The sequence below is a fragment of the Solanum lycopersicum genome, chromosome 7 (genome assembly GCF_036512215.1).
Source record: "Solanum lycopersicum chromosome 7, SLM_r2.1".
Taxonomy (NCBI): domain Eukaryota; kingdom Viridiplantae; phylum Streptophyta; class Magnoliopsida; order Solanales; family Solanaceae; genus Solanum; species Solanum lycopersicum.
In genome coordinates this window covers 58,150,213-58,213,917 of record NC_090806.1, presented here as the reverse complement: position 1 = coordinate 58,213,917, position 63,705 = coordinate 58,150,213, and the positions used below count along the sequence as shown (strand labels likewise).

At 32.5% G+C, this 63,705-nt stretch overlaps 4 protein-coding genes and 1 long non-coding RNA gene across 7 annotated transcripts; 3 read left to right on the top strand and 2 right to left on the bottom strand.

Moving 5' to 3' along the window:
• The first annotated feature begins 9,009 nt into the window (after nucleotides 1-9,009).
• Nucleotides 9,010-19,478, top strand: OSC1 (oxidosqualene cyclase 1). The gene is made up of 18 exons (NM_001366069.1): nucleotides 9,010-9,252; nucleotides 9,370-9,555; nucleotides 10,168-10,257; nucleotides 10,335-10,526; nucleotides 10,602-10,686; nucleotides 10,777-10,943; nucleotides 11,468-11,656; nucleotides 14,186-14,299; nucleotides 14,422-14,541; nucleotides 14,640-14,762; nucleotides 15,247-15,345; nucleotides 15,550-15,606; nucleotides 15,790-15,836; nucleotides 15,957-16,100; nucleotides 16,196-16,373; nucleotides 16,506-16,586; nucleotides 19,068-19,151; nucleotides 19,224-19,478. Exons 1-18 carry the CDS (start codon nucleotides 9,055-9,057, stop codon nucleotides 19,338-19,340), a joined length of 2,271 nt encoding a protein of 756 aa, NP_001352998.1. The 5' UTR covers nucleotides 9,010-9,054; the 3' UTR covers nucleotides 19,341-19,478.
• Nucleotides 19,479-19,620: 142 nt separating this feature from the next.
• LOC101266140 (prefoldin subunit 1) lies at nucleotides 19,621-28,331 on the bottom strand. The gene is made up of 6 exons (XM_004243627.5): nucleotides 28,175-28,331; nucleotides 28,034-28,087; nucleotides 27,631-27,736; nucleotides 25,225-25,231; nucleotides 24,997-25,081; nucleotides 19,621-20,191 (listed from the first exon to the last, which is right to left on the bottom strand). The coding sequence occupies exons 1-6, from the start codon at nucleotides 28,196-28,198 to the stop codon at nucleotides 20,078-20,080; spliced, it is 390 nt and encodes a 129-aa protein (XP_004243675.1). The 5' UTR covers nucleotides 28,199-28,331; the 3' UTR covers nucleotides 19,621-20,077.
• A 6,858-nt stretch (nucleotides 28,332-35,189) lies between these two features.
• On the top strand, nucleotides 35,190-37,334 carry LOC138337229 (uncharacterized). 2 transcript variants are annotated; one of them, XR_011210761.1, is made up of 4 exons: nucleotides 35,190-35,408; nucleotides 35,906-35,949; nucleotides 36,184-36,910; nucleotides 37,008-37,334. It is a non-coding gene; the product is annotated as an uncharacterized lncRNA (long non-coding RNA). The 2 variants fall into 2 exon arrangements; XR_011210760.1 differs by lacking the exon at nucleotides 35,906-35,949.
• Nucleotides 37,335-53,285: 15,951 nt separating this feature from the next.
• LOC101255713 (uncharacterized) lies at nucleotides 53,286-54,374 on the bottom strand. Its single transcript, XM_004243863.1, has one exon. It carries the CDS (start codon nucleotides 54,372-54,374, stop codon nucleotides 53,286-53,288), a length of 1,089 nt encoding a protein of 362 aa, XP_004243911.1.
• A 2,086-nt stretch (nucleotides 54,375-56,460) lies between these two features.
• LOC101266653 (probable serine/threonine-protein kinase PBL17) lies at nucleotides 56,461-61,914 on the top strand. 2 transcript variants are annotated; one of them, XM_069286974.1, is made up of 6 exons: nucleotides 56,461-56,914; nucleotides 57,758-58,101; nucleotides 59,739-59,874; nucleotides 60,210-60,343; nucleotides 60,512-60,635; nucleotides 61,024-61,914. In XM_069286974.1, the coding sequence occupies exons 1-6, from the start codon at nucleotides 56,854-56,856 to the stop codon at nucleotides 61,548-61,550; spliced, it is 1,326 nt and encodes a 441-aa protein (XP_069143075.1). In that variant the 5' UTR covers nucleotides 56,461-56,853; the 3' UTR covers nucleotides 61,551-61,914. The 2 variants fall into 2 exon arrangements, with proteins under 2 accessions (XP_069143075.1, XP_004243677.1); XM_004243629.4 differs by having other exon boundaries at nucleotides 60,207-60,343.
• The last annotated feature ends 1,791 nt before the right edge of the window (nucleotides 61,915-63,705 follow it).

The following is a 63,705-nucleotide window of genomic DNA, read 5'->3' as shown; positions in this document are numbered from 1 at the left end:
AGACAAGTAGGCATCTACTTTGAACATCAAAAGATGCAATCTAATTTTTAGTAACTGCTGGATTTCTTGCCTCTCTATATTGTTGCAATCTGAACTTCTTACCTCTTCTATATAACTGTCAATATCTTATTTGTGAAGGGAAATGGAGGTGATCAAATTTGAAGTGGATGATGAAGAGTTTTTGAACTATTGTAAAAGTTTAAATACATATTTGATTTATTGTGAACACATTTAGAATATTAATGTATAAGTATGGATATGTACACAACACATATTATCTTTTGGTTGTACATGAAATATTTCTCGAAGTTTATTTGAAATATATAACTTCAATTTAATGATTAATTAGTTCATTTTGTGTTTTAGGTCACTTGTATGTATGTAAATATATTATATATATTTGTGCTACATGTAGGCTTATAAATGTTGAAGTTACACTTTGTAAGTGTTGCTCTAGGTAGATAAAAAGTTACACTTTGAAAGTGTTGCAATAGATGACTAATAAAAGGCAACACTTTTTAAGTGTGACCAATAAATCTGAAAAGACAACGCTTTTAAGTGTAGTCTAACAAAAAATAGGTGTTGCTAATGCACGTCTTCAAAGCGTGCCCTTATACCTATTTGGCTACGTTATAAGTGTAACCAAAGATAGCAACATTTAAAAAGTGTTGCCTAATGTCAAAGGTTACGCTTCTTTTGGACAGCCCCTAAAAAGTGTTGCTGAATGTCCAAAAGTGTAGTCTTTTATCAAAGGCCACACTTTTTGCTAGTTTAGGCTACACTTACGTGGTGTTGCTGTAGGCCGAAAATGGTGTAGTGAATTAATAATTCTTTACAAGTATAAATAAATTTTATATAATTTAATGAAATATGATTCCATTGTGTTTTAGTTTTTGCTAAAATATAAATGTAGTTGAATCTCATCTCTAATTTTTTATTACATCCAAAATCTCAGGTGTTGTCTTCTCGAACTACACCGTAAAATTATGAAGAGTTCTAGATGCGATAAGTGTTTCATTACACATAACTACTTCAAAATGTATTGTATCATTTTCAACTGCATTACCAACATTGATGTATTCATTATACTTTATGCATGATAAATTTATTTTTGACGTGAATTCAATAAATATGATACATAAATTAGTAAGATATAATAATTTTGTTGTAATCAAAATTAACCTTCATTAAATCTCATAATACACTTTAAATTAATAAATATTAATTTATCAATTAAATAATATATGTATAGAATAATAATATTTTATAGTCTCACCTACATTAATTTAGTTAGGTTTTCGGGCATCTCCAACCAAATCCTCTATTATACTCTCCAAATATGTAGTTTTCTATTTTTTCGGACAACCAACTCCAACTCAATTCTCTATTTTACTCTCTAAAAAGGAATCTTTTTTTATCTCCTCAATATTATATTATTAATTCTATTTCATTCTTATAAATAATTACTTTATATAATTTTTAATGTGATATCAAGTTACATTTTATGCTAAATTTTAAATAACCTAAATTTCAAGAAATATAATATAATATATAAATTAGGGACAAATTCAAATAAAAGTGACATACAATTATATAAACACTCAATTTTTAAAATCATTATGTTGCTCCCATAAATGCTCTAGTAATGCATTACTAAGTTCAAAATGAGCACTTTTATCCTTAAGTTTTTGTGCCTAGCTAAAAATTGTTTAAATCGGAGATTTTCATCTACCATCATCTCTATGGTTGGAGTTGGAGTCTCTATGACGTCTTGAATTGGTGCGTTGAGATCAAGTTCATCTTCAATTATCATGTTGTGCAGTATATAATACATGTAGTCATTGTATCACTTCTATTCTCCAAAAATGTGACGGTCCAACAATAATTGTTAAACTCCCAATGCACGTTCAACATCTTTTCAATACGATTCCTGTTTCATCGTGAAATATTTCTTCTTTTGGAAATGAGGATCACGAATAGTTTGAACAATTGTAGACCATTTAGGATCTATACCAGCAGCTAAGTAATAACCAATATTGTATTCTTTTTTTTTGAATAACATAATAGGCGGGAGGCGTAATACCGCTAGCAAGATTGAAAAATAAATGTGATGACTCTAAAACATTAATATCGTTATTGGTGTCAGGCAAATCAAAATAAGCATGTCATATGTCACGTATTATATTGTATTGTTATTTTATATTTAAATTATTATGTTATGTATTGTATTGTTATTTTATGTTTAAATAATCATATCATGTATGTATTTTTAAATTAAAATTTTCATCTTTCCATTTTAATTTTATGTGTTTGTTATAATGAAACTTAAAAATAAAATAAAATTTTATTATTGATGAAAATTAGAAAAAAAATCCTATTAAATTTGAAATTAGAGTAGTATATATTAAAAAATATTATATTACATTTAAAAAAGAAATATGAATATTAGATATTCAATTTATAAAATTATATATAAAATAATATGTTAATTAAAAATAATAAAAATAATAATAAAATAATAAAAAATAAAATAAAAAGTGTGAATAGAAATTCTCCAAATTTGAAAAATTAATATTCACCTCTCAATAAATGGAGAATATAGAGCGGATGTGATTTGAAAGTTACTTTGGAGTGTCCTTTCTCTGTCGTTCTTTATAAGACCGTGGGGGGTCTTTTGTTGTTTACAAGTCAAATGTCGTATAATTATTATTAAGAAGATGGACCAATACAATGTGTACAACCACTTTCTCAAAAATTTATTTTCCTTGCTTTTGTTTTGTCTACTTCTTTATAATTACTTTTTTGCTTAATAGGATGGTTCTAAGATCAGGCCAACATGTTGCATTATGTTTTCATCTTTAATTTTTTATGTTTTATTATTTGATATAAATAAAAAATTATATCTATAAATTATAACAATTAATAACTTAAAATATTTAAAAATATTTAAAAACTATTAAAATATTTAAAAATATTTAAAAAGTTTTTGTTAACTCTCTAAAATTTCATCTATATCACATGAATTGAAATAAAGAAAACATATACTATATAAAATATTAGAAATATACTATAAATCACAATAATTAAATATATTATGAATGATAATAATAAAAAACTTGAAATATTTAAAAACACACAAAAATTTATTGACCTCAAATTTCACATGCATCATATAAAGAAATTGAAAGCGTAACAAATATTGAGCATCGTGATGACACAAGTTCCGGTCTCTAGTTAAACCAATAAATGCAATATGACTAGTGAATTCCCTTGAGAAAAAGGGAAGTGTAAGGAACATATATATACATCTTATCCCAACTATTTTCCAATGTATCGAAATTTTCTAACACTATCATCATTCAGAAACTACACATTCTTCTGAATACATCACATTTGTTACATTATACAACTAGTTTGTTGAGATTAAAAAGAAAAATCACAGTTAGTTTCGCAAATCATGCAAATCAAATCGATGTCAATCTCTCTCAAGTAACAGTTTCAAACAATTCAAATTTCAAATTTTCTTCTCTCAAGTCTCTCCCATAAAGTAACAAGATTAAAAAAAATCAACAATTTATATGGTTACATATCATATAAAAAAAAATTATGAATATGATATATACTGATTTTTTTTATAAAATAGTATTGCATATACTTAACAACATGTTATATATATAACGATAATATATTTTATAATTTGGTTGACTCTCAGATTCATTTGTCTCACTTAAATTGGATAAAAGGAGTAACATATATCATTAAAAAATTGCACAAAATATATCATGAATGATAGTAATGAACAATTTAGAATATTTAAAACATACTAAATTGGTTGACTTCAAATTTCATATGCATCACATAAATTGAAATAGAAAAAGTAATGAGAAAAGACATAAAGAGACCATCGAAGTTGTCCCATATTTGCACAAAGACACATAAATCTTTGAAGTGTCCCATCACCCCACTAAACAACTATATATCGTTGTAAATTGGTCATTTTTACCCATTAACTCATCTGGGTTATTTACACGCGTGTTAGGCGCGTCATGGGCCATTTTCCCTTTTTATTTACCAGTTTAAAACAGCCACATGTCATTTTCTTTCTTTAATATTAATTGTTTAATCAATTTTTGTATCTTCCCCAATTTAAACTCAAAAATAGCCTTTGGTAGCCCTAAAATTTTGATTTCCATGGCAAAAACAATATTGGTTCTCTTTTTTTGACGACTTCATCATCTTCCTCAAGAAAATAAGGTAGGAATTCGTCTTTTCTCTTTTAATTTCCAGTATAAACGTTAATTTGAAGTTTTTTATGGTTGAATTTCTTCTCAATTTTGTGGTTAGTTTTTTATTGAAAATGTCAAATGCAATGTTGAATCGTATTTGTAACAATGGCAACTGTAGGAGGTCGATTCTAACACTTCTACACTATAATAATCCATAAAATCAGAATAATCGAAAATAGTGAAGATTTTAGAACCCTGACATGTTAGACCTTCAATCTCCAAGAATCTTCACAAATAGACATCAACAACGATCAACAATGATCAACAACGAGATTGTCAACAACAACACTATCGTCAACAACAACACTGTGTATTTGGTTTGATTTTTTAGGGGAAAGTTGAGAAATGAAATGAAAAGGAGTTCACGAATTTTCTTTTAAAAAAAAGGTCGGGTCGGGTTACCTAGAGAGTGAGCAACACGCACGTTACATAGACGACGAAATAAGTAAAAATGGTCAATTTACAACGATATATAGTTGTTTAGTGGTGTGATAGGACACTTTAAAAGTTTAGGTGTCTTTATGCAAATATGGGACAACTTCGATGGTGTTTTTATGTCTTTTCTCAAAAGTAATAAATATTGGGCCTCGTGATGACACATGTCCCGTGTCTAGTTAAACCAATAAATGCTATATGACTTGTGAATTGCCTTAAAAAAGGGGAAGTGTAAGGAACATATACATCTTATCCCTACTATTTTCCAATTTATCGAAACTCCCTAAAATTATTGTCATTCAGATACATCACATTCTTTCGAATACATCACATTTATTACATTATAAAACTATTTTGTTGAGATTAAAAAGAAAATTAAATATCGGTTCTCCAAATCATGCAAATCAAATCGATGTTAATCTCTCCAAATAACAACATCAAACAATTCAAATTTCAAAATTTCTTCTCTCAAATCTTTCCCAAATAGTAACAAATTTAAAAAATCAACAATTTTATGTAGTTATGTATCATATACAAAAAAAAATTATGAATATGATATACGCTGATTTTTTTTTATAAATTAGTGTTGCGGATACTTAACAACATGTAATACATCACTAACATTTAATACATTACTATGTTATACACATAACAAAGTTATGTGTTATATAAATAAATATGGATATGATACAAATTGATTTTGTTATAAAACATTAGTGTTTATGTATCAACAATAATATATGATAGTGTCTACAAATACATTATTAGTTGAACAAGACTGGTGTATGTATCGATAGTAAAAGATAAGAAAACTATAATAGTTGTGTATTCAATACATAACTATGTCCGTGATACAGAGTAAGTTGTGTTTCAATAAATTAGGTTTATGTATGAAAACTAATAATTGAAAATGGCATATTGTATATGATAAAATTGTAATGTATCATAAAGGTAAAACAAACGAATTATACATTAATTTAAGAATCAAAATTCACTTAATACATAAAAAGGATCTATTGGAATCAACTAAAAATCTGCTCTATATCAACTCTTGTAGTTTTTTCCACTTTCAGCAATGACATCATCCATAGATCTCGACTCAAAGTCCTTACTTGAGCCACCAACAACTCTTTATAAAATTATAATGTACCATAATGTTGAAATGAATGTATTATACATTAATTTAACACACAAAAACAACTAGATACATTTAAAAATTGAACTCATATATATTAAAAAAAGAGGAACAACCAAAAAAAAAAAAAGTTAACAATTTGATCTGCCGAAAGCCAAAAAAAAAAAAAGATAAATAAATTTTTCTATACTTTTTCTTTTTCTCTATATTAGTATTTAGTGTTAATAATAAAACATAATTTTTTCAATTTTTTCTTAATATATTAAAAGGGAAAATCCCTTTTTTTAAGGATATGAGACACAAAGTTAAGTGAATGGAGGGAATTAAATAATTAATAACTATGATCACATGATCGTACATTGAATTCTGCTTTAGCTTGTTCACTAATTCACACAAATATTCATCACATATGAAGATTGACATTTTACTCTCAAACCCACTGTTCGATCACAAGTTTATAATTAAGTAGTTTAATCACAAGTTAAATAACTATAATATAATATACATCATATTTAAAAAAATTCTAAAACGTCTCCCAATAGGAATTAAAAAATTAGAGGTATAATTATTAATTAGTTATTATCAAGGTATGTTGAGAAAGATTAGTGGAGAGAAAGGGTGTGATTTTCCTCGGAAGAAATAAAGAGCTAATAGAAATATGTCATGCTTTTGATGTGACTAATTTTTTCGTCCATTTTTATTTTTTAGTATCGACTTAATGTATTCTTTAAAAATAAATGATTATACAATTAAAATAATAGTAAATTAAGATTTTTTAATAAAACAATATATTTTTTATTTTTTAACTGAACAAGTAAAAATAAATATTTATATTTAATACGGTGAGCAAGTAAATGTACGGAAAGAGTAATATAGATCAATATTAAAAAGCTTTTATTGTGCTTTAAATTTTGTTTTCTATCTCCAAATATATATTATCAAGGAGGTAATACATGCATTTCAGCATGACCTTAATTTCCTCATGAATTAAGGACACTAGTTAGCTCCAACACAAATGATTTGATACACAAATTCATGAAGCACTAGCGTATGATTGGGATATATATTAGGTAGACAAATTATATCTTATTCTACTATTTAACGTAATTGTTTTATATACTTTACTTGAGTTGAGATATTTTGCTTTTTAAAAAAAAAAATATATCTACTTTCATAAAATAATAGTAAAATTTACATACACTTCATTAAATTTTACTCATGAAATTACATTAAGTATATTATATTAATGGCTGGTATCCATGAAGTTTTACATAGTCAATTGTTATATGTGAATGAGAATGAATTAACTAATTAATTAATTGTCTCATTTTTGTGTATATTTGGCTGTTGTACTAGCTAGTTCTGGCCAGCAGTTGATCAGCATAGTCAAAAGTGAACAGAGAAAGAGAAGGTCTAAAGAATGCAGCTCTGGTTATGTTAGCCTGCACGTTAATTAAAATTAAGATGATGTAATGAAGGTCGTGTTGAAGTGGTAAACAGGGGTGAAGTCAGACTTAAGGGATTTATTAAAAAGAAAATTTCAGTTGAAAATATTATTATTTATATATGGTTAAAATTATCTATTAGTTATATATGGTAAATGTCGAACCTACATTAGTGAGTTTCAAGGGCGGCTCAACGTGATTGGGAGCCTAAAGCGAATTTTTAATTTAAGGCTAAAATTTATATACGTATTTATTCAAAATTTGTTTTTCTTACACTAATTAGATAAAAATTATTAGTATTTTAATATTGTATTTTCAATTATTAGTTTTAGGTAAATTTTATCAACTCAACATTGAAAAATTTTATTTTAGTGAGGCAATTATTATATTAATTGTTAACATAATTCTATAAGTAATAAGTTGACAAATTAAATAAAGATAAGAGTTAGAACCATTTGACACAAGAAGTTGATGACTTGATATACCCCATTTTAATATGCTTGTAGTAATTCTTGAAACCAAAATTTAAAAAGAAATAAAAAAAAGAAATTGTAATTCACCTTGTTCAACACTTTTTACTATTAATTTTTATTTTTAACAAAGTACAAAAAACGTTAAAATGGGTAAAATAATATATATTTTAAAAAATATACCTTTTATCATAAATATATAAAAATTTTGACACATAATTTTATTTTTGATAAGAATTTGGGGCAAAAGCCTTATTTTACCAAACATAGAGCCGACACTAGTTAGTTCATGTGTTTATTTAGATTTTAAATTTTTTATTAAAATTTCTAATTCCGCCACTGCTTCAATCTCCAATCTCAAATTCAAATTCCACTAAATATGGATTATTAGAGAGTATTTTCCCTGCACTAGATTTTTCGGCAAATAGACTCCCATGTGAATACAAACAAATGTAGGAAACAAAAAAAAAAAGATGAAACCAAAAAGAGCCCATTTTTAATTTTAGTTTGAAAATAAAATGATATGCATTCGAGTATCTTTTAAAAAAATTAGAAATAATTAAATTTTAAATTTCTCATTTTATACTTAATTAATTAAATATAATTTATAATCACACTAATATTTCAATAGTGTTTCCTTTACATTTAAAAACTAGCTATGCAGAAGGAATCACATAGAATCAGCATCCACCACTTCGTTTCATTTATTTGCCTCATATTTACTTCAACTATATACAACCGTATATAGTTATTTAATAAGGAAAGGATCCGAAAAATATTTTAACTTTAATCAAAATTATTGTTATGATATCAAACTTTACGAAGAATCTTTTATTCTTAAACTATTTAATAGTATATTTTTTAACATTTGAACTATTTAATAACGTATTTTAAAGGTATATATATGTCTACATGGACACATTATTATTTATAATTATGCAATATTTTTTATGTCCACGTAAGCATATATATACCTTTAAAATATATTATTAAATAGTGTAAGGGTAAAAAGTCATTTCCAAAGTTTGATTTCGTAACAACAATTTCGGTTAAAATTCGAATCCTTTTTTTCTTATTTAATTATAATATTAATTTGCTAAAATGAAATAGTAAAAATAAATTTTAATTATTAGTATAGGATCAAATAAAATATTTTAATTAGTTGTAAAAATTTGATTTCCCAGCCCGTACGTCTCTAGTCTATATAAAAGGTGTGGGATTAAGTAATATTGAAACTCACTTATTCAAATGCAAATTAACTCATTGATTAAGTAGAAAAAAAAATGTGGAAGCTAAAAACAGCACAAGGGGAAGGATTATGGCTAACAAGTAGCAATAATTATATTGGAAGGCAACATTGGGAATATGATGAAGAAGGTGGAACTCTTCAAGAAAGAGCTATTGTTGATGAAATGCGCCAAAATTTCACAAAAAATAGATTCCTTCATAAACAAAGTTCCGATTTACTCATGCGTATGCAGGTCTGCTTACTTTTACGTGTTCATTATGTTGAAAATATATGTTTATTTGTCACTTTTAACACGTCATCAAGACATACAAGAAACGTTATTGTTATTATTATTATTATTTTCATGTAGGTAAGGAAAGAAAATGGATGTGTTGAAATTGGAGGAGAAGTGAAGTTAGAAGAATCAGAAGATGTAAGAGAAGAGGCTGTGAAAATTAGATTGAGAAAAAGTATAAGTTATTACTCAACAATTCAAGCACATGATGGTCATTGGCCGGCTGAATCTGCCGGCCCTTTATTCTTCCTACCCCCTTTGGTAATAATTAATTACTATATATACTACTTTTTTATAAATATTTACTACTTAGGACCTATCAAAAGTCATTTTCGTGACAAAAATATTTTACTAGTTTTCGTTTGTTTTATGTTTTTTTTATTATTTTAAAATTATTTTTCTAGAAAATATACGACTCATTCAGCTAGCTAGTGATATTGTTTGTTTTGAGTGTAAGCTCATACAAGTTTAAAACAAAGTTATTAGGATGTAAGATATGCTTACTTATATACACAATATTTTTTCATGTGTTTTATCGTAAGTTTGAGTGTTGAGGTTTACCCCCACCGCATGAGATTTGTTAGACATTTCCCCCTCTTTCTTGGGATTTGTCTATTCACTTGAATTACAACTCATACTGACAAGGCTGACACATCTTTAAAACGTGTTTAGTGGGTAAGACTTGCTTACTTAATACTTATATATCCATATGCCATGTATTTTGGGTGTCACGTATTGAAAAGAAGGATAAATATGAAAAAAGGTCCGAACAACATAATTCTCTTCAACAATTCACTTAATATAGACGTGAGGAATATTAGTCGGAGCTACTTACAAATTTTCAGTCGTAGTAACACGTACTTAATTGTGAAGGTGATGGCATTGTATGTGACTGGAGATATGAATGTTGTTTTGTCACCAGCTCATCAAATGGAGATTAAACGCTACACTTACAATCATCAGGTCTTATTCTACATATAATAATATTTTTGAAATTTTTATAGTATAAGATTTTTTGGAAATAATTTTTATGTGGACAGAATGAAGATGGAGGTTGGGGATTTCATATAGAAGGACATAGCACAATGTTTGGTACAGTATTTAATTATGTAGCACTAAGGTTACTAGGAGAATATTGTGAAAATAATAATGCATTGGATAAAGGACGTAAATGGATCCTTCATCACACTGGTGCTATTGCTACTCCTTCTTGGGGAAAGTTTTGGCTCGCGGTATGTTATTTTATTTGATACTTGTGTTGATCGAAGATATATCGAAAAACATTATTTTATATTAACTAATATTAGGTGCTTGGAGTATATGAGTGGGATGGGTGCAACCCAATGCCACCAGAATTTTGGATTATGCCTACATTATTTCCTATTCATCCAGGTTAATTTTTTTTATATTATATTTTATTTATAAATTTTAAAAATAAGAAGGGGATTATAAATAATTAAATTGATTTTGTAATGTACGTAGGAAAAATGTTGTGCTATGCTCGTTTGGTGTACATGCCTATGTCCTACTTATATGGAAAAAGATTTGTTGGAAGGATAACTAGTTTGGTACAGACTATAAGAGATGAAATTTACATCCAACCTTACCATCAAATTGATTGGAATAAAGCAAGGAATACATGTGCTAAGGTTTGTGGAAAATTATTATATATATTTTTTGTTTTTTTTGGAGTTACATTATTTGGTCAAGGTTAATTAATAATAATTTCTTCGAGTTAATAGTGGATAACTAGACAAATGAAGTATAATTTCATTATTTTGCAATTATTTTGTTTTGTATGAGAGAGAAGTGAATCAGTATAGGAAGTACTCTTTTCCTCCCTTCACTTTTACTTGTTACGGTTTGACTTGACACACTTACTAAGAAAATAATTAATAATATATGATTTTACCAAACTATTCCCTATTAATGATGTCTTGAAAAATGAGTATTTAATGTTGAGGGTAAAACATGAAAAAAAATTGTCTATTTTTTTATATATCAAAAGTGATAAGTATTTAGAAAAAAATGACAAATAAAAGTGAACGAAGCGACATAAAATAACCATAGTTGTGCTAATTGACCTACACATTATTGTTATAAAAGTGAACATAATTAATTGTAAAAGCATGAAATAATATATGTTTTTTTTTCTTATTTATGATGATGATAGGAGGATCTTTACTATCCACATCCATTTATACAAGATACACTTTGGGGGTTCCTTCATCACTTTGCTGAGCCAATGTTAAAAAGATGGCCATTTAACAAGTTGAGAGAAAAGGCTTTGAAAGTTGCCATGGAACATATTCACTACGAGGACCAAACTAGTAGATACATTTGCATTGGATGTGTTGAAAAGGTATGCCTCTAACTTACTAAATTCATTCCTTCAATTTGTGGCGATGTTTCACTTAGTACCGAGTTTAAGAAAAAAATAAGTAAGAAATTAAAATTTTGTAATATAAAATAAGTTTTAGATATATAAAACTTGTTTCGATTCAATGATTTGGAATTTTCTACAAGAAGTTTAATTTTGTTCAGAAGGAAACACTTGCTCTTCTTGAAATTGTCACGACCCAAATCCGGGCCGCGACTGGCACCCACACTTACCCTCCTATGTGAGCGAACCAACCAATCTAAACCTTAACATTTCAATATAATATCAACAGAAAGTAATGCGGAAGACTTAAACTCATTAATAAAATCAATAACTATTATTATCCCCAAAATCTGGAAGTCATCATCACAAGAACATCTACGATCAAACGACTAAACTAAGATTATTCTAAAAGCTAAAAATACATAAGAAGCTAGTCCATGCCGGAAGTTCAAGGCATCAAGACTTGAAGAAGAAGATCCAGTCCAAGCTAGAAACATTAGCTCACCCTGAATTTCCGGTGTAGTGAAGACTGACTTGAATTATTGTTGAGTTGAAGACGACGGCACGTTTGCTGCACTCCACAAATAACAAAGAAGAAAACATAAAAGTAGGGGGTCAGTACAAACACGGGTACTGAGTAGATATCATCGGCCAACTCAAAATAGAAAACAATATATACCAAGTAATATCATAAAGTCAACTATGATACTCAACATGTAGCAACAACAAATACTATATCATTAACAATTACCGTCAAGTTCACACATGAGGACTCAAGCCTCAATACCATACTCATTTGGGAATTATGTTCATTAGATTGAGTATATTAACATCTTTCAAGATTCATTATCTTTATTTCTCTTGTGTCGGTACGTGACACTCCGCTCCCTCATATTCATTAATCCTCTTGTGTCGGTACGTGACACTCCGATCCCTCATATTCATTAATCCTCTTGTGTCGGTACGTGACACTCCGATCCCCTAAATCTACGTGTCGGTTCGTGACACCCGATCCCCTAAATCTATGTGTCGGTTCGTGACACCCGATCCCCTAATTCTACGTGTCGGTTCGTGACACCCGATCCCCTAATTCTACGTGTCGGTTCGTGACACCTGATTCCCTAAATCTACGTGTCGGTTCGTGACACCCGATCCCCTAAATCTACGTGTCGGTTCGTGACACCCGATCCCCTAAATCTCCTTCCATCAATTCATCAAGCCTTCTTTCTTACCAAGGCATCATCAATCTCATTACTTTAGGTCATCAAGCCTTCTCCCTTACCAAGGCATCATCATTAAAAAGAGATTAGGTTTTTATCAAGATTTGGGATTCAATAACTTCATCATGCTTAATATAATTACAATTATATAATCACGTTCATGCATGCATACAATTAAGCACATAGCAGGGTTTACAATACTACCAATACATATCATTCTCTATTAAGAGTTTACTATGAAAGCATGAAAACCATAACCTTCCTCCACTGAAGATTCGTGATCAAGCAAGCAATTTCCCAAGCTTTGTGTTTTTCCTCTCGTTCGATCCTCTCTCTCGTTCAACTTTCTCTCTCTTTCTCTTGTTCTTTCTATTTTCTTTATTCAACCCTCTTTCTTTTACCCTAATTAGTATATAATTAAGAATAAAAGATGGCAATAATGCCCCACTAATTAACTTAAGGTTACCTCTTTTAACCCCCAAGTAATTAGACTTATTAACATTAACCCACTAACTTTATAATTAAGGCAAGAATAGTCAAAAACGTCCCTTAAAACGTATCAAGAAATCCGACCCAGACTGGGATTGCGCAACCTGTGACGGGTTGTCGTGCAGGTCGTCGCAAAGTTCAGAGACCCAAATTTCCACCAAGGGTCTGTGACAGTCCGTCACACCTGTGACGGTCCGTCCTGCCATTTCGTTACAAAGTTCAGAGAGTCGATTTCAGCACCCAAATTTTAGAATTTGTAAGTGTTTTGGGACGAGACACCCTCGACGGTCCGTTGTGCCCATGACGTTCCGTCGTGGGTTCCGTCGTCTCAGCCTGTTTTTCCAGAAATAAAATCTGCTGCTCAAAACGACTAAACATGTCGTATTTATCTTTCGGCTATTACAACATTACAATCAGCTTCTTATTGACTTACTATAGTGATTAAAGGCAAAATAAATTTTAAACATATTTGTAATATTTGGATTAAATAAAAAGTATTTTTAAGTTAAAAAGATAAAATTAAGCCTAAAGTCATAAGCTCATCCAAATATCATATTTCCTCGGTCTCGTTATAAGTGTCATTAGGCAAAATTATACTTATTAAGAAATCAATAAAAAAAATGTTTTTTAATAAACATTTCTCGAAAATTGAATACTATTAAAAAGGAGTATAAGGCTATAATTGAAAGGAAAAAAACTTACTTTTCCTAATTAGCTTCGAAACATAATTAACATAATAAAATTTATATTACAACCGTGTTAAATTAACATAATAAAAATATAATAATTGCTTTGTTAGGTTTTATGTCTTATGGCTTGTTGGGTGGAAGATCCAAATTCAGAAGCATATAAACGCCACCTTGCTCGATTACCAGATTATTATTGGATATCTGAAGATGGTTTAAAATTTCAGGTTATTTTTTCATATATATATCCTTTCGATTTTTTCCATGAATCTAATATAGATATCGAATCCTGAACGACAAAATTAAATAATTAGCTAATTAAAATTAGTACAATATGGTTTGCATGCAGTCCTTTGGTTGTCAAACTTGGGATGCAGTATTTTCAATCCAAGCAATTTTATCAAGTGATGTGGCTGAAGAATTTGGGCCAACACTCAAAAAGGCAAATAATTTTCTAAAAGCATCACAGGTTATATAAATAATTATTCCTTATTCATAGAAATAAATTAGGATAAAATGTTACATCTGAAAAAATAATAATTTATTTTGAATTACGACTATTATTAGGTGAGGGAGAATCCTAGTGGGGACTTTAAAAAAATGTATAGGCACATATCTAAAGGTGGTTGGCCATTTTCCATGCAAGATCATGGTTGGCAAGTCTCAGATTGCACTTCTGAAGGATTAAAGGTAATTCTTCGTATCACGATAAAAGAGATATTTAGTGATAATAATTTTTTTATTGTTATAGTAGTTAAGTCAACTATTGTATTCAGAATTGCTAAATTATTTAGCGATATTCATATCAAATGTTAATTATAAATACCTGACACTAATATTATTGCAATTAGTTGTTATATAGCGACGACGATTATATTATTATCGATACATTCTTTTATTTGTTATGTTATAATATATGATGAGGCCTAACCGTCAATAAAGTTAAACAAAAATCAAGGGATATTAGGGTTCAAATTCTTAGCAAATGGCAAAAATGTTAGTGTTCCTTCCATTTCAATTCATGTATTGTAATTTTTCTTTCAATTGGTAACTAAAAATAATGATATATTTAAATTTTTAAAATAATTTATAAACTTTCTACTTTTATTTTATTTTTCGTTTGTGTTTTAGCTACTTAAATATTATAAGACGTTGTGTGCAATTATTTTTTCAGTGTGCACTCTTATTTTCACAAATGCCTACACAACTTGTTGGGGAAAAACTCGATGTTGAGCGCTTATATGATGCAGTAAATGTTATTTTATCTCTCCAGGTAAAAATAAATCTTGATTTAGTGATATATTATGATGGATGATTAAATTGTTTTGAACATATTTAGTTTAATTTGTAAGCAAGAAACTATAATTTATATGCTTTCTTGGTAATATATTTAGTTCATGATCAAATAATTTAATGTGCTACGTACTTTAATTAAAACCGTTCTTGCTATTATTAATTGTAAATTTTAATAATGTAGAGCGAAAATGGGGGTTTTCCAGCTTGGGAGCCTCAACATGCCTATCGTTGGTTGGAGGTAACATACTCAAAATCCTTTTTTAATTACTATCGTGTGTTAAACTATATGAATATCTTTGTATATAACTTAAATTCTGTTTGGATTCCCAAACTCATATATATTTTTCTTATAGGTGTTAGTTGTTTAGTTTTGTATGTTAAATTTATTTGATTAACTATTTAACCTTTTTTTCCTTGTCAGAAATTTAATCCAACTGAATTTTTTGAGGATACCATAATTGAACGAGAGTAAGTACTCTATCCTACTTTTTTCTTTTAAAATTCTACATTTATTAGAAAATATTAAATATACATTCAACAATATTTTAATTATAAGATTAATATATGTTAATTAATGAATATATGAAGGTATGTGGAATGCACTTCATCATCAATCCAAGCTTTATCATTATTTAAAAAGTTGCACCCTGGACATAGAAGGAAGGAAATTGATGTTGCAATTACAAAAGGTTTGCAATACATTGAAAATACACAAAATCCCGATGGCTCTTGGTAAATATATATCCTTCGTCAAAAAAAAAATTATATTACTGATGAATTTTTAGATATATTTAATAAAATTTCTAATTTTGCTGCTGCTCATATAGGACGGGTTGTTGGGGAATTTGTTATACATATGGAACATGGTTTGCTGTGGATGGATTAATAGCTTGTGGAAGAACCTATTCTACTAGTCATGCCCTTCAAAAAGCTTGTCAATTTTTGTTGTCAAAACAATTGTTAGATGGTGGATGGGGTGAGAGTTACCTTTCAAATTCAAACAAGGTAACAAATATAATTTATTATATTTTTACTTCTATTTTTTAAAGTACAAGGTACAAACACTAGGGGAAAAAATTGTATTGATCATTTGTTTCTTTGAATTAAGAGTTGTTAATTAATTTGTTTGATTAAAAGGTTTATACAAACATTGAAGGGGATAAGTCAAATTTGGTGCAAACTTCATGGGCATTGTTAGCTCTCATTAACGCTGGACAGGTTTGTTGTTAAAAAATTATTATATCTTTATTTTCACTCACAATTTAACAAAATCATAATGGGATAATTATATATTTCAACCATTCAACATATATAAAGGATTAATTACGTGAATAGATTTCTTTTAAAAAATAATTATTTATTTTAAATATACTCTTTAATTATTATCATTTATAGCAACTTCTTTAATTTTTCCCTTTTCTCTATCTCGTTCTTTCTTTCTTTCTCCGTCTCGCTTTTTCTTTCTTTCTCCTTACTGTGTCTCGCTTTCTTTTTTTTCTTTTTTGTTTCTTTCTTTCTCCTTTTTTTTTTTTTTGCTTTTTCTCCCTCTCTTTTTTGTAGAATAGTCAATGATTCTAGATTGAACAAAACTTGTATTAATAGTTAATTAGACAAGTAATATAATCGTAACAAATGAAGAGGCATAAAAACTGCAACATGAATTAAACTTTAATTAAAATGTAAAGTTGAATTATTAGAAGAGAAGTAATATAATCATAACAAATGAAGAGGCATAAGAAACTGTAAAATGAATTAAACTTGAATTAAGAATGTATTACAAACATATTAAAGTTGAATTATTAGAAGATAATTAAATATGAATGCAGAATGTAGAAAACAAAAGAGCATTCTTTGATCTGCATGTAAACTGAATAAAACTTGTATGAATAATAAATTAAACAAGTAACCGATCGTAACAAATCAATTGATTAATCGCAAAGTGAATTAAAAATACAAAAGTGTATTACACAAGTATTAACGTTGAGGTAGAAGAGAGAATTAAACATGAATAAAAAAATGTAATGAATAAAAATATTAGACAGCGATTTATAAAGTGAATTAAACTTATATTCATAATCAATCAAACAAGTATCCAATAGGAATAAAAAAATGAATAAAAAACTGCAAAATGAATTAAATTTGTATTAAAATTGTATTAGATGGTATTAAATTTGAATAAGAAGAGAGAATTAAGAATAAATGGAAAACATAACTATGACTGACAAGACAATGATTTGTAGAGTGAATTAAACTTGTATCAATAATGAATTAAACAAGTATCTGATAGTAACAATAAATCAAAAGGTTGTAAAATGAATTAAATTTGCATTAAAATTGTACTACACAATATTTAAAGTTGAATTAGAAAAGAGAATTAAGAATGAATAGAAAACGTAACTAACGAAAGATATGACCATGATCAATAAATTGATAAGTTATATCAATAATGGATTAAACAAGTATCCAATAGTAACAAATCAATCAAAAAACTTCAAAATGAATTAAATTTGCATTAAAATTGTATTATCTAATTCAACTTTAATACAGTTGCAAGACCATTTTAATATTATATTTAATTCATTTCAATCTAATATTATTCCTAAAATCAATTTTAAACTTAACCAAACCCTCTTAAAATTGAGATATAAACTCCAAACGACATTTTCAATCATTTGTAGGAACTACCTACTCAAACTTATCACAAAGCTTTATAATGATCATCAATGGTGAACTCTTACTTTTGTAATTTCAAAGATTTGAAATTTCTACTTAAAAACGTAATTTTATACAAATTTGCTATCTTTTTGTTCCTCTTTTCATCTTATTTTTGAATAAAAATAGTGACATGAAAAATAACTGATTTGAGGAATATTATTATTTAGATAAAAAGTTTTAAAAAAGAACAAGAATTAAAAAAAAAAAAAAGAGGAGGAAGATAAATAACACCAGTGAAAGAGACAAAAAATTAAAAGAGTAAAAAAAGAAGAAGAAAGAGGCGAAGAAGCAGCAGAGTAAAAAGAAAGAAAGAAAGAAAGAGTCAAAGAAGCATAAGAATAAAAAGAAGAATAGGAAAAAGGCTTGAGAAAGAGGCGAAAACCGTACAATTTTCTTAATTCCAAAAAATCTTGTATTTAGTTAGAAAAATTATATTGAAATAAATGGTAAATATTTTTATAATATAGCATATTTATGTGACAAACACATTGATAGTATATATATTTTGTATATAATAAGGCTTTATTGATAAACTAGTTGATCAAAAGATCAACAAGAATTATGGTAGAGTGATAAAGTACTCATTTATCCTTAACTAGAGGTTTCGAATTCAAGTTCCCCTTGGGTACAAAATTTCCTTTATTATGGAGTGTTTTACCCCCTCAATGTGGGACTTTCCAGCGTGAATCCAGATTTAATTGACCAATGATCGACAAGAATTGTGGTGGAGTGAATGAGTACTCATTCATCCTCAACTAGAGTCTCGGGTCCAAGTCCCCCTGGGTACTGAGTTGCCTTTATTAAGAAGCATTTTACCCTCTCAATGTGGGACTTTCCGACGTGAATCCAAATTTAGTGAGGCTCTAACGTGGGCACCGGACACTGGATGAAAAAAAAATTAGTTAACTAAAGAATATAATATATCGTTTCAACGGTCCTAACTCTCTCTTTGTTTTTTGTTTTTTTTCTGTTGTTGTTCGTTAGGGAGAAATTGATCCATCACCAATACATTGTGGAATAAGATTGTTAATGAATTCACAAATGGAAGATGGTGACTATCCACAACAGGTAACAATTAGTTGCCTTAAAAATGATAATTTTAACATTTATGATATTTATTTTGTTATAATTGTTGTGCAGGGAGTGACAGGGGCATTCATGAAGAATTGCACCTTAAACTATGCATCATACAGAAATATATTCCCAATATGGGCTCTTGCACAATATCACAAACGTCTTCTCAACAAACTCAACTAGAAAATTTTTATTTTACTAATTCAATATGTATACTAAATAAATGTACTTCTATATTTTCTTTTCTGTATTTTCATCTTTGCTAAAAAGAGGTGGATCACAAAATATATTTCGTCTTTTGGCAATTGGTTTTAGCTTTGACCTCGTGGAAGCTATATGAAGTATTACATTTTTTATGCTTTAAAGTTAAAATATCAACTTTATGTTGATAAATTAGTAACATTGTATGTATCAATGAACTTAGTACACATTTAAATAATCATAGAGTTGAATAATACCAACATTATTTGGCCATGAAGAAATTTCACTTTTTTCCACTGAAAAGAAAAGGCACGAGTAATTCTCCAATTTTGAAGACAATATATCTTCAATCAAATTCAAAAACCTTACTTGACGAACCATTTGCAGAAAGAATACATCCAACCATTAAGTATTAACTATTTGGAAACTCAAGCCGCAAAAGTGTTAAGGAAAGCTAATACACAACATTTCTAATGAATTTTACGACTTGACTCGCAGTAGTCTCTAGACCAATTCCAGGTCCAATAGAAGCAAGCATTACGATTTTACGACCAACACAGCAGCGTGCCAGAAATCAGGTGGATAAGTTCCTCATACAGCCAGTACAGAGTGTATTCTTTACCTAGAATTTGAAGTTCCAAAAAATCTTTGAGAAGCTATCGTTTTTTTTTTCTTCCAAGGAAAGAGTTGACAAAAGGAACTTCAGAAGCAGAAGATATCTACGCTACAGACATGGTCATTATCTGACGAGCAAGACCAGGATCTTGTTGCAAGAGCTCCCTAAGGTTATTCTCCACCTCCGCCATGTGCTTTTCCAAATACTCTTTAGAAGTCTGTTCAACAAGCAATTTCTATTAACATCCCTTGACTGGTGTATCCGGTTAATGTTCCCACACAATCAGCAAATGGAAAACTATAATAAATAGCAGTATTTACTAGAAACAAAAATGGATAGATGTCAGAAAATAAAGAGCTATTTAACCTATAAGTTAAAAGAACAGAAATATGGAGACCAACATTTAGTACGAAGGAAATTGTTCTCCATGAAAAAACCCTTAGTGTGAGAAATATTCCGAACCACTGATAGATATTATAGGTTCCTTATAAGACTAACATGGACTTACTTTTGTTGTTTTTGAATTGTAAATTATGGCTATCAGCATTCAGCACAGCCTCTGTGCTGCGGATCTATGATACTATTACTGGTTTCAATAAAAGATGCAAGAATATTATTTTAATGTTTTTCAGTAGTTAGGGTTGATGACAGTCTAATGTTGATTGAGGTAAATGACAAAATGAAGATTAAGATACTTGTAAAGAAAAATTACTATGGTCCATGAGTGATGATTGTCATTTTATCCATTTTGGTAGCAAACATTTTCTTTGAAGAAAATATTGTTCATAATTCAAAGTAATCGAACACTTTAAAATGTTCACTAGTTATTTTAAGATATTTCCTACCAAAATGTCTAAAGTTGCACATGAGTTTACTTGCAGCACACCTCAGATCTGAATTCAGCCCCCTCCTAAACACCAATGTTTCCAAAATGCCTAATTAGTTCTTTCAACATAATTACTATCCTTAAGACTGAGCAGCTTCCACAGTTGCACCTTGTTGCTCAATCAGCTAACAAAAAGCTCATGGCAGACCCAATATTGGCTACGCATATGAGCAAAAGGCCCATGATGAGCTCCACAAAGCATAGTTGGTTTCCTGGTAGTTGGTACAAATAGATGACAGTTCAGTGGGTTGACTGCTAGCCTAGAATAAGGTAACCATAATCATTCCTCTAAATATACTGGATTGACTACAGGGCATTCATATAGCTAAACGCCTAAACCCAACTGATTTAGATTTGAGGCATAATAATCGATAGGTAGAGATCCCTAACTTCTCTTCAAAAAGAACTAAGAGATTCATAGAAGACTAGAAACTGGATGACTTTCTTGTATTTAATATTTAGGATTATGCACTCTTAGTAACACAAACTATTGAAAGTCGTATAGGCCCTAAAGCTTTCGTTCAAAGAGAAAAGTAGTGTAGCACGGGATGTGTTGAGACTTGTAGGTGCAGCTCACAAATTCGAAACCTAGTTGTTGAATCAAGTCTGGTATATAAGTGGATAAAAGCATACGGTGAGCTCATCATTCTTGAGTTTAAAGCTGAAACAACAAATTCCCCAGTCATAAAAGAGCTATTGAAAGTGGTACAGGATATCCTGAAAACTGCAACCTTCCAGATTTCAAGTATCAACAGTATTTCATATAATTCCAGTCAAACAAATGAAAGATTAAATTTAATGTGATTTACCTGTTAGAATGCAATAGAGCCTCAGACACTGGTCAGGTATATTGCTAGAATCTCTTCTTTTTGTTTTTTGTTTGGATAAGTAAAAGTAGATATCCTACAAGAATCTAAGCATACTACCAACAAATACATGGTCTACCAGAGAGGCAGATCTAGGATTTGAAGTTTATGGGTTCTCAAAAATCTCAAGTAAAAAAAGGAACTTCTTTTTATGTGCCAAAGGGGGATCACACCCAATACAAAAGGCCAACTAAGCCTTCTCAAAAAAAAAGGGCCAACTAAGCTTAAGGGGGTTCCTTCACTACAGCTGAACCAAGTGACTACTACTAGACACTATGTATCTACTGCACGTACTTAATGCATATATACTTATGTTTATAATATAAGTACATATAGATATTTTATCCACATAGTGAATAATTCCGGAATTAAATATATTTATTAGATTTCTCTATATAAATACAGGTCTGCATAAAAGTTGTGGGTTACCGGGAACCCGCACCCAGTACATCTGCCCCTGGTCTACCGTCAAGTCAAAACATACTCCCTAGGTCTATTTGATTCTCAGTAAGTTATTAGATCTCCAAGTCGGTTGATGCAATATAAATTCATGAGTTGAACTGATCCATGTAATGAGTTTCTAACCCTTTCAAATCTAGTGCACAATCCCTTCTCCCCTTTTCTCTCCTTTGATATCATATTGTCTACTGCAATGTATATGATTCACTTTTTCATTGAATCATCCCAAGAGCCCCTCAAATAACCTACGCAATAGCATAGAGTCGTTTAATCACAACATAAGGAAGGCAATTACTCCTAATATTCTTTATGAAAAGATCTCAACAGCTTTTCTTTTGGTAAGGTAAAGGTTTATTGACCAAGTATCAAGAAGGTACCAAAATCAAAAGTTACAAAAGACTGCAGGGAATATCCATACACAGTCAGTTACAACATTTCCCTAGCAACTCCCAAAACTCCATATATTGATCTATATTATCAATGGAATTACTTTTACACCAACAAAAAAATTATGTAAACACTAATTTTAAACTCTAGAAATATGGTCTTTTTGCCCATCAAAACAAGTGTTATTTCTTTCTAGCCAAATAGTCCACAATATGCACAAAGGTATAGTTCTCCAAAATGGCTTCAAAGCTTTATGCATTCCTTGGTGCTGCCAACTCTCCAATAATTCCTTCACAATCTGAGGCATGATCCAAGAGATCCTGCAAATACTGAAGAAAAATTCCCAACATTGTCTAGCTATTCTGCAATGCATAAGGTGCTCACAGTCTCCAACTCTTCTTCACATAAGTAACATCTATTACTTAGTGCAAAACCCTTTTTCTGAAGATTATCCCGAGTAAGGCAAGCTCCTCATGCTGCAATCCAACCAAAGCAAGCTACCTTTATAGGACCTTTAGTTCTCCAAATCCCTTTCCATGGCCAACTAGTATCCCAGTATCCTGTTTGCTTCATTAGAAGACCTAACACTTTTTACTGAAAAGATCTTTATTAGCTATCCATACTAGTGAATCTCCCTTACTTTGATCAATGTAGGTATAATCCAGTTGAAGGAATAATTGACAAAAGTCCCCAATTTCACTATCATTCAGATTCCTTCTAAAATTGCCATCTAGTGTTTAAATAAAAATCAGCCATAACTCCATCTTAATTATTGCAACAACTGAAAAGAGAGGAAATATGTGTTTCAAGCACTCATCACCAGTCCATAAGTCAGTCCAAACTCCAAAATCTATTTTTTGCTCCATTTCCCACCTCCAATATGGTCAATTGTTTAAACTCGGCCCATCATATACAAATCCCTTTCCATACTCCCCATCTAGTGTATAAAATATTTGAAGGGGGATTCCAGCCTTGTCTGCTACCATAGATAACTTCAACTATTTTAATCCAAACTACTACTTCATTCCTGCTAAATCTTCAAAGCCACTCAACAGTTGTTAGGAAATAAGGGTCTCAAAAAATTTATTTATTTATTTTTTGGGAGGGGGGATTTTTCCAACGGATAATGAAATTATGTGGGAAAAGTTTTACTGAGAGCACTGTGACCTGCACATATTTTTGTGTAAAATCCATTAATTATTTTAACAAAAGGATAAAAGTGGTTACTTTTTAAATACTTGGGGATGTTTTCTGTTGAGAAGGATAATTTAAGGATGTAGTTAAAGTTGAGGGTATAGTTTAGGGATGCTTTTGGCCAAAAACTATATGGTGTTCCAACGAATACCCAAGAAAATGCTGTTGGAACTAAGTTTCAGCAACCAGGGCTGCGGGTTTAAGATCCTTTAATTTCTTCCTCTTTTTCTTCTATACATTAATAGAGTAGAATGAATGTTGAGGTAAAGGTGGCAACTACAGTTCGTTCAACAGCATAAAGCATTTAGTTTCTCCCAAGGGACCATATGCTAAACATGGAGACTAGAAATGTGTGAAAAGTAGGTAATGAAAGGTGAGGAAGAGGCAAGCTACAGACGAAGTAGGAAGTTCCTATCTGCAGAACTAAAGGAAGGAAGTTGATGTCCAGTAATGAGGTTTAAGATATACATAAAATAGAGTAGAATGAATGTACCACGTTAACAATTGTAGTTAGGTAAAGGTGGCAACTACAGTTCATTTAACAGCATAAAGCATTTAGTTCTCCCAAGGGACCATATGCTAAATATGGAGACTAGAAATGTGTGAAAAGTAGGTAAATGAAAAGTGAGGAAGAGGCAAGCTACAGAAGAAGCAGGAAGTTCCTATCTGCAGAACTGAAGGAAGGTAGTTAATGTCTAGTAATGAGGTTTGAGATGTAGAATGGACCTTTCTGTTCCAATAATGTTCTTTGACCATAGGAACACTTTTTTATGATCATGGTGTCTGGGCAAGTTTTCACGCACCTTGACTAATTCCACGGAATACCTATCACCTCCTACTAGCAATAGGTACCAGGTAACTCTGTCCACCAAGGCTAAGGCAAATGGAAAGAATCTGTTTTTGTATCCGCTTGGATTTGAACCTGAAACTTCATGGGTCTCAAACACTTCCTTGACAACTAGGAAACACCCTTGGGTGCACCATAGGAACACTTTTTGATATGTTGTGTTAACAGCAAAACGTCAAGATTCGTTTGTAAGAAGAAAACATTAATCTAAGCCTAAGACCAAAAATTGAGACTTGAAAACTTTATAAACTTGAGACATCTCTATTTAATTACTATATTGATTTTGTCATTCAGAAGTAACTTTTATAACTATGAAGAAGAAGAAAGGATTGGTATGAAAGTGAGTAGCAAAATGCTGAATGAAAAAAGAAATTTGAGAACACCTGCAAAGAGGCAATTGCAGTTTCACCATCCTTGAGTTTTTGCTCTTGCTCGTTCATTAACACAGCCTTTGGCTCTAAGACAAATCTGCACATAAAAGATTGTTCTGAGTGAGATAAGTACAAAAGTAGAAAAATTTGAAAATTCCAGGTCAATAATGTATATGATGCACATATCCTTTTCCTTTTTTCAGATAACAGCAACACGATAGACTTCAGTTCAAAACTTACGTTCTTCCTGCAACAAAAGATAGAAAACCATGGAACACAACATTATTAGAACTCTGTTCAAATTTAATTTAAGAAGTGATATTTCAAGATTAACAAATCACACAATTAAATAACTCTCACTCCCAAACTGGTTGGATTGACTACAGTCTACAAGAGATCTTCTATAATTACTTCACTGTCTTCGAGGCCAAATGAGTTCAACATCAAATAATATTCTTTTCGAAGTGTTCATTTAAAAAAATTCTTCAGGCAAATATGAATTCTTTAAAATTAGAGGTTTTATTCTTTATCGTTTTAACCACAGAGGTTTTCTGAATGTCACACTTTTCCTTTACTGATAGAAGATATCTAACCCGACCAAAAAGTCGCATGCCAAATGGCAAATACTGAACCTAACATAATTTAACAAAATTAAAACAATAAAATTGTAATCCCTGCTTATTGGTAGCACATTTATGGATCTTTTAATTCCATTGTGGTTAGTTCGAAACTAAATCCTCATTGATTTCAAGAAATTGTATGTATTTTGGAATAACTTCCCTCCATTTGATTTGTATGTCACGTCCCTTTTAAGAACCTTCAATCATCATAGTTTCACATCTATGGACCAATGCATTTAGAGTTTTATATAGGACATTGGCCAAACCAACCTCTAATCATAACTACGCTCGTGCTTGGATGTGATAATTTTCTAAGTCTGTTCAATATTATATGACAATGGATGCATCTTCATAGAAGAATCTCTACCACACTCGTGCAGATATATTGGTTTTTGGAGGACCTATATCCACTTTAATGTAACATTGTTGGTTTCACAGTTGTTCATTAGAAGTACCTTTCCAATTTGTAGGTATTTATCATATCGCTATTTATGACATTTGGGTTCTTTCATAGCATTTGAGTATGACTTTCCAATATAACTACACCACACTCATTGTGCATATTTATTGAGTTTTTGAGGACCCATATCCACTTTAATGTGAAGTTGTTGATCTCACGATTGCTCTTTAGAACTTCCCTTGCAGTTTGTAGGTATTTTATTAAATCTCCATTAACCAAATTTGGGCTCTTTTGTAGTCATTTGAGTATAACTTTGATCACTTTGTGCTTATTATTGTGTTTTTGGTGTAGGATGAAAATGAAGAATGTTGGACCTAAAACAAGTGATTTGGAGCTTTGAGGTCCGACGATGGAATGCACGCGGAAACCAGAAGAAAAACGACATCGGCACATTTTGTCCATGTGCAAATGTGCCTGTTGTCGCTTGCCGAGCAGTCAAGTTCCTGGAACAAAGGAACTGCAAAATGCACCAAGGCGGTGCTGAGTTCTATAATTCATTCATCTAAGGGTATTTTCTCTCGGGCTAATAGATACTCTATATATGCTCCTTAAACATGATTTTAAGGGGAATCAACATTGTTTAGAAGCAGAGCAAGGGCTAAGAGTCTTATTTGTAGGGCGCTTATCTTTCTTCGTCTTATTTTTTCATCATGGCCACATGCTATTCATCAATTCTTGTCATTGTATTGGAATCATGTGTAGCTAAACTCCATAGTCCTAGCTCCTAGGGTTTTGGCACTGATAAATTGAGTATGTTCATGAACCAATAGACAGGGGATTGTTTCACTAGAGTGGATAGAGATACACCCTTTGGCCTTAAGCCTCACTTAGTTGATACAAAGATTTAAATACATTCAGCTACAGTCTGACGACCATAGAGATGTAGGCGTTGGAGTAGCTTGAATAGGAATGTGAGCAATTCGAGACTCATAAGATAATATTAACCTGCAACTAGTAACTCAGGAAAATCAATAGGTATGACGATCAAAAGACTCAACTGGACTGTTAGATGTCATAGCCCTAGATTTCTCTCTAATCTGATAAAACAAAATTGTCTTAGCATTGCATCATTTTTACTGTTTTCTCTTAGTTAAATCATTAGCATAACAAACTCCAAAAATTGTTGATTTCTCGGATAGTTATTGTTGGAATTCAAATTAAACAGTCAATTCTAAGTATTTGTGGGAACGAATGATATATGGACTCAAATTCTATATTACTTGTACGAACACCTATATTTACGTGTGTGTCAGACACAAAAATATACAATGTGATACCTAAGAGAACCAGTTCTCCTAAAAACTAGTGTACCTTTGATTCTTCTGTTAAAATAGAAACTAATAGTTTGCTACTGAATCAATTAATGTACTTGATCTGCCACACAGTGAGAGGCTACAAAATGGAAAAAAAATACACCAACCACTGAGACCTCTTCATATATTTGCTTGACGCACGAAGTGAGAGTAGAAAAGAAAGAACAAATTTTTCAGACTATCAGATCAAAAGTAGTTTATGACTAGAGCACAAATTTAAACTAACTTATATTTTCTTTTGGCAGAAGCTAACCTATGGCTTTGTATGTATTAGTGTCATCAGACAGCTGTTTCAGTTCCTCCAATGTCAAATAAGCACGCTTCTTCTCGGTTTCTTTGTTTCGAATCTGGGTTTGAACCTACAAACCAAAAAAACTCTTCACCTTAAGTCAACAACATATTAATATCTCAATCAATCAATTCAATGATGCCCAATTTCAGTTCCTTTCAGATTTCATTCAACTCTTAAGCATATATTTTCCCATTTCATTTTCTTCAGGATACAAATCTGAAGAAGCAAATAATCAGTAAATTAATCCATAACGTTTTTTTAGAAAAATTTCAAATCGATCTCACAGACAAAAGTTGATATTTTTCACAGTTCTACGAACATGAAACTGAGTAAAAGACACATGTAAATGAAAATAAGAACTAACCTGCTTCAATTTACCGGTAGTCTCTATCATTCGACCCTGAATTTCAATAAAAGCCTGTTGAAGGAAATAAAAAACAAATAATCAGGAGTAAAAATTCGAGGGGAAAAAAACAGAAATTGTGAAATGAAAAACGAAATTTACAGTTCTATTTGCTTCGTCCGCCATTTTTCAACTGCAATTCCAAGTGCAGATACAAAAACTGAAGCCCTAGAATATAATTCTACTTTCTGAAAACAGGCGAGTGAGAATGATAGAGCAAGAGACGAACAGTAAAAGGTATGTCTCTGCCTATAATTTGGGTTGATAACTTCCGGCCCAATGCCTATTCTGGCCCATAATTTGTAGAAACTAAGCATACGGCCCTATAAATAAATGGAAAAAATTACGTAGCTAAGCAAATTTATACTATAAATACAGCGAAACAATGCACAATATATTCAAAAATGAGAAACACTTCTTTTACTTGTTTAGAAGAAAAGGAAATGTTACTATAATTTCTGGTATTTTGAACTTAACAGAAGGCTTCGAAAAAGTTACTATATTCCTGCCTAAGAGGAAAAAAACTTGTTATAGTAGATGCATTGTTCTCTTCTAAATTCCCAAGAAACTTATTAAGTTTTAAAGATATTCCCCGAAATGCATATCATATTGAGACAATAACTTAAATGAATATTGAATATCTTGGCATTACTAATACTGTCTCAAACCAGAAATATGTGTTGAAGAAATTATCAATTTTATCTTCTGGCTTATATTGTGCAAAAATAAGTACAGTTGAAGTACATTCTATAGTAAACCAGAGTTTACTGACTTAAAAAATTTTGCATGACCTAATGGGTCATCTTGGATCAATTGAAAATTCAAATGGACATTCATTAAAGAACCTGAAGATTCTTTCATATGACGAATTTTCATGTGCTGCTTGTCATCAAGGCAAATTGATTACTAGGTCATCACCAATGAAAGTTAACATTAAATCCCCTTAATTTTTAGAATGTATACATGGGAATATATGTGGACTTATTCACCCATCTAGTAGGTTGTTTAAATATTTTATGGTCCTAGTAGATGTATCTTCAAGATTGTCTCATGTGTGCCTCTTATCATCTCACAACCTGTCGTTTGCAAAATTATTGGCACAACTAATACGATTAGGAGCGCAATTTTCAGATTATCCCATTAAGGCAATTCGCGTTGATAATGCTGGAGAATTCACATTCCAATATTTAATCATTATTGCCTATCAATATGGATAAAAGTTGAACATCTTGTAACTCATATTCATACTCGAAATGGCCTTGTGAGTCATTTATTAAGCGCTTACAATTGATAGCAAGACCCGTATTTAAAAAAAAATAAGTTACCCACTAATGTTTGGAGTCATGCTATCTTACATGCAACATTACTTGTTCGATCCAGACCAACTCATTATAATAAATACTCTCCGCCATAATTAGTATTGTCATGAATCAAATATTGCTCTTTTACGAATTTTTAAATGTCTTGTATATGTGCCAGTAGCACCACCACAGCGCATTAAGATGGGCCACCAAAGAAGGTTAGACATATATGTTGGGTTTGATTCACCATCCATAATTCTCTACCTTGAGTTGTTGATGGAAGATTTATTTATTGCAAGATTTGCAGATTATCGATTTTGATGAAACAAATTTTTCGCAAGTAGGGAGAGAGAAAAGGAACTTAGAAGTGAAATTGCATGGAAAGTTTCATCGTTATCTTATTTTAATTCACGTTCCCCCATGTGTGAACAGGAGGTCCAGAAGATCATCCATTTGCAAAACATAGCAAATTAAATGCAGACGCATTTACAGATTTGAAAAGGGTAATAAAGTCACATACTCTTGCGGTAAGTATGTCCATTCGGATTGGCGTTCCAAAGGAACCATTTACAAGTGTCATGGCTTCTGAATCACAAACACGCTTGAAGCATGGAAGACCATTGGATTCAAAGGATAAAAATCCTAGAAAAAGAAGTATGAAAAATGACACTACAAAACAATTTCACGAAGAGATTCAAGATCTAATTAACCGTGATATTTCTGAAGAGATCAGTGAACCCAAGACTCAAATGAATGAAGAACTTTCACTAAGTTCTACGAGTGATGGGATAAGTTTAAATCGATCGAAAATTATAGTGCGTAATATTTTCGCATATAATGTTGCACATAATATTACGCAAGTCAATGAGGATATTGAACCCTTATCTATGAAGAATGTCAACGAATATGTGATTGGCAAAAATGACAAGATGCAATTCAATCAGAACCAGACTCACTTGCTAAACGTGATAGTTTCGAACCTGTAGTCCAAAACCCAAATGGTGTAAAATCGGTTGGATATAAATGGATTTTGTGCGAAAGAGAAATGAAATAGTAAGATACAAGGCAAGCCTTGTTGCGCAAGGATTCTCTCAACGACCTCGTGTCGACTATGAAGAAACATATTCACATGTAAAGGATGCAATAACTTTTTGATATCTCATCAGTTTAGGTGCTCATGAAAACCTTGAAATATGTAGTTACAACTTATCTTTACGGTTCACTTGATAATGAAATTTATATGAAAAATCCAAAAGGACTTAAAATGTCTGAAGCATATAGTTCAAAATCTTGAAAAATGTGTTTAATTGGATTACAAAAGTCATTATACGGCTTAAAACAATCTGGATGTATATAGTATAATCGTCTCAGTGAGTAGTTGATAAAATAAGATTATATAAATAGTGTTATTTGTCCTTGTATTTTTATTAAGAAAACAACATTAGGATTTGTTGTTCTTGTTGTTTATGTTGATAATATTAATCTCATTGAAACTCCAGAAGAGGTCTAAAAGGCAATTGAATATCTAAAGAAAGAACTTGAGAAGAAAGACCTCGGAAAAACAAAACTTTGTCTTGATCTACAAATTGAACATTTAACAAACGGGGTCTTCATCCATCAATCTGCCTATGCTGAGAAAATCTTGAAACAATTTTACATGGAAAAAACATATCCATTAAGTACTTCAATGATTGTACGATCACTTAAAGTGAGTAAAGATCCATTCCGACCTCAAGAAGAGAATGAGGAACCTCTTAGTCCCTAAAGTACCTTATCTTAGTGCAATTGGTGCTCTTATGTATCTTGCTAATGCTACGAGACCTCACACAACATTTTTTGTTAATTTATTAGCAAGATATAGTTCTTCCCCTACACGAAGACATTAGAATGAAGTTAAACATATATTGCAATATCTAAAGCGGATTAGTAATATGAGTCTATTTTATGCTAACAAAGATAGTGCAAATCTTATTGGTCATGCAAATGTAGGTTATTTATTTGACCCACAAAAAGTTCGATCTCAAACAGACTATCTGTTCACATACAGAGGTACCGCTATATCATGATAATTTACAAAACAGTCCATTATCGCTACTTCTTCAAATCACGCTGAGATAATAGTCATTCATTAAGCAAGTAGAAAATGTGTATGGTTGAGATCAGTGATACATTTCATCAAAGAAAGATGTGATTTAAAGTGTGTGTCAAGGTACTGATAATGCTCTTTGAAGAGAATGTTGCATGCGTATCTTAATTAAGAGGAGACTTCATAAAAGAAGATAGAACGAAGCATATTTCATTGGAATTATTATTTACACATGATCTCCAGAAAAACAGTGATATTTATATACAAGAAATTCATTCAAGTGATAATCCAGTAGATTTATTCATCAAATCTTTACCAGCCTCAACTCTTGAGAATATGGTGCAAAAGATTGAAATGCAAAAACTTAAGCATCTGAATTGTGATCTTTATTGGAGGTAAATAAAGTGTATTGTAAGTGTCTATGTATATTTATTTTTAACTTTTCATTTACATAGACATTCAAGAGGGAGTGTTGTAAAACAATAACCTTACCACGTGGAGTCCACCAGAATAGTGACTTACATACCTTGTAATGTTGGAAGACAAATATGAATGACATGTTGACACCATTAATACTTGGCAAACAGTGACCAAGTTAGACATTTCTATTACTACTATAAAGAGCTAGTATATTTACAATTGTATGACATAGAAGAAAAGTTTGGGTTATATTATTATGATATCTCTTTTTTTTCTTCTTATTAATTTAGTTTATTATCATTAGTTTATTAGCCGGTTATTTAATAACATTCTCTAGTCTTTTTTTTCCTCCTTTTTTATGCATTTTGTTCTTTTATTTTTAAATTTTATTTTATTATTTTATTTTCTTTCTACATAATTTAATTCACACTGATTTTTTTTTATATTCTCCTTTTTTTTCTTTTTTTTTTCTCGCATATTTCTTTATTGATTTATTTTCTCAAAAGAATTCTGATTTTATTTCCCCCCCACCCCCCTTTTTTTTTGGTTTCCTTTTATTTTTTCATTATTTTTTAATGTCTTTATTCTATGTTTCTTTTCTATTCTCCTTTTATATTTCTAATTATTTCTTTTTTAATCACTTTCTTATTTTTTCATTCATTTTTTCTCAAATCATAATATTCTTTATTTTTTCACTACAGTTTAATTTTATATTTTTTGTCATTTTATTTTGTATTTTTTTCATTCAGTTAAGTTTCTTTTCATTTTTGTTTTTGATTTTTTTTCAATTACTTCAGTATAATCATAGTATATCTATACACTTTCATGATATCATTGATGTATTACGATACTTTTGTGAGATCTCATGATATAATCATAGTATATTTTCATGATATCATCACAATATATCTATATACAAATATGATATTATTGAGATTTACTTCAGCCCGTAATGATATCACCATATATTATATCTATATATCTTGAGTTAAGTTAAAAGAAAAATGAAAAAGCAGCACAAAAATACATAGACTTAATATCACGGAAGCTTGTCTGATGCAATTACAACAGAACTATAAAGCATTTATAGACATATGAACATAGAAGTACGTCAACTAAGTACATAAAAATTTAGCCTTAAAGATACCTTAAACAATGAGTAATAAACGGTCCATCCCTTACAATTTATAGGCCAACAAAATCAAACATTGCAGATCAAATTTTTAGGAGTTTTAGAGATCAATATCTCAATAAGCATATCTCTTTACCTTCATGAGTTAATACAAATATTTACGTAAATTTTATCCTTCCAAAATCTCATTTATAAAATTGCACTTAGGCATATTGATTGATGAGTCATATGAAATGAACGATTTATTACTTGTAAAAGGTATTGAGTTACAAATTTACTATATATTCATAGATGAAAAAATATTTTTTTTGGACCATGATTAAGCTTTTTTGTTACATTCTTATATGTAATGTAAGACAACATATACGCAAGAGAATGAAAAATAAAGATTAGTTGAATTGATATGGTCGCATGTAAACAACAATTGTTATACAATATTAGAAATATAATACTATCTCTTATGTGTGATATTACAGTCATAAATTACTTGCTTGCTAGCTATTATGAAATTCTCATAAGAAGGTCAAACTTCCTATCTTTAAAAGTTGTGCCTTGATTAGGTTTGAACATTTTTCCTTTTTTTTTCTTTCTAAAATTCTTTGTTCACTCATGAAATAAGTCAAACTGAATTTTTGTTTAAGATTTAGAACTTGTGTTAGCAGAATGAATTTCAAATAATGCATTTGAAGTACATTTGGTTTAGACATTACAAGTCACCTCTCTCATTAGTCATGTATATTTTGTAAATTGCATCCAAGAAATGATTGAACATTTGAAATACATATGAAACATAGGCATATATAAGATTGACACTAACAAATCTAATACATACTCCATAAGCAATACATAAATATAATGATACTACAAGAAATAGATGTTATAATGATATAGAAATACTATTTTTTTTTACCTTTTAAAACTCTTGACCTCTTATAATTATGAGTATGTGTAAAGACTTGAGAGTTGTGGTAATGCTAGTCTTCTTTAGATGTCTAGTACTTCAACAACATACCTAGAAATTTTGGATACCATTGAAAAATATTAAGTTGAAGATGGAACAATATCTTTGTAACATTTATGCGTAAGGAAACACTTGTCACATTGAGAAATCTTCACAATTTTATGGTACAGTTTGAAAAGACTTCACCGAAACTTTTAAATGCAATAAGAAAAATTAGAGATCAGTTTTAACTAGATTTAAATTTTAATAAAAAAACACATTGTAATCATATTTCACTAAATTATTTAACATATATTTGTGATTATAATTAGGCACTATACACTCGCAGGGGAATAAAAGAATTTACTATGAAAATTATTGTAAACTAAACACTTCTAGTGTTACCTATTATAATTCATTTAGCTAATAACGTTCAACTCAAGTTTTCATCATCTCTTCAGTTATTGGAGAATTCCAAATCCATAAAAAAGATAAAAGTCACATAAGATATAACGTAAAATTACTACTTATGAATAGAAAAAAGTGGCACACTTGAAAATTATTCCTTGTTCTGTCACGGTAATACAATATTCTTAAATTCTTTGATCAATATGGGATTTAAATGAAAGTATATTATTTGATACATATGTTGGGTTTTAAAAAATTTAGTATTTTTTCTTTGGGTGAAAATAAGCATTACCTCCTAAGATGTTCAAAAATGTCCTATTCGCAATTTCTTTAAAACATATATGAATCCCCTTGAATATTAGAAATTAATATTAAATTCAAATTTGAGATCCCAAAAATTTCATAGTAGTTCAAAAGTTATCACACTGTTACAGATGAGTACCTCTTCAAACTAATAAGAAAGAAAATTTGGTTCTTTATTTTTTTTTCTTTTAACTTCCTCTTGTCAATTTTTTTTAACAAAATCACCCAGACACTTTGTCATTCAAATTTGATATAAAAATAAGGAAGAGAGATCTGAAGTTATGAATAGGTTAGTGGAAAACTCTAGAATTTTCTATATCTTTTCTTAGATGACTCTAGAATGTCTTAGAAAATATCTTAGAATGCTTTAAAATTCTCTAGACTAGTAGATAATTTTAGAAGAAAAACTAAATTATAATTAAATAGGGACTTGTGTAGTAATTTTTATTTACACTTTAGCCTTCCTAGGAAGTAGTATAAATAGATAAACTCTCATTTGTAAATTATCTAACAAATTACAAGTCGTAATCTCACAAAATAAGTCTTAATCTAGGTATCTTTTCATTTTTACCCATTTCAATGCTTTTAAAATGAGTCAAATATATAAGTCCAACTGACATTTACCCCATTTAAAATATAAGTACTTAAATGGAAGAAATGTATAAATTCTAAAGAGAAGTCAGTATAAGAGAAAAAATAAGGCAGAAATTTGAAATCCATGCGAACCAAAATTGCCTCAGCTTCCGGTGAAACTCTCTCCTTTATACCTCTCTATTTTCTCCTTTTTAATTTTTGTTGTTGATCATGATGTGGTACTTTGTCCTTCTATTTTGATTGCTTAAATGGTAGACATTTTATCTGTCTGTTTCTTTTAGTTTTGACCTTTTAGATTGTTAGTGAATTGGGGTATGTTTGATTGAGTTAGGTTGAAGGTCAAAGAAATAGTTCCCTCAATAGTGTGGAATATATATGAATGAGCCACAGAGACAGGGCGGGACCAAGAGGGTCAAGTGGATTCAAATGAACCCACTTCGTTGAAAATATTTAATTTTTTTAATTAATATATTCAAATATTATTAATATTAAAATAAAAATAATAACAGAGTGTTATATGGTAACTTGGATTCTAAATTAATTGTACAAATTTGATTAGGATTCTTATTTATCTTATTAAAAATAAAATATTCTTTTAGTTTTCTTAGTTGTATTGACGTTCCTTCTTCTTCTACATACACCATTGAAGCAACCGACTATCCACCATTGAAGCAATTTGAAACAATTATCATGGTAACGTTTTTTTCGTATATCTTTTTTTACATAACTTATTAAGTCTTTTTCGCAACATGAATAAATGTTTAGAGAGTATTTTCATTGCTTCAAAATTAGTTTTTTTTTCTCATTCGATCAACAGCACAACAAATCAACTGAAATAAACTTGTATTTATATATAGTCATTGATTTGTGGGTATAGTCAATGTAATAGATATTCATGAAGTATTGGGTCTTTTCGCTTTTATGCAGGCAAAAAATGTGAAGTGGGATGCAGTGACATTGATGAAAGTAGTGCTAGCTTGTAGCTATTTAGGGGAACTTTGATACTGCGGATTTTTTGGCAAAGTATATAGGGAATAGTTGTGTGAAAATTGATGTTTATTTGGGGAGTACATTGATTGATATGTATGGTATGTGTGGATTATAATTATCTTGGTTGAAGAAGCTTTTACTAAGATGGAGGAGAAAAATGTGATTTCATGGAACCCCACGGGGTATGCTAAAGCACAGGATTTAACGGATGCAAGGGCACATGATTATGTTCGTCAGCATGACATTAAAATGGATAATTAAGTGCGGATATTTACTGCATATGTGGATCTGTTAATACTGCCTTGAAAGTTCTTTAAGCATGAGCAAAAAGGATATTGTTTCTTCGACTTCAATAGTATCTCTCCTTCCTGTGATTTGCTTTCATGATAATGTTTTTCAGTTCTTCTGGCAGATGTTAGGAAAAGGTTGTAAACTAACTCATGGTACTTTTATTAGTGTATTACTTGTTTGTGCTCATGCAGGTTCAGTGGACAAAGGTTTATAATACTTCGAGAGTATGGGAAAACGTCATGGATTGGTTCCAGAAATGAAGCATTATGGATGTCTTGTTGATTTGTTGTGCTAATCTAGTAATTTTAATAGAGCATTTGAGTTTATAAATCTTAGTCTATGGAGGCAGATGTGGTTTTGAGGAGAATATTGTGTAGGTGCTAGTAAACTTCACGTTAATGTGAATCTTGCTGAAATTTCTGCAAATAAACTTCTTCAATCAGATCCTGATAATTATTTTCTATCATCAGGTACTTAAGCCACTGCAGAGAGGTCGGAGGATGCTACGAAATAAGGCAATTGATTGATGAGGGAGCCACTAGGCTGGAGTTCAATTGAAGTAGATGCGATTCTCTAGCATTCTTGAACCACGTCTTGAAAATGTAAAATACCTTAAACAAAGGTTTCTTTCACATGATATTATTTGCATAGATTATTGCGAGATCCAGCATATCGGTTACGTGAAACTTTTCAAAGTGTCTGTAACTAACTTAAAACAGATTCAAAGTATATGCCTGATGCACTATTGAACTTCATCATGGCAGGCAAAGATATACATCAATTACTTAATTGGAAAACTAAGATGATTTGCATTTTCTCATAGTAAAAAAAAATTAAGATACTATAATTTCTTGTGTTTTCTTATTGTAAAGCACTTCAATCCTTTTAAGAAAATCATTGCCAACATATTTTTTTTTTTTTTTAATAAGAACCATTACTTGTTGCCATTGAAGCAATGCTAGCAAAATTTTAACATGAAACTATTCCAGAAACATAAAGTGCAACAAAATCAACATATTCAAACTTATAAGAGTCTAAGCAAATAAAATCAAACACTATTTATATAGGAAATAAATCCCAACCAATAATCAAGTACTCGATATGGCAATCATAATTATGGGCTCAGCGCAATCTCCTAGCCTTCCTCTCAGATTCCAACAATGTGATAATATCACCCTCTCTGACTGGTCCCTTGAAATTTCTCATGATAAACATGTTCTGGTCGTCAAGAAACTTGACTCTCACTTGAGTCACCGCCCCCTGGATCCAGTACGGCCCATGATTTTAATCACAATTGCATGCTTGGTTACATATTTTATTCTTCCTGTGAAAAAAATTTGTAGCTATAAGTTGTTATTGCTGCTGCTATGTATCAGAGAGTGGAGTATCCTTGCTAACATATGTGAAGGCATAAAAGAGTAACTAATTCAGTATGAATAAAAACACAATCAACAAAAAAAATTAAAGATAAAACTCTGAGTTATTGTATGTAAACTTAAAAGAAAAAAAAAGTCTTGAACAAAAAATATCCCTGGATTTATATTCTGCCAAAAAAAAGAAAACAGAACAAAATGAATTTTGAATAATCTCTCCAGACATCCTTTATAGTTTTAAACTCCACAAACTCCAAGTCACCTTGTAGATTAGAAACTTCTTTGATATGGATACGAAGTTGCTCTCATCAAATCCTGAAACAGTAATTGTGTACAAATGCATATATGCTATAAATAAAATACATACAAACGCAGTAAAACAAACCCACCATAAATGAGGTCGGATATGAATCAGCACAACCACTTTGCCCTTCAAAGGGTTCTGAATATGTTGGGAATTCCTTTAAAAATGATTAAATAAAAGAAAAATTTGTTAGCTAAAAAGAGAATGATACATAAATAATAAGTCTTAGTCTAAATTCACATAATTTATCAAAATAAAACCTTACCATTGTAGGATCTGCATTAAGGAATGTTTCCCTGCTATTGAATTCCTCTTCAACATTAATGTGTGAATTGCAAATTAAGCAAATAATTGAAATATGTGATTTAGTCAATGAATACACATCAAATTTTAAATTTATTGAAGTAAATAGAAAATTAAAGATTAAACTATAAAATTACCTTATTCCTTTGCCTTTTTTTCTGATTTTGGTTTCTCTTTTTGATTTCAACGAAGAGCTTTTTTTTACCTTCTGAGAACTTTCTAAACCACTTTTCATTCTCAAAGAACGAGGACGTCCTTTAGTAGTCACGCATGGAGAGTCAAGCAAACTAAAATGTTCTCTTTGTTCAATTGAGTTCGAATCATTATTTAACTCGTTAACTTGACCATTACATATATTATCATTAACATCCTCATATGGAAGTTCATCAAGTTCTTTACTTAGTTGCAACAATTTCTGATATGTAAATTTATAATGCTTTTCTGAACGAGTAGCTCGTTCAGAGAGCCCAAGAGAAAGAGTGATAATGTTATTAAACCATATAGTAGAAGACTTCAAATTATCCGCAAGCAATCCTACACTTGAAATGTCATTAGTTTTTTCTGTAATTACATACCTTGTCCATTGATCCAATAAATAACATGGTGAAAGCGAGTGAATCTGTTTCTTTATAAATATCATAAGCACATGTCTACACAAAATTCTCATGAACTCAAATTTATGACAAGAACAAGTAGCATTTTTTAATTCAAGATTCAACCTAACAATATATGCCGTGTTTGTCTCTGAAACAAATGCACTTTATAAATATGTATCCCATCCTGAACCTCAATTTTTTCTGAAATAAATTTTTGAGATTGAATCAACTCTTCTTGAAATTTTTGAAATATTTTTCTGGTATATATTTTGGCTGATTCATCCTCAACTGGATATAATGTTTTCAAGATAGCTTTTGAATGCTTTGTCTTATAATTCTTCTCCCTTACTTTGTCATACCTGGCGTCAACAACTTTATCATATTGCGTCACAAATACACTCATTGGTGTACTAAAGTTAAGATAATCTTTAAAGTATTTATTCATACTTTCACTTCTTTGAGTTGTTGACATTCCAACACAAAAAGTAGTTCGCACATATGCTGGAATCCATTTATTGCGAATGGTGTATATCCTACGCAACCAATTATGCTATTCTAAATTGTACATTTTCATTATATCAATCCAAGCAGTTTCAAATTCCTCAGGAGTTGTTGTACAATGTAAACACTTACTAAAGTCATTTTTAAAATCATCAAATTCATGAAAAACATGACTTAGATATTCAGGAATCTTCTTCTTAATGTGCCACATACAAAAATGGTGTGCACTATTCGGGAAGACGTTTGCAACTGCATTTGTTATTGCAGCATCTTGATCTGTGATTATTGTACGAGGGGAAATACCAAACATTGCCTCTTTCCAAGTATGAAGTAACCACTGAAAAGTTTCTTCCGTTTCATCGCAAAGAAGAGAACATCCAAATAAAATAGATTGGTGATGGTTATTAACTCCGGTAAATGAAACAAAAGGCATATTATATTCATTTGTCAAGTATGTAGTATCAAATAGGACAACATCTCCAAAATTCTTGTAAGCTATCCTATACCTAGCATCCACCCAAAAACAATTAGCTAAATGACCCTCCACATCCATTTGTATTGCATAAAAGAATCCTGGGCTATCAGATTGTCGCTTTTGAAAGTATTTCAACATCAATTGTGCATCTCCTTTCTCAAGACAATTTTGCCTTTTAGTGCTCAAATAATTCTGAATATCTCGTCCAATTATATTGAGATTCTCTATGCCCCCCGCCTGAGTAGTTAACACTGATGCAATTTTACTTGGACGACTACCAGAATTATTTAAGAGATCATTAAGATTTTTCTGAGCCTCTGATTTTTTTCTTTTTAATCGCAAGAATTTCTGACTATTAGGAGAAGCAAGTTCATGATTATGATTCAAGACAAGCCTAGCTATAACCCACTTTTCTTCTTCTTTCTTTGATATTTATATCATCACTTTGCACCCCTCTCTAGTCTCATCTCGTTGCTTATTACTCTCAAGGCATTTTTTGAACGAAATTCTTCTTTTGAACAAACAAACTCTTGACCAATAATGAATTTATCTTTTCTTGATCTACTAATTCAATTTTTGCGCACCCTAAAATCATTACGATGAGCATAATCAAGATAAAATTTAAATCCAGTATCAAGTGATTGAAATTCCATACCGATGTAAGACTCTCTTAATTCTTGCTCACCTAGTTGCGGAATAAAAGGTACAACTACATTCATGTTGCTTTCTATATCCTCCAAGGAATCTTCAATTTCTTCTGCGTTTTGCTCTTCTAAATTAGAGATTTCAAAAGTTTCCTGCAATACACAATTATTAGATATTAGACTGATAGGGTAAGTTAGCTTTAAAATTTTAAATATTTTTCATGGCTAATGTATTAACTTTTTCAATTTGCTGAAAAGTTCTAAAAAGTATTCTTTAAAAATCCTCGTCATGACAAAACATAAAGTTCTTTATACATCAAAACAAGAAAATTTCTTTGAAACGTTTATTTGTTTTGATATATGAACTTTGAGTACTAGTTAAACTGGACTACATATAGTGGTACATAAATACAAGTTTATTTCAGTTGATTTGTTGTGCTGTTGATCGAATGAGAAAAAAAACTAATTTTGAAGCAATGAAAATACTCTCTGAACATTTAATAATTGTGAGCTGATTCTCTCTAATTCCTGCCAGAGTGCCCTTCTTAATCCTTGATCATTATACCCATACACTATTGTCATTCAAAACTTCTTTCCTGTACCTCTATGCATTATCCCACTGTGAATCATTTGGGCATCACTATGTACTATATTAACTTCATACATACCCGGTTTCCATACCATCCGTATTCTCCCTCCCGGATGATGTGAGAGATTTGTTGTGAATGACCACCCTTGACAAAGATTTAGAGCAGCTTGTGAAGTTTTACCTCTCATAATCTTTGTCTCTAGGATACAAAATAGGCAAACATTAGAATTCTGCATAAATATATGCATTTCCTTCTGTTTGTCGATCCTATTTAGGCCCCTTACATTCCAGAACCCTACTTTATCCATTAGGGGTGGGCATTCCCCCCTCCCCTTTTTGGCCATCCTTGGCCGACCTCATTATGTTCTCGTCTATCCTCAATTCCTGCTGATTATGGTCTCCTTGCTGCTTGTTGAGCACCTCATAATTATTTCTTGTTAATATTGTTGTCCCTGGTGAATGTAGGATCCTTCTTCCCGGTTCTGAAATGTTTCAACTCTATCCTCCTTTCCATTTTTTTTGTTTTTTCTACCACTGGATCTTCTTGGATTTGCTTACCATCATCTACATTGCCCTTATTATGATTTGTACCTACCTCTTTTTGTTTTCTTCTACACTCCTTCAACTCATGCCCATAGTTCTTACATTTAGTGCACCAAACTGGTTTCCATTCATATTCTACCATTTTCCCAATCTCATTCTCAAACATTATCCCAGATGGGTATTCCTTGTTCAATGGCATCTCTACCAAAACTCTAACATATGTTAATCGCAACTTGTTTGTTGTTGTTGTATTCGTCTTTAACGGGTTACCCACTAATCCTGCTATCTTGGGGAGTGCATTCTTCCCTCAATACTTATCTCTATTATTTCCTTGTTTAGCTTTATCTCCGGTCTCCATGGCTTCGCCACTATTGGCTTCCTATCAAACATTTGTACTCCACTTTCCACAACCTTGCTTTTACTCTAAAGACAGTGAAATCTAACCAGAAACACCCTCTATCCCTATTCCCTTTCATATTTTGTTAAATATCTAATTGTGGAGGATTAGATCCTTGTACATAGCATATCACTGTCGTATTCCACCTCATCCCTAATGTCATCCATTGTGATTTTTACCTTCAATCCCCTTTTACTTGCCGACAGGTCAAACCCTTCTGTTGCTTCCTCTAAATATTGTATCATTTTAAATAGTACTGTCTCTATGTGGGCACATATATATCTTTAAAATATATTTTTAAAAAGTACAAGGGGTACAAAATCTTCTTAAAGTTAACAATAATTTCGATCAAAAGTAAGGTACTTTTCATATCCTTTTTCTTTTATTTTAAAACAAATAAGTCGTGGAAAGAGAGAGTTTGTATTTTAATATCGAAATTCAAAAATGAGACTTTATTTTTTAATTAAAATAAAGGACTTAACCGTGTGCTGCTGACTCGAAACGTGTGGACTATTTAAGATCATATGCATGACATAATAATAATTATAAGAAAAATATTACACGTTTCATGCCTCTGAAAAGGTCAAATTTGCTTTTATATGTATTTTAGTTAGTGTTTTAGACATAAGAATTGTGATTATTTTTCTTGTTTAGAATTGTGTTAAGACATAATATATTTTTAAAAAACCTATATTTATTTATAAGTTAAAAATAATATTTAAAAAATTAAAATTGTGTTTGTTTATTGTAATTTAATAGTAACTGATTCAGTAATTCTACAATTTGGATCTAATTTGCTCTAGAGCGGTAGAGGTGTCAGAAGCTTCTAAAATGGAAGCATCTTTTTTTTTTTTAAGTGTATCATTATTTTGAAATAAAAATAACATTTAGAATACACTTTATTGTCTCTTTAGACCTATATTTTGATCAGTAAGTTAGATGGTTGAGTTATTTTTTAGAAAAACAATTTAATGTGTACACATATTTTTTCATTATCTTATAAAAGTAGAACAATTATTATTGAAATATACTTAATAGGAATACCAAGTGGAATCATTTTAAATTTTTGTGAGTGATTTGAAATGCAAATTATGATAACCATTCAGCCAAACAAAATTGAATTGCCAAAAATTGTAACAATTTCCAAAAAATTACTAATCATTCGTGGATAGACAGACCTTAGTATAATCGTTTGTTCATGAGTTCAATTAGCGTTTCGAGTTTAGACATAACTTCAATCAAAATACTTCTTGAATATTAATATTTATTTATATGTTGGTTCATAATAACAGATAGTATTGAATAAATAGTATTAAATAATATTAGTATTTACTGTGTACTAATCCTAGTCCTATTAGGATTAGTACTCCTTAATCCTAGTCCTATTAGGATTAGTACTCCTTCCTATATCTCCTATATATATCTCCCATGTATTTCCTTATTAGGTCAACACTTTAATACAATCAATATTCCTTCATGGTATCAAGAGCCAGAAAACCTAGATCTTCTTTTCTCTAGTTTTTTTTTCTTTCTTTAGGGCACCGATCGTTCCCTCTCTTCTCTTGGGCGGCGGCAGCCATGACAACCGAGGTGGATCCTCTCGATTCACTTCCTTCTGGCGTTAAACTCCTTTTCACGCATCTTCATGCCCTGATTCCCGAAAAATTATCAGACATAAATTACTCTACATGGAAAATCACCGTTCTTACAGCCCTTGAGGCCAATTACCTTCTCAAATACATCGATGGAAGCACAGAACCGCCGCCGGTAGTCATCACCACCACGGACAAATCAGATATCTCGACCAGTTTCCCGAGGCGTTGGAAATCCAGACCGGCTCAGAGAATAACTCTCGCTATTTAGCCCTTCGTTCCGCCAACCGGCCCATGCCGCCTGAAAAGCCATGGATGGCCAGATTCGATCATGTTTGATTGCGGTCATCTCTCTCACGGTTAAGAAACACGTCTGATCCTACACAACTGCTTCAGCCCTGTGGACGGCCCTCGCAACACGCTATGCATCAATTTCCCACTCTCATATTTTTTAATTGCGTGATCGTCTCCACACAATTACCAAAGGCACGAAAACTATGGCAGAGTATTTAGACGAGGTCTCCACCATCATCATAGCCCTCGATACCGTGAACGAAATCATTTTCGAAAAAGATCTCGTCATGTGCATCATTCGGGGGCTCCCATCAGCTTACTCCTCCATTAAACAGGCGGTTCGCATCAGTCCAACGCCCGTTGACCTGGCTACTCTCTCCTCGTGGCTAAAAAGTGAAGAAATCAACGTGGATCTGGAAAGCAAACTTCTTCTCCGAGAAGCCGCTGTTATGGAGCCGGCCACCGCCCTCACCGCAAGCCAGAACTATCGCAGGGGGCGTGGTGGCGGCCGGCAGGGGAGCCGCGGCGGCTACGGCAGAAACGGCGGAGGCCGCGGGCGTGGGTGGTCGGCAGGGAAGTCGTCCATCGTACGACGGTCAGCAGCACGGCAGCAACAACAGCCTGCACTCCTTCGGCAGCGGCGGGCAGGGCACTTATGAGCGGGATCGTCCAACTTGTCAAATCTATCAGAAAACAGGACACACCGCTGTTCGTTGCTGGTTTCAGTATGAGGAGAGCTGAAATAGTGATAACCGTGCCAACTATGCATCTCAAGCCGGCCCTTCCTTTGAATGGCTGTTGGATACTGGGGCCAACATGCACGTTACTTCTGATCTATCCAAGCTTAACGCTCCAAATCCATAGCATGGCTCCAATGGTACTACTGTTGGCAACAGTGAGTCCCTTAATATTTCTCATACTGGCACGGGTACCATTAAAACCCCCACCTCTATCTTTCACCTAGGTAACCTTACCCTCGTCCCTTCTATTAAAACCAATCTCCTTTCAGTTCATTATTCACAAAATACAATAATTACTTACTCTTGTTCACCTCTAATGATTTTCAGATCCTAGACAATACTACCAAGAGGGTGATTTTTCAGGGCCCATGTGAGCATGGTCTGTATGTTCTTCCTGGCACAAGTTCGTCTGCCCACCCAGTTTCAAAAAGCGTTCCTGTGGCTCCGGTGGCTCTTTCGGCTGATGGTCACAGTCTGTTGTGGCACAGTCATCTGGGTCACCCGTCTACTCAAATAATAAATTCTTTAATGTCTCAATTAGTTTTTTCTTCCATTCATGTAAACAATTGTGACTCCTGTTCAATTGCTAAATCTCATAAATTACCTTTTACTTTATCTGAGAAGCGTACAACTGTACCTTTTCAACTTATTCATTCTGACCTATGGGGCCCTATTGTTGTTCCTTCATTTACTGATTTTCGCTATTATATTTATTTTGTGGATGATTTTACAAAATACACTTGGTTAAACCCACTAAAACACAAATCACAGGATACACCACCTTTGTCACTTATGAAAAAATGGTCAAAACACAATTCAATTCTCATGTTAAACTTTTTCGAAGTGACAATGGAAAGGAATATGTAAATAACATCTTTGGCCAGTTTCTGCAATCCGTGGGAATTATACATCAAACCTCCTATCCATACACTCCCGAACAGAATGGGGTGGCTGAGCGTAAGCATCGCCATCTCATTGAAACGGTGGTTACTCTTCTACATCAATCTCATCTCCCTGTCTCCTTTTGGGTAGAAGCTCTAGCCACCGCAAACTACCTCATTAACAGAATGCCCAGTCACACCCTCTCCAACAAATCACCCTATCAAATCCTTTACCAAGAACTTCCCAATTATACCAACCTCCGCGTCTTTGGGTGTCTTGCCTACCCTTGGCTACGCCCTCATATTACTCACAAATTACAACCCCGATCCCGTCCTTGTATTTTTTTGGGCTATCATCCTACCTCCAAGGGTTATCGCTGTCTTGACCCACAAACTCATACAGTCTACATATCTCGTCATGTCAAATTTGTCGAAAATGAGTTTTCCTACGAGTCTATTTCCTCCTCCACAAATACATTATTCATTGGCGTCCTTCCCCTTTTTCCAACATACTCACAGGGTCCCTCACCACCTTCTCCCACACCTCCACCCACTACCCAACCACCCCTCAACACCCCTTCGACCGTCACCCACAATACACCCGCAACCACCACCCACACTCACAACCAACCCGAACCACCCCACACCCACAACATCTCCAGACCGATCCGTTTTGGGTCCTTCCCGGCCACCCTTGAATCACCACCGCCCGTGCCACCCCCCAATACTCATCCCATGTTAACCCGTGGCAAAGCCGGTATCTTTAAACCCAAAACCTTTCAGGCTACCATACTACCAAATACACCCCTTCCGGATAGTGAACCAACAACCTACTCTGTTGCCTCAAAAAATACTTATTGGCGTCATGCTATGGATGACGAGTTTAAGGCTTTGACTGATCAGAAAACTTGGGTTCTTGTACCTAAGCCCCATGGGCGGCACCCAGTGGGCTGTAAATGGGTGTACAAAATTAAACACAATGAAGATGACAGTATTTCCAGGTACAAGGCTTGTTTGGTTGCTAAAGGCTACAATCAAGAGTATGGGCTTGATTACTCCGAGACATTCAGTCCTGTTATTCGGCAGGAAACCATTCGCCTGGTACTATCACTCGCCGTGCGCAACAATTAGCTCATCAATCAGTTGGATGTTTCCAATGCTTTTCTTCATGGCATGCTTGATGAAACTATCTACATGACGCAACCACCGGGCTATGTTGATCCCCGCTTCCCTCAACATGTTTGCAAACTCCAGAAGTTTCTGTATGGGCTCAAGCAAGCCCCCCATGCTTGGTACACACGTCTGAAAACGTTCCTCCAGGGACTCGGCTTCACGCGTTGCGTACACGACACGAGTCTGTTTACTCGACATTCAGCACACGATATAGTCATTCTTCTTGTCTATGTAGATGATATCATTATTACAGGCTCTACTGCAGCTCTTATTCAGGATGTCACTCGAGCTATACGTACTACCTTCAAAATGAAGGACCTTGGCCCGTTACATTATTTTCTGGGAATGGAGGTTTCTCGGACAGGCAGCGGCTTGTTTCTTCATCAGTCAAAATATGCTCGAGATCTGTTGCAGAAAGCTGGACTGGAAAAATGCACCAGTCAACCAACACCGATGGCAGTCTCTTCATCTACGAATAAAGCCGACACCCCCTTTTCGGATATCACCCACTTCCGCAGCCTCATTAGGGCTCTACAGTATCTGGCCATTACCCGTCCTGACATCCAGTTTGCTGTCAACCGAGTTGCTCAGCGCATGCATCAACCAAGTGAACATGATTACCATTGTCTAAAACGCATTCTCAGGTACATTTTTGGCACTCTTGGTCGTGGTTTACTCATTCGACCCGGGGACTTGGAGCTTCGGGGTTTCTCAGATTCAGATTGGGCGAATGATAAAAATGACAAAAAATCTACATCGGGATTTCTCATTTTTTTAGGGCCGAACCTGATCTCCTGGTGTACAAAAAAATAACCCAAGATCTCTCGGTTCTCGATTGAAGCTGAATATCGCGCCCTTGCTCTTCTTGCTGCTGAGACCATGTGGGTCACATATATTCTTCGCGAACTCCGCGCCACTCACACTGTTCCTGCTCTCTATTGTGACAACAAATCAATCATCTGTGTGGCCAAGAATTCCGTCCTACACACCAGAACGAAGCATGTTGATACCGATTGTCTCTTTGTTCGCGATGAAGTTCAGGCCGGCACCATGACTGTGCAGTATGTACCCATTGAAGAACAACCATCTGATATTCTCACCAAGCCTCTCCCGAGCCGACAACACGATTACCTCAGTTCCAAGCTTCCGTTCGCTTCCGCTCAGCTCAACTTGAGGGGGGATAATAACAGATAGTATTGAATAAATAGTATTAAATAATATTAGTATTTACTGTGTACTAATCCTAGTCCTATTAGGATTAGTACTCCTTCCTATAAAATTTAAAGTATTATTTTATTCATAGATCGTTCTTTTAACTTTTTTAAAAATAAATTCATGTATATATATATATATATATATATATATATATATATATATATAAAGTACGAGATACTCAGAGGCGGATCTAGGATTTAGAGTCACTGGGTGCCAAGCAGAGGCAGACCTACATAGGGCTAAGCAGAGGCGGACCCACATGATATGATAGGGGTGCATGTACATCCGTTAACCTTAAAAAAGAATCACGTGTATATATGTATATCTATCGTGAAAAACTCACATAAAGTAGGATATAATCAACAGTGCACCCATAAGAAGCAAAGAGGTGTCCTTCTATAGTTGGTATAAGCTAGAGGAACCACTCGTGGAAATACGATTTAGTCTTATTTCATTATTTTTATTTTGAGTTTAGCTTATAAATAATATTTTAGCCATTAGTTACTAATCAAATACTACATTATTCGTTAATTATAGTAAAAGTTTCATCAACTACCTAAATTAAGGTAGTATTGGTGCATCAAATTCTTTAAATTTTGGATTCATCTCTAATGCTCAGTAGACTCACTGATCAAATCAATTTTAGATTCAAACAGAATTATTCATCTTGTGGCTGTATAAGAGAGCATGATTGGGCGATGAACGGAAGGCTGAAGCTTTAATTAATGACAATTTTTTGTTGTTCAAAAATTTAAAGGAAGAGTCAGAATTTCAACGCTGAAGAGATTCTTTTTTATCATATATTTAATCTTATAAAAAAAAGTCTAAAAATTAGTTAAAAGATAATTATTGATTAGTACTTAATAATAAGTAAAAAAAATCAAAAAACAAAAGAAAACGTGCCTCATGTGGTTTAAAAAAAACGCTTTCTGCAGTTGAAAAAAAACAACGTTGCCTAGCTGGAATTGATCCTGCGAACTAAGACCCATCAAGTAGATGGTCTACCACTGCCAAAGATTACTTTTATTATATGGGTACACGTTTACTATTTATACATATATTATATATAAATACTTACATATAAATAGAGTTTCCGTCAAAGTTCGTAGATGGCGTGGAACCCCACGGGCCTTAATAGATCCGCCCATGAAGATACTATTTTTAAAACTTTAAATTCAAATATTATTTGTGACACAATTTTATTTTTCTTCATTTGATCAATTGTTCCTACTTCAATTTAAAATAAAGAATTTGAAGTTTGAAAATTTAGTTTTAAAGAGTATAAAACTAATGATTTTCCCCTATAAAAATTTAAAACTTCTAAGTTTTTCCTTCTCCGAGTATGCGTCATGTCTTGACACAACTATTTCCAAATATATTAAGACTATTTTGCGACTTTACTTTAAAATACTCCTTTTTTCAACTTTCAACTAATATTATTCACATAAAATTAATTATTTGCAAGGTTATATTTCTATCATTAAAATTTGAGAAGCTAAGGGTAATCGTGTTAAGATCCTTGATCTTCACCATGTGAGGACCTTCAAGATGAGAGAAGAGAAGAGAAGAGAAGAGAAGAAATATAATGTTTGTGTATTTTCAACATGTATTCAACAACCTGTACATACTGTATTTATACAGTTCATTAACAACTCTAACATACTCTAACTACCTTTCTAACAATATAACTAACAAGATACAACTAACTAATTAATAGAAAATATCTTTTTATTTAACATCCTCCCTCAAACTGATGCTTTGAATACATCCTTCAAGCACAGTTTGGTCATTAAGTGTTCATGTTGTTGCCTGCCAAGACTCTTGGTTAATAGATCTGCCTGCTGTTCCTTAGTAGAAACATAATGAGTTTTGATAACACCTTGTATAATCTTGTCTTTCACAAAATGACAATCAATGTCAATGTGCTTAGTTCTTTCATGAAAAATGGGATTTGCTGCAATCTGAAATAGCAGCTTTGCTATCACAATAGAGACATATTGGAACCTCAATACTGATTCCCAGCTCTTTATACAAACCAATCAACCAAGTTACTTCAGCCACAACCGAAGCCATACTTCTAAACTCTGCTTCAGCAGAGCTTCTAGCTACTGTTTCTTGTTTCTTTGACTTCCAAGACACTATAGCATTGCCAAACTTCACTAAGTATCCTGTGACAGACCTTCTAGTCTGTAAACAACTACCCCAGGTAGAGTCACAATATGCTACAAATTTTCCAGAACTATCTGAGGGCATTAGAAGACCAAGACCTGGAGCATTTTTTATATATTTCACTACTCTTAAGGCAGCATTCATGTGAGATTGTTTGGGACTGTGCATGAATTGACTTAGCACTTGCACTACATATGCAATGTCAACTCTAGTCATAGTAAGATATAATAACTTTCCTACTAGCCGTTGATATTGAGTAGGATCAACAAGTAATATATCTTCATTTGTAGAACCTGCTTCCTTAGTTATAAAATCATCATAGTCAACTGATGTAAGTTTCAGATTTGTCTCCAAAGGTGTGTTAACTGGTTTAGAGCCACTCAATCCCAACTCACTAATTAGTTCCAATGCATACTTCCTTTGGCTCATCACTATTCCCTTTCGTGATCTCACAAATTCAATTACAAGAAAGAACTTCAATTCTCCAAGATCTTTCATTTTGAACTTTAGCTTTAAGTCATTCCTTGTTTGTAGAATCAGATCTGTACTGCTTCCTGTCACCAGCAAATCATCCACATAAACTAAAACAACTGCCAACTCTCCTTGAACTGTCTTGGTGAATAAGGAATAGTCAAAATGACTTTATGAGAAGCCAAGTTGTATCAATGCATCAGTGAATTTCTTGTTCCATTGCCTAGGTGCCTGTTTGAGTCCATAAAAAGACTTATGTAATTTGCAGACAACATGATTCCCCTCCTGGCTAGCAAAACCAGAAGGAACCTCCAAATACACTTCCTCCACTAAATCCCCTTGAAGAAAAGCATTATGAACATCCATCTGAAAAATAGACCAATGTTTAGCTGCTACCACAGCCACAACTGACCTGACAGTGACCATCTTAGCAACTGGAGAGAAGGTCTCAGTGTAATCTAACCCCTCTTGTTGGCTATAACCTTTAGCTACAAGTCAAGCCTTGTACCTTTCCACAGCTCCAAAAGATGTGTATTTAACTTTGAACACCCATTTACACCCAATAGGTTTTTTTCCAGCTGGTAGTTCAACTAAACTCCAAGTGTGATTATCTTGTAATGCTTGAATTTCAGATTGCATAGCAGCCACCCAATTTGGATCTTTAATAGCCTCAGTATAAGAAGTAGGTTCTTTGATGACAGAATAAGATGCCAAAGCAGCTCTACACACAGGTGATAAGTGATCATAACTAACCACATCAGATACTGGATAACAACAATGTGTACTTCCTTTGCTTGTGGAGACATAGTCATGCATCCAAATGGGAGTCTTAGTAGTCCTGGAAGATAATCTAGTAACAGGAACTGTTAGAGATTGTAGTGTTGAAGATTCAGAAACAGAAGCATCACCCATTGAAGAACTATCCATAGAAGGAACAGAAGAGGAAGGATCAGGAGCAGGAATATTGAATGATTGAGCATTATTCTCTATATAGGATGACTGCAGTTCATCTTCCTTCAAGGAAAACAAATGATAAGGAGAAGTGGAAGTTGTCTTGAAAGGAAAAACCTCTTCCTGAAACAAGACATCCCTACTTGTCAAAAATACTTTGGACTCCAAATCATACATAGTATAGCCCTTTTTGGACACTGAGTAACCAAGAAATGCTGCAGGAATAGCTCTTGGAGAAAATTTGTCCACCTTTCTTACCTGAGTTACATACCCCAAACAGCCAAACACTTTCATGTGAGCTAGAGAAGGTGAGTGTCTATGAAGTCTCTCAAAAGGAGATTTATCTTGAATGATTGCAGAAGGCAGTCTATTTATGATGTATACAACAGTGATCACACAATAACCCCAAAATTTCAATGGTACACCTGCCTGAAATCTAATAGCTCTTGCTACTTCTAAAATGTGTCTATGTTTCCTCTCTACCACTCCATTTTGTTGTGGAGTGTAAGAGCAAGAACTTTGATGTACAGTACCAAAAGACTTTAGCAATCCATTCATTTGTGAGTTAAAGAACTCACACCCATTATCAGTCCTAAGACATTTCACCACAGAAGAATAAACAGTCTGAACCATAAGCAGAAATTCCTTAATCACAACAACAACATCAGCTTTAGAAGGTAGTAGAAACAACCAAGTATATCGAGAATAGTCATCAACAAGTGTAAGAAAGTTTTTTTTTCCATTATGAGTAGGAACTCTATAAGGACCCCAAACATCACCATGAACTAACTGAAAACAACACTCAGAAGTAGTAGTGCTTAATGGAAAAGACAGTCTAGTTTGTTTTGCTAAAGGACACACATTACAACTCTTGATACATTTGTCCCAATGTGTAGAATTATGACCAAACAACTTGCTTATAGTAACAGAAGAGGTGTGACCCAACCTCTTGTGCCAAAGATTCATACTCATGCTATAGCTATCAGAATCTGTAGAAGACACTCCAAGTGATGAAGAACAGGCATTAGTAGCTGCAGCAACAACATTTGTTGTAAATGATTTCTTATGACCTGATTGAACACATACAAGCCATTTTCTTCCTTACCAATCCCCTTCACCTTGCCACTTGAGAGATCCTAAAGAATACAAAAATCAGGATAGAATAATATAGCACACTGAAGCTCCTTTGTCAGTTGAGAAACAGACAACAAATTGTATTTAAACTCAAGAATATGCATGACATTGGTTATCTCTGACCAGGAAAGAGACAGGATGATCCTGTGTGAGTTACATTGACTACATTACCAGTAGGCAAATGAACTTTGCCTAGACCACTATTGTTTACTGTTGTAGTGTGGGATAACAACTCAACAGAACTAACCATATGACTAGAAGCACCAGAATCCACTATCCACTTAACATCATCTGAAATTATAGTAGTATGAGGGATCATACTTGCTGTCAAGGCTACATGATCAACTTCAGATTTTTATGAATCAAGCATGGTTAAGATCTGTTTGTATTGTTGTTCAGTAAATTAAGGAATAGCACCAAATGCATCAGTAGAACCTTTAGACATGTGAGAAGATCCTGCAAAATTGGCAGATTGACCCCCAAACTGATTTCCAATATCACTAGGATTAGGATTGCCCTTACCAGTTTTATTTTCTTTGATATATGACCCTGTTTTCTTCTTGAATTTATAATCTAGAGGATATCCAATTAACTTGTAACAAACTGCTTTTGTGTGACCTGTGAGATGACAATGATCACAGTAGAGATCACTCCTTCTGCTTCTGCCCTTGTAAGAGGAATTATTCCCCTGATAGTTAGTGCGTACACTTGAGTTGCTTTTACCACTAAACAAAGTTGTCCCCTCAGCAATTTCAGAGCTGTAAGAAGAAGAAGAAGAACCCAGAGATCTTCTACTTTCCTCAGAAATGATCATGGCATATGCCTTATTAATTGATGGAGTAGGAAGCATCATCATGATATGATTTATAGACTGTGAGTAAGACTCATTTAAACCCATCAGAATTTGAAGAAGGCGTTGATACTCAAAGTGTTCCACATATTTCCTAGACTCAGCACAATTACATCCAGGACATGGCATCAATGCATCAAATTCTGCCCATAGTTCTCTTAGTTTTGAGAAATAGGTTGAAACCAAAGAAATTCCTTGGTTAAGAGTAGAAATTTGTGAATGAAGGAAGAAGACTCGAGATCCATTAACCTTGTCAAATCGTTCTTGTAGATCAGTCCACACCTTATATGCACTTGTAGCATATACAATTCCACTAAGTAATTCAGTACATACAGAATTCATAATCCATGAAAGGACTATGGCATTACATTTCTCCCACAAATCATGAAGAGAAGCATCAAATTTCTCCTTAGGATATCGACCACCCACAAATCCTAACTTGCTCTTACCTAATAGACTAATTCGCATTGAGCTACTCCATAATGCATAATTCTCAGGGCCTGTTAGTTTAATCGAAATTAGGGAACTACCTGGCGTATCATTGGGCTGAAGAAACAAAGGATGGTGTTGATCGATTGTTACCAAAGTAGGTACTACTTCAGCTCCAATTTCCAGAGCTGCAGGTGAACTAGCATTCACCATTGTTGAGATGTCGAACAGGAGAAAACCGAAACAGTAAAGAAATGAGATGAAACGTGAACCAGAAACAGAGAAGATCGAAGGAATATGAGATCGATTTGTTAAATTAGGTCTTAGGCCTAACTCACACCCCAAAAGCTAGCTCAAAGTGAGGAGGATTGCCCAAGACTTATAAAGAGTCCACCCATCTCATTAATCACCGATGTGGGACTTTTGTCATTCTTTAACACCCCACCTCACGCCCAGTGCTTAGCATCTGGTGTGTGGGCAATTTTAATTTTAGGGACCCCAACATCGGGTGAGACGGGCCCTGCTCTGATACCATGTTAAGATCCCTGATCTTCACCATGTGAGGACCTTCAAGATGAGAGAAGAGAAGAGAAGAGAAGAGAAGAAATATAATGTTTGTGTATTTTCAACATGTATTCAACAACCTGTACATACTGTATTTATACACTTCATTAACAACTCTAACAAACTCTAACTACCTTTCTAACAATATAACTAACAAGATACAACTAACTAATTAATGGAAAATATCTTTTTATTAAACAAATCGTATAATAATTTTTGTTATGATCTTTTAGTTCTAATTTCTAAATTCAAGTGAATTTCAATAAAATGTATTTTGTCGAAGGAAATCTTCATGTGGTTGTAGTGCAAGGAAGAAAATAATTCCTAATTAGATTTAAGTCTGAGAGAAAATAGACCTTATGTTATATGAGGTCAAACCATGCATCTTAAATTAATTCTATATTTTTAGTCTGTTTATCATGAGAGATGCTACGATGAGTAAATGAGATAAATAAAAAGCAAGAGTATGAATTGGTCAGAATGTTTTGGGGCGTATAGATATGTCTTTGAGAAATAGATCCTTCGTGTATTTTGTTTTGTTATTCACGTGGTGAGCGTTTGAACTTACTTAGCCATTAGTATTTTTTTTTTCCTTTATGAAGAGTGTCTTTTTCAAGAATTGACTTTCTAAGACTGTCATGTGATTTCCGTCAAATGTCACTTATATGCAATCAATTTTCAAGCTATTATGAACTTAAAATTTTTAGTAGTAGTCCCAAATAAATTTGAAATATAAAATGTCAACGTTAATCAAAATTACATAGTGATGCTAATAGGTCATTATTTTGTTGTGGTCATATTTCTTCTTCTTTCTTCGATGATGAATGATGGTTATGGTGATTTTTAATGGCGGGTATATCAATTTTTCAAGTTGCAGAATAGTTATATATTGGGTGTATATTATTTGTATGTTCATTCTATTATTAGACATACAATGATACATAAAATATATACCATTTCACGTACAAAAGACATACAACAGCATAATTGTATATTTTGTGTATGCCATTTGTATGTTTGTATGTGATATTGTGTTTGAATTAGTTTGCGCACACATAGTTTAGTTCTATAAGATACTTGTCACCTCCTATCAATAATAGTTATCAATCAAGTCATTCTACTTATCAGAATTAAGACAAATGAAAAGAAATTGCTTAGTACGATTTTGGTCTCTTTTAAAAATTAAATGTGAGATCTCATGATTCTAAGTACAATTAATTGACCATTAAAACATACTCTTGAATGCTATACAATAATATAAAAATATATTTTCTGTGTATCAATGATATATTTTTATCGTATTTATACATACATATATTTTTTTAAAAAACTATTACTCTCTTTCACTAAGACGGATGACTAGGGCCTAATTTTATATCTCCATAAAAAAATCCCATATAAAACAAATAGAATAAACTAGTGCTCGATCATGGATAGTGAATCTGATTTTGAAAATTGATTTTCATCAAATAGCCGTTTAACAATCAATCTTTATAAATTTTCAAGTTCCAAAAACTAATTTACTCACATTCTTACAAAATTTTAACTTTTTTCAAGTAAAATACACGTAGACATTATTTTAAATATAAAATCACAACTTGAAAAACTCAAATTTTCAAATTTCTAACTTCGGATGAGCAAATGAAAAGGGCAATTTGGGAAAACATTATGACAAAGGTAGGAGGACCCTCAAGGATTCAAAGTCCAACCGAAGTAAAGTTAGACTCCAGCTGTTACCTTTGGAATTATCTTCCTACCAAAACACTTGACTGAATGAATAATCAGATCAAACACTCTCTTAAAAAACCCGAAAAAATTAAAATGAATTTAGTGGTTCCACTTGTTTAGACCCTTCCTTCTTCTTCTTCTTCTTCTTCTTCTCTGCATTACATACAAGATTTTTCTCTGTTCCCCTCACATTTCTTGGAGTATCCCCACTGACCCAGATCGGATTCTTGCAATATTTATCAAGTTTCCTGTTACCCATTTCAGATTCTGTTGGCAATTGAGAGTGACAACTTAGTAAACTGTTTTAAGGAAAAAGAAAGGATTTTTAGTGCATAAAGATCTTATCTTTAAGTTTCTTTTGGGTAACTGAAATGCAAATCTGTTGTTAAGGACAGATTTCATGGGTTCTTGTTTTAGTATTGAAGAAGATGAATCAGAACCGCGACCACATAACAAGCCAGGTTTTTTTTTCTCTTTCTCTTTTTTTTTAATTGGTGGTTTTGATAGTTTTGTTATAGAATGCAAGTTTAAATTGTTCAGTGACTATAAAGCATATATGTGTGATGGATCCATTGATTAAGATCAATTGTTGTGTAAATGGAAAATTGTGCATTGATCTGTTTTTGTTGCGAATTGTGATGCTGCTTATGGAACTTCAAAAGTATAGTGAAGTTACTCCCTCCCTTCGCTTTTACTTGTCTAGTATTGACTTGGCATACCAATGGCAATTTTACTATATCGCTCCAAGTGATAAATTATCTTGATTTTTGAAACTGGACAAGTAAAAGTGGACGAGGGAGTACTATTATTGGTATTACCGTTGTTGCTAATCTCGAAATGGTTAAGGCCCTCTGATTGCCAAATATGGAAGGTGCCAGTCTGATTGGAATTTGGATGTCAGTAACCATTTGAGAATTATCAATTAAGTAGAGCCTGTGGCTCTAAATTTCGATGGCATTGCCTCTGAACTTGAATCACAATTGCCCTAATTCTTTTGATCAGGGAAATTACTTTGACCTTTTACTTACCCGAAGACCTTGAGATGTGAAACTTCGTGGTGATTTAAAGGGTAAAACTGACAGTTTACTAAGCTGTCATTCCATCTTAGACTATAATAGCTGTTGTCTAAATGAGAATCTCTGCAAATGTCATGAATGATACTATCTGATGTAAAAAAAGAAAAGGCTTTTACAGCATTGGATCTCCTAACTGCAAAGTAATTGAGTAAAAATTGTATCTTATCTTGAAGAGAATCTAATGTGAATATGATAATTGACGGCTTCTGTTTTTTCTTTTACTTCCAGTTGGCCATGGAGTTGGTGCATATCCCAGATCAAATCCTGTAATTCCCCAGAATGCAAATCTTAATGCTCATGACCCCGAAAAGGCAAACAGCATTGTGGTGATTCCCAAAAATGTCAAGGACCTGCGGCAGAATCCTGGGAGTAGCGACCTTGATATCTTCACATATGAAGAGATGAAGTTGTCTACCAAGCACTTCCGACCAGATAAGGTACTCGGAGAGGGTGGGTTTGGCATTGTCTACAAAGGAGTTATTGATGAAAATGTCAGACCAGGATACAAGACCACATATGTTGCCATTAAGGAGCTTGATCCAGAAAGTCTTCAGGGCGACAGAGAGTGGCTGGTAGGATTTCAGATTATTGACTATTAAACACCATTATACTAATTTACAGTCTCTGTAGAATTGAACTTTGGAATTCTGAGTGTCACTAGATTAGTAAAAGGATATTCTTTATATCTTTGAACCAATAAAATCAGCATATCCGTTTCTTGCATCAACTTTACAGAATTTTTGAACACCGACACTACCAAAATGGGGGGTTGACATGAAAATTGTAAAATACTGCTGCTGTTTTCCATGTTTTACGTTCTAATGATATCCCAGCATAAAAAGCTAATATGGGAACGTGGCATAAGGTGAAAAGAGAAGCATATAGATAGTTCTATAAAACATATACTGCCTGATATGTCTCCAGAAACTAGATGAAATCACCAAGTTTAGGATAGATTCCTCAGATTATTATTTTGAAGCATAACGGTGACTTGATTGTGGAAATGTGGCTTGATATTGTGATGTTAGTTGTAATATCATGCTGCTGTTCAGCTTTTGAGGTACAATTGTGTTGTCTAATCCAAAACATTCATGTTAACAAATCTCCTGAACGACATGATCTTTCCGTCTTATTTTACTAAGACTGAATGTTTATAACTTATATGAAACTGTGTAAATTGAGGGTGTGTTCAGTATGATGGAAATATTTTTCTTACAAAGTGCTTTCTCGGAAACTAAATGGGTTTCTTATTTATTTTCTTTGTGTTCGGTATGCAAGCAAAAAAATATTATCCTAAAAGCATTTGTATATAATCTAGACATATACTAAGAGGTGGAGGTGGAGGGTAGGGGGTGTGGGATGAAGATGAGGTGTGTTGGAAGGGAAGGGTGGGTATTTGTGCGGGGGTGGGGGGGTGGGGTGCAATATCAATGTGGAATGCCACTAGTAACTTGTTTTCAATACTTCCATTAGGGAAGTAATTTTTTCTCAAAATGTTTTCCTCCGTACCTAACATACTCTGTATGTTGGCTTCATGGACAATCGTGTAAACCATTGAACAATAAAAGAAACTTACATATTTTTGTATGATGCAACTTAATTGTGTTCAGAAGTGCCCTTGTGTCTTTCTCTTTCTCCAATATTCGATATAAAGAGGTCAGTTCTCCAGTTTTCTGATTGTAATTATAAGCAGTTGTATCATTCTGGTTCATCTGTTGTGTTTTTTCCATGGTTTTTGGTTGCTTCTTGTCTTTTAATAAATTCTTTTCACAAAATTTCTTTCTTTGTTTCCACTTGTCACTTATCTCTGTGCCAATCGCCTTTGTCTATTTCTCTAGCTACTCAAACAAGTAGTGTTTTTCAAGATGCTTCAGTGGATTTGACTTGTGGTCCAACTTTTTCTTTTTTTCCTTTGTGATATAAAGACCAAATATTTTGTTTTCAATCAATTCTTTGATGTCAATTAATATATTTTACATCTCAACCGCATACAAATTAATAGTGATGCATTTGGGAGTGTGGAAAGACATGTAAAGGTCGTGTACATTTTAGTCTGCTGTTCGACGAAAAAAATTGTCTTATGAACCAGACTTGCCACAATCACTCAGGTGTAAGTTCTACTACGATAATTTTCTTGAATGTGCAGCCAATTCAGCGACTTTGTTGTTCAATGGCATATCAATCTTTTATTTAACTCATTTACATGCAGGCAGAGGTGAATTACTTGGGGCATATTCGACATCCGAATCTGGTGAAGCTGATAGGGTATTGCTGTGAGGATTACCATAGACTGTTGGTTTATGAATATATGGCATCTGGCAGCCTGGAAAAGCACCTTTTCCCTAGTGAGTACTCAGTATCCATGTCAGTCCATGTTGATAAAGGGTAATAAGACTAATGTCCATTCTAGAACACAGAGAAACAACAGGCACTCATGAATTTTGGATTTACTTCCTAAACTCTCAGAGAGACTTTAAAATTTTGAATTAGTTCTATATAATCATGATGAAGACAATGCACCTATCTGTGCAGTGTCACTGAACTTAAAGAAATTAAGATATATTTCGTGAAAACTGTTCTTTGTTTCCAAATCCTTATTTAACTGGTCTGTATTTTCAGTAGTTTGTCCTCTATGAAAATTTTCTCTTCCTCTCTTCAACTATGGCTTGTGCTGTAGAAGTGTGTGCTACTCTATCTTGGTCAAGAAGAATGAGAATTGCTTTGGATGCTGCTAAAGGGCTTGCTTTTCTTCATGGGGCTGAAAGGCCTATAATATATAGGGACTTCAAGACGTCAAACATTTTGTTGAATGCGGTGAGTTGTCTTTTTCATGATGTATTTTTTTCTTTCAAAGCGTCTTTCTGTGTTTATGTTCTTCAGGTTCATTTGTTAAAAGAGAAGTAGAAAACTGGTATTTACAACTTTCTAAGAAGAGATTATAAGTTCTATACCATCTTTGCCTTTGTTTAAATTTTGATGCAGGAATTTAACGCAAAGCTTTCTGACTTTGGACTTGCAAAAGATGGGCCCATGGGAGATCAAACACATGTATCAACTCGTGTGATGGGCACTTATGGCTATGCTGCTCCAGAGTATGTCATGACCGGTAAGTCCTGTGGTTGCTTGTTGCACAAATCAGGCAAGCACAGAATAAATGCTTATGAGATACAGTAGTAAAGTAACTTCTGAGCCTAGCAAAGAACGATGGTTAGACCCATTTATGCCCAATTTCTCCTCAACCTTTAAAAAATTAGTGATTTGATGTTTTGGCTATCTTCTCTAACACTTATAGCACATCCATTTGCCTTCTGTAGCTGTTCAAAGGAACAGATTTGAAGACTCAAGTATTAAAATTCTTCTACATAAACCAGAGCATCTTGTTTATGCAGCCAAAGACCAAAATGTTATATACACCTTACTGGTTATCGTTTACTTTGAATAGGCATCGCTACCACCTGATGCTGTGAACTAAGATGTTTAATTGCATTATTCAGGACATTTAACAGCCAGAAGTGATGTTTATGGTTTTGGCGTTGTTTTGCTTGAAATGCTCATTGGAAGGAGAGCTATGGACAAAAGTAAACCTAGCCGGGAGCATAACCTTGTAGAGTTTGCTCGGCCTCTCTTGAATCATGGCAAGAAGCTTTTCAGGATAATTGACCCCAGACTGGACGGTCAATACTCCTCTAAAACTGCTTTGAAAGTTGCTAATCTAGCCTATCAATGCCTAAGTCAAAACCCAAAGGGAAGGCCTGTCATGAGTCAAGTTGTTGAAATACTTGAAGGCCTTCAACCACAAGATAAAGGTGAAGATGCAATTCTTATGACTGGAGGTGGCAGTGTCACACTGTATGAAGCTAAACCAAACCCACTCAAATGTGAAAGTGGAAGGGAAGCTGATGCATCAAAGAGTAATCAAACAAATGGAAGAAGCAAGAGTGAGCTACCAAAGGAGTGTGACCTCTATAGTCCTTCACCTGATCTTGTACTCGACGTGGGATCAGTTTCTTCAAGAAGTTGAAAATCTACCAAGCAAAATCTAAGATGAAGCTAATGTTGTACCAAATGTATCTTTGTTAATCCGCGTTACATATCATTTCTCTAAGCATTCCTTCATTGCAGGAACTATCAATATTTGTAGGACATCACGTGTCACTCGCGTCTATTTTGTGTTGTTGTATTCAGTAACTGTTTTAGCAATGAGACATTTGGTCATATTAGGGAAACAATAAGGTCTTTCCGAAGGAGAGGCAGGCGTCTAGCATCATTTTGACCAAATATATTGGTATATGACCCTAATTTTTTTTAAGTTCTTTCCTTCTTGGATGGAGTCTCAAAAGGGAAACCAACAAAGAGCTGTTTAATGGATTTTTTTTTTTGGTTTACATTTGGAGCTCGATTAAATTTGAATTGCCGCAACCCATTGGTGTAAGGATTTGTTGTTAGATGATATTGATCTGTATGAGTAAAGCTTGACATGTCATGGTTGTAAAGTTGTAATGATGCAAAAGGCTACCTATCATACTAAAATAAGATCACCAATCTGTTTAGTTTTCATGATTTTCCTGTCTGTAAAGTGGTTGGATTTTGGTCTCCATAAAAATAGAAAAGAATTAAGTCTCAAGTATAAATAGTTTAATGCCAGATCTTTAGCCTAAAATTGAACGTGTTCAAAATAAGAAAAATATTCCAAAAAGGTTAAAAGTAGGTGAAATTCACCATATTTCCCTATGTTGATAATTTGTCTTATATTTATGCTCCTAAAGTTACTTTATTGAGCCGTAAAGGTCCTACTATCATATGAATCTAATCGAGAACATATTTAGATCAAAAGCACACGAGTATAAGAGCATATTCAAGTATTTATTGTAACTAGTTCTGAACACGTGCTTTACACGTGAGATCCACAAAAATATAATATGTTGTAGAAGATACATAAAAATCACATTGTGATGAATTTCAAAAATGATTTAACGAAAAAAATATATAAATGAAATAAATGAACAATCAACCTTTATAAATGACTTCTTTGTCGTAAAATGTAAATGTCAAATAATTAGATATTTTGGCAACCTGTCAAATTTGGACAATGAAATTTAATGTGATAAATAATTTACCTTTTATGTTATTAGGTCGAAACTTAAAATATATTAGTTTGTTACTTCTCTCTAAGAATGGGACAATACAAACATTACATACCTTCTCAATTTGTACCAAAGTTTGAATTAACCTATATACTTGTAACAAGTGTATAAGTTGTCTTCATATTACATTCACATGACATAGTGTGTTTATTCTTCTTTGTAGCATGAACAAAAATTTCAATAGTTTGATCATGGTTATTTTTCATACTTCTTATCATTCTTTAATTTTTTTTATCCTTTTTTTTCTTACTTTATTATTGTTTTCTCTAGCATTACTATTTTGTATCCTTTGACTTAATTCTTGTCTTCCCCTTTCGTTTATATATGTTCCATCCATTTTGTTTTTGTTGTTTTATTTTTTACATCCACATTGTCATTCATAAAAAAAATAAATAAATAAAAGGATTATCTACAAACACAAAATAATTAAAAGTGAATTTTCTTTCACTTTTGATTGTAATTTATAAATGTGTAAAATTTATCTTAAAGAATTTAAAATTCTTTTATATGAATTCATGAAATGATATAAAATAATGAGATAATTTAACCTACATATTTCAAATCATGATTCATAAGTACACATGCATACACATTTCAAGATGGTGAATACATTCGAAAATGCTAATAAATATGAATTATTTATTTAAGAAAATAGAAGCAACATATTATTTGTTTGATTTAACTTACCGATAAAAGAGAGAATGGAAAAATAATTCTTGAGTGGCTTGACTCCATCTTTGCATTCACTGATTCACAAGTTATGCTTATCAAATAATCCATGAACATCCCATATATATAATTGTTAACAATTACATTGAAGTGGACAATAATAATGTGAAATAAGTGTCATCAAGATAATTCTTCAGTTCTAAAATGCTTGAACTTCCGCTAAATAACTTTCTATCTTCCACTATCTTTAATACATAATATAATGCACATTTAAATACCTTAAAACTGCTCCCATTTATATCTAGTTTTGTATTTAGTTATTAGAATATATTTTTTATTTTGTACATAAAAAAAGAATATTTA

Bases quoted from the DNA above. Each gene is read 5' to 3' on its own strand.
- OSC1 (NM_001366069.1), top strand. From the start codon at position 9,055: ATGTGGAAGCTAAAAACAGCACAAGGGGAAGGATTATGGCTAACAAGT. The intron at 10,687-10,776 runs GTTAATTTTTTT...TAATGTACGTAG, and splicing joins ATTATTTCCTATTCATCCAG to GAAAAATGTTGTGCTATGCT. The intron at 15,346-15,549 runs GTAAAAATAAAT...TTAATAATGTAG, and splicing joins ATGTTATTTTATCTCTCCAG to AGCGAAAATGGGGGTTTTCC.
- LOC101266140 (XM_004243627.5), bottom strand. From the start codon at position 28,198: ATGGCGGACGAAGCAAATAGAACT. The intron at 27,737-28,033 runs GTTAGTTCTTAT...TTTGGTTTGTAG, and splicing joins CTACCGGTAAATTGAAGCAG to GTTCAAACCCAGATTCGAAA. The intron at 20,192-24,996 runs GTGTTCTCAAAT...CTTGTTGAACAG, and splicing joins CTGCAATTGCCTCTTTGCAG to ACTTCTAAAGAGTATTTGGA.
- LOC101255713 (XM_004243863.1), bottom strand. From the start codon at position 54,374: ATGGTGAATGCTAGTTCACCTGCAGCTCTGGAAATTGGAGCTGAAGTA.
- LOC101266653 (XM_004243629.4), top strand. From the start codon at position 56,854: ATGGGTTCTTGTTTTAGTATTGAAGAAGATGAATCAGAACCGCGACCA. The intron at 58,102-59,738 runs GTAGGATTTCAG...ATTTACATGCAG, and splicing joins AGGGCGACAGAGAGTGGCTG to GCAGAGGTGAATTACTTGGG. The intron at 60,636-61,023 runs GTAAGTCCTGTG...TGCATTATTCAG, and splicing joins TCCAGAGTATGTCATGACCG to GACATTTAACAGCCAGAAGT.